Here is a 63,182-nt window from a genome sequence, read left to right on the forward strand (position 1 = left end):
GCCACGGGGTGGGAGGGAGCGGGATCGGGGCCGGAGGCCCACGCAGGAGCAGCAGTGGGATCCGCTGCAAATTGGAGCAGTGCCGGGCTCCGGTTTGGGGCTGGGAGGAGATGGGGGGGGGGGGGGATGCAGGGGCTGGGAGCATCCTCCTGGGGCCAATGCCCTCCAACGGGGCTTTTCCAAGGAGCGACACCCGAGCGAGGAGCTGCTACGGAAACCTGCTTTTAAGGGTAGCGGTTTTCGCCGGGGGGGGCGGAAGGCACCCCCCAAACTTCCCACGCCGGCGCTGCACGACCCGCCGGTGCAACCGGCCCGCGGCCGGGACTGCCAGGACGTGCAAGGACCCTGCCCGTCGCTTCGCTGTGCTCATCCCGTAGGAGCCGCGGTGCACAGGGCTTCCTAAAAAACCCCCAGCTTCCTCTGGGTGGTCGGAGGAGAAACAAGGGTTTTAAGGGCTTCCCCAGCAGGGAAGGATGTTTTTGGTCTCGGGGCCGGGGGCTGAGGCGGGAAGGAGGCTGGCGGAGCCGGCAGGGGCTGTGAGCCCCCGTGTGGGGCGGGTGAGCGGGGCTCGGCCGGGACCTGCTTCCACCACTGTGTCCCTGTCCCTTATTTCAGGAGCGGGGGGGGAGAGGGAAGGAGGCCAGCACAGCGGGCGGACGGACAGACGGACGCACGTCTCCTCCAGCATGTCCTTAATTTTAATTTATTTTCCTTAATTTTATTTTAATTTATTTTCCTTAATTCTTATAAAATACATCTTGTAAGATAAGGCTCTAAAAACTTGCTCCTTTGTTTTTTTATTGCTTGTTAACGAGTTGAAGTTCTAGATCAGAAAGGAAGGAAACACTTTCAGTTGATTAAGTCTCTTGTGCGTGCGTGTGTGTGTGTGTGTGTGTGTGTGTGTGTGCGCGTGGGTGTGGGTGTGAGGTCCGGGGACACGGGTGGGAAGGAGGAGCTGGTTATTTGCTGTTAAATCGACACCAAAAAATTTTAAAAAACAACCAAAAACCACCCCAGCAAACCCCCTGAGAGAGCGAGCAAGCGAGCGTCCGTGTGTCTTGCCCGACCTTGTCCGGTGTCTCCCGCCCCCGGCATCCCGGCCCGTTCCGGCCGCCTCCGCCCGGCGGCTCTGCCCCCGCATCCGCGCTCCTGCTGAAACAGGCGCTTACGAAAATAATGATCGTACAGACCAAAAAAAAGACAAAAAATTATGGTGCTAGATCCGTGCAGGATGGAGCGTGCCCCCGACGGGAGCCGCTCCAATAAATAAACTCGAAGCCTGGCGTTACGGAGAGGTGGGCAAAGAAGGAAACCGAGGAGCAGCTGGCGGGGGGCACCGGCACCAGCGTTTCGGCAGGATGCAGGGAGGCACCGCGTGCCCGGGGAGCGCCCGGAGTGGGGGAAACGTCTCCTCCGGCCACCCACGGGCGTTTCCGCAGGAAAAGCCCCAGGATTTAGGCCCTGAGCTCTGCGCCCTCCTTCCCTGCTGGGCGCCTTCGCGCGGGGACCGAGACGCGGCCGCTGATCCCACGCGGGGCCGTTGTCCCACTCGCGGGCGACGAGGAGAAAACATGCGGGAAAGGGGAGACGCTACGGACACTACGGACACTACGGACGCGAAACGGCTCGAGGCAGCGAGGAGGGACGCGCGGGGGGGCCCGAAAGGCTCGTCCTGCGCCTGCGAGCGGGGCTGCTCCGGCGTCCCCACCGCCCGGGGCTGCTTTCCAGGGCGGCTGCGTCGGGCACACGGGCGCTATCGGCATCGGGATCAGCGCTCTCTTCGCCACGGGAAGATCCTTGCCCTAAACTCCCTTTGCCTCGGCTGCAGCAGGCGACGTGGGGCGAATTCACCTCTCTTCGCTAGGGGACAGGGGGGGAAAACCCTCCGTCTCTTATCCTCCATCTGGGGGTGGTGACCGCAGGCGGCTCCGGCAGAGCGTCCGGCAATGGCACCGGCACGAGGCCGACTTCCTTTTCCCGCTCGGGAGGCTCTTCCTGGCGGAGCAGCCCACGCCGAGCCGTGCCGGCCGGCGGCGCGGGGGCCCTGCTCTCCTCCTGCCGCCGCGGCCGGGCTCGGCCGCCGAGAGAAAAGTGCACGGGGAGGTGTCCACGGCTGGGAAGCTCTCGGAGGCGAGGGAGGAAGAGGAGGGGAGGGCGGCGGGGAAGGCAGGGTTAACGCGGGAGGGAGGCCGGGCGGCTGCAGTGTTAAAGCCTCGGGGTTAGCGCGGAGAAGGGCGGTTTTGGGGGGTTTTTTTTTTGCCGGCTCGCTGGGCGCCGCCGCGGCGCAGCGCTAGAACTTGGTGCCTCGACCCATCAGCTTGAGGACGGCGAAGTTGTAAGTGGCGGCGATGATGAAGGTGAGCTGCGGGCCGGGCAGAGCGTGAGCGGCGGCGGGTGCCCCGCCGGCATCCGAAGCCTCCCTGGACCCCCACCAGCCTCTGCCGCCCCCCCCCAAACCACCTTATCCCCCTCCAAAACCTCCATCCGCACTTATGCACCCAAAACCACCTGCCCCCCCCGCTCCTCGCGCCCACTCACCAGGGAGACCAGCGTGGCGGCGGCCCCCACGAAGGCGGCGATGAAGAGGTGGAAAGTCATCTGGAACTGCAAGGGGAGCGAGCGCTGAGCGCCTGGCCGGAGCCGGCTGCGTCCCACGGTTTGGGGGGGGGGGGGGTGTCCGGCCCCGGGGCTGGCGGTGGGGCCGGGGGGGGGGGGGAAAACGCACTCACCTCGCTGGTCTTGCAGATGGAGAGCAGGTTGGAGCCGCACACCTTGCCGGGGAAGGCGTTCCAGGGCAGCACGCCTGGGCGGGATGCGGGGCGCCGGTGAGCCGGGGGGGGGTCTCCCGGTGGGAATCCCCCCCCACACACACACCTGGATCTAGGAGGGGGGGGGACACGGGGCAGCCGGCGCCGCCTGCGCTCACCGTACATCCTGGCGTCGGCGCAGAGCGTGCCGATGCTGGCGGAGGTCTTGCTGGGGTTGGCGATGGACTGGCAGGTGGTCCAGGTGGTGAAGTAGATGTAGACGGGCACGGCGGAGCAGGCGAACACCAGCAGCCACACCACGCTCAGCACGTAGGTGATGCCCACGAACTGCAAGCGGCAGCGGCAGCGCCCGGGCCGGTGTCACCGGGTGGGGGGGGACGACACCCGGCGTCGGCCCGGGACCTCGCGGCCGCGCGTGCACGCGCGCACGGGCCACCGGCGGCAGCGGGTGCCGGGGCGGGGATGGGGATGGATTTGGGGGGGGATATTCCCACGGCGGGGTCTGGTCTCCGCCGGAGGGCAGCGGCCAACTCTGCTGGGGATGGGGGTCGGGGGGGGGGGGGGAGTTTCCTGCCCTCCCTCCGCGGTGCCGCCCCGACCATGTCCCGAGGGAAGCGCAGCCGGACTCAGGCAACCGGCCGGGAAATGCAACGCCGGGCGCAGCGATTTCGCTCGCCTGCACAAACCGACTCGTTTTTTTTTGGGGGGGGGGGGTGCGCGCGCCGGGGGGGGGGGGGTTGGGGGGGGGTGCCGAACCCCGGTTAAGATCACCTTGTCAGGATGTCCTAGCCACTTTCCCAAACACTGACACACTCGCTGCAACGAGTGAGCTCGCTGGGGGCCTCGCGCTCCCCTCCCCTTCGGGCCCCCGGTTACCGTTGCGCTGAGCCCCTTGCCGCAGATGGTGGTCTTGTAGTCCCCGAAGATTTGCCGCACGGCGCCCGTGGTGTAGAAGCCTTCGGCCAGCAGCAGGGCTCCGTAGAGGAAGAAGAAGGAGGCCGTGCCGTAGATGAAGTACTGAAAAGCGTGGATGCTGCCGGGGAGAGAGGAGGAGGAGGAGGAGGAGGGAGAGGCTGAGCGGCGCGGGGGTAGCCTGCAGGTGGGACCCCCCCACCCCGGGTGGGGAGTTGGGGGGGCCAACGCAGCGCTGGGGCTGCGGCGCCCGCTCGGGGCTCTGCACGCCACAACGGAGATGGGACCGAGCTGCCCCACGGCCCCGGGGGGCTGCAGCACCGGATGCCTCCTCCTGGCATGGTGCGAGACCTGGATGCAAAGGTGCCCAGTCCCGGTGCGAGGGCGATGCACCAGAGCCAGGGCGATGCATGGGTGCAAGAGCGGTGCACAGCTGCAAGGGCAATGCACTGGAGCCAGGACGATGCACCAGAGCCGTGGCGATGCATGGGTGCAAAGAGCAATGCACGGGTGCAAAGAGCAGTGCACGGGTGCAAGAGCAATGCATGGGTGCAAAGAGCAGTGCACGGGTGCAAGAGCAATGCACGGGTGCAAGAGCAGTGCACGGGTGCAAAGAGCAGTGCACAGGTGCAAGAGCAATGCACGGGTGCAAAGAGCAGTGCACGGGTGCAAAGAGCAATGCACAGGTGCAAAGAGCAATGCACGGGTGCAAGAGCAATGCACGGGTGCAAAGAGCAGTGCACGGGTGCAAAGAGCAGTGCACGGGTGCAAGAGCAATGCACGGGTGCAAAGAGCAGTGCACGGGTGCAAAGAGCAGTGCACGGGTGCAAGAGCAATGCACGGGTGCAAGAGCAATGCACGGGCGCAAAGAGCAGTGCACGGGCGCAAGGGCGACGCAGGGGAGCGGGGTACTTACACGTCGATGAGATACTCATAGTCCTGGTAGTTTTTGGAGAAGTAGGTCTCGATGAGCTGCTCGGTGCCCGTGAGGGCTTCGTGCCCGCAGCCGCAGAACAGCGCTACGCCGAAGAAGCACAGGCCGGTGGCCACCAGCGAGGCGAAGGGCGCCCCGACGAGGCACCGGGCGCAGCACTCCAGCAAGCCTGGAGACGGGAGACAGGGTGGGGGGGGGGGGCTAGGCCGGGCCGCGGGCTCGCTTGGGGTGGGGGGGGCTGCAGCCCGCCTCCCCAAAAACGCCTTTCCGGAGAGGAGGCGCGGTACCGCCCGGACCGCGGGGCCCGGCAGCGCAGGGCGGCCTCGGGGTGCCGGCCGGCGACGTCCCCGTCCCCCGTCCCCCGTCCCCCCCCCCCAGCGGGGGACAATAGCGCATTGTGCATTGGCAGCACAACAGGGAACAAAGGCAGCGCTATGCGGGAACGAGGGGGGGGGGGGACGCGGCTGGCACCGGCCCCCCCTACACACCCCGCCGGAGCCCCTTCCTCTCCGGCAGCCCCCCGGGGCCGATCGCGGAGGCTTTCCCACCCCGGAGCGCCGGCGGCAGCCTGCCCGCTTCGCCCCGGCTGCTAGGTGCCGCTGGGGAAACTGAGGCACAAGCGGCGGCCTGGCTGCCGCCACCTGCCCCACAAGCGGCACGAGCTGCCGGCGGTCTCAGCCCCAACTCACCCATGGCGCCTGGCGTCGGCGAGCTCCGCGGTGCGCGGGGCGCTGCGGCGGCGTGGGTCTGGGGCCGGCGGGACCGCGGGGCGCCTGCCTGCGCCTTCGCCCTCCGCTCTCCCCTCTGGGCAGCTGCCCGCTCCGCCGGCAGGGAAAAGGGCTCGCTGATTGACAGCCGCCCCCCTTAAAGGCAGCGGCCCCCCCCCCTCCCTCCCTCCTCCTCCTCCTCCTCCTCCTCTCCCCCCCCCCGGCGGCACCCCCCCCCCCCCCCCCGGCGGCACCCCTTGCCTGCCGGGCGCCCTGCGCTGGCTCCGGGCCTCTGTGCGGGGTTGGGGGGGGGGGGGCGATTTTGCAAAAGAGAAATGGCCCCGCGGGGTCCCTGGGGTGCCCCATATGCAGCACGGCCCCCCCCCCAGCACCCACGGCCCCGAGCACCTGCCTGTTTGGGTGCTGCTTGCCCCAGGGTTGGGGCAAGGTGTGTGTGGGGGTCCCCAGGCGACGGCTCCCCTGGATGTCCCTGGCTCCTGTGCGTGTCCCCAGCTCCCTTGGGTGCCCCTGGCTCCCCTAGGTGCCCCGAGCTCCCCTGGGTGCCACCAGGTCCCATGGATGTCCCCAGTGCCCATGGGTGCCCCGGTTTCTCTGGGTGCTCCCAGCTCCCTTTGGTGCTCCCAGTTCCCCCTGGTGCTCCAGTTCCCCTGGGTGTTCCCAGCTCCCGGGATGCTCCCATGGCTGCCCCAGCTCCCTTGGGTGCCCCTGGCTCCCCTAGATGCCCCAAGCTTCCCTAGATGTCCCCAGTGTCCATGGGTGCCCCTGGTTTCTCTTGGTGCTCCCAGCTCCCTTTGGTGCTCCCAGCTCCCAGGATGCTCCCAGATGCTCCCGTGGGTGCCCCAGCTCCCTTGAGTGCTCCTGGTTCCCCTAGGTGCCCCAAGCTCCCCTGGGTGCCACCAGGTCCCATGGATGTCCCCAGTGCCCATGGTTGCCCCGGCTTCTCTGGGTGCTCCCAGCTCCCCAGATGCCCCCAGATGCTCCTGTGGGTGCCCCAGCTCCCTTGGGTGCCCTTGGCTCCCCTAGATGCCCCAAGCTTCCCTAGATGTCCCCAGTGCCCATGGGTGCCCCTGGCTTCTCTGGGTGCTCCCAGCTCCCCTGGGGGCTCCCAGCTCCCCAGATGCCCCTGTGGGTGCCCCAGCTCCCTTGGGTGCTCTCGGGTCCTCTGGGTGCTCCCAGCTGCTGTGGGTGCCCCCAGCTCCCTTAGGTGTCCCAGCTCCTCCGAGTGCTCCCAGCTGCCTTGGATGCTCCCAGCTCCCCTGGGTGCTCCCAGCTCCCCCGGGTGCCCCCAGACACCCCGGCCACGGAGCCGGCACCGGGCCGGGGAAGCCTGCAGAGGGCAACAGGCCGCTGCCAGCGCGGCCGCGGGGACAAAGCGCCGCTGTGCGCCCTCAATGCCCCGCGCGGTGCCAGGCGGCCCCGGGGCTGGCACCCGCATGCGGCTGGCACCCGGCCCCCCTCGCCCCCCCCCCCCCCCCACCCCACCCCGGCGCCCCACCGCTCGCTCCGGAGCGGGGCCGGGAGGGAAGAGCCGCGCGGGGAGCCGGGAGCTCCGCCACTGCTGCGGCGGCCTTGGGTGACTCCCTTAGCCTGAGCCGCCTCGCCACGGCCCCGGGAGCGTCCCAGCCCCAAAACGTTCCCCTAGGGAACAACATTTGGATGGTCAGGAGTGAAAAATCTCCAGAGGCGGATGCAAAGCCGCTGCCTTTCCCAGGGGGTCACAGGGACCTGGCGGCTGCAGCTTTCTTAGCCGCTCCGGCAGCGCCCCGGCACGCGCGGGGAAACGGGGCTGCGGGTTCCCCCCGCGGAAACCCGCGTGGTGCCGATGGTGCTTCCCTGCAGCACTCCATGGATTTGGTCCTTTGGGAACGGCCGCGGAGGCCGTGAGCCATCACGGGGGGGGGGGGGGGGGGGGGGGATTTCTGCCCCGAGGGGCTTCGCGCTTTGGCAGCCGCCGCTCGCCTTGGCGCCCTTCAGCCTCCTTGTCCCGCTTTGGTTTTTCCCTATTTGGTCTCATTTTGACATTGGAGGGGAGACGCGCTGGGGGGGGGGGGGGGGGGGCTGCTCCCCCCCTTGCGATTCCGGCCAAAACGCTGCCTTTTCGCCCGTTTTTCCCGCGGGTTTGCAGCTCTCCCCCCCGCGGGACACCGGAGCCGGCGGCCCCTTCCCGTGCCGTCACGCCGCCGAACCTCGCCTCTATTTTTAGGCGGCCGCTTGCAGCGCGAGGCTCCGCTCGCCCGGTCGCTTCTGCTGAGTTCGGCCGTCCTTCCTCGCCCGCCTCGCTGCACCCGTCCGGCGGGCAAAAATACCCGGAGGAGGCGGCGGCGGCGGCCGCTGCCGGCCCCAAGGACGCCCGGGAGAGCCCGGCTGCCCCCGCCGCCGCCGCCCGGCCCGGCCTGTGCTATTTGTATTCCCCCGCTGCTGCAAGGCTGCAAAACGTGCTAATAAAAATTAAATTAAAAAAAGAAAGAAAAAAAAAAAAGAAACGCGGTTGGCAGAGCGTGACGGAGGCCGGGGAGGAGAGCTGAAGGGCGGACGGACGGGCGGACAGGCAGGTGTCAAGGGAGGGCAGAGGAAGGGCTGGATCTGCCGGAGCGGAGCCGGTGGGACAGAGGGTGAGGGATGCGGAGTGCAATTTGGAGAAAAAGTGGTGTTGAGCTTTTTTTTTTCCTCCCCCCTCCCAATGATTTTCCAGCAGATTTGCCTTTCACGTCCCCTGACTTTCTCCTTGCTTTTGCTCCGCAGAGGAGGGCGAGCAGGCGCCGGGCGCTGATGCTCTCCGGGCCGCTTGCTGCCCCGCTCCCGTTTGCCTCCCAGAAAATCCCGAGAGGCAAAGGCAAGTGTCCGTGTGCCTGCTCGGCACCGCACTGCCCCCCCCCCCCCTTTATTTCTTGCTGCCCAAAGGACTCGTTTCAAAAAGCCGGGGTGCAAAATGCGGGGGTTTTCCAGCCCGGCTCCAAAGCAATTCCCATCATTTTGGGCCACACAGCAATTGCACAACCCTCCTTCCCCCCCCCCCCCCCCCCTTGCAGCTGGTCTGCGTGGAAATAAGGGGTTAACGCTGCACTGGTGCATCGCTCCGGGTGTTACATTCCCGCGCCGGGCGCTCGGTGCCAGGCGCTGCACAGCCGCGATTCCCCGGCAGCAGCCGTTCGCCTCCGGGCGCCTGCGCCGGCTCCGCTCCCGGCCCCCAGCGGTTCTTTGGACGCTTATATCTGAATTAAATCCCCCCCTCCCGGCGTGCCCAGCTTGCCAAGGCCGCGGTGCCGTGGGTGCCGTGGGTGCCGTGCCGTCCCCGGGCCCCCACGGGCTGCGAAAGGCGAGTGGGTGCAGCCGGGCCGTGTTTCCGAGCCGGGGCAGTGCTTTCCCGTGCCGTGGAGCCCGGAGCCCGGCTCTGCAGGAGAGCGGAGGCGCATGTCCCCGCGCAGACCCGCGCAGCGCCGTGCAGTCCCCTGCACCTTCCCGTTCCCATGGCCTGTGCATGGGGAAAAAAATCCTCACCCCCCCCCCCATTTACTTTGTGCCCTCCGGAGCAAGAGGGATGCAGGCATCGCCCTGCCTGGAGCGTGCGGTCTGCAAGGGTCTGCACGGGCTGCAAAAGTCGGGGAGAGGAGAGGAGAGGACGGGGGAGACCCCAGGGCAGGGGAGGTGGGGGTGAGCGGTCGGGGGGGGGGGACACACGGGTGGCTGATGGCCCTTGTCAGGCTCCTGCCCGATTCGGGACAAAAATACCAGTCGGAGCCCGGGCTGCTTCCCTCTCCCTTAGGGCACAGAAAGGTTCAGGGCTTTGGTATTCGGTTTGCTGCTCTCCTTAGAAACGGCAGCGACCCCCAGGCTGTTTTCACGGCCTTGAAGGAGAACTGGGATGGGAGGATTAGGAAACAGAAAGGGGAGCTGCCACTCCCGGCGCTCCCGGCGCTCCCAGCACTCCCAGTGCCTGCATTTGCAGGGCAGGCCGGGAGCCGCTGGGAAGGGAGCTGACCGGGGGGGGGGGGATTGCAAGGCCGGGAGGATGAGGAGCACCCACTGCCCGCAGCTCTCTGGGTCGCTTTTCCCTTTCCAGCTGCTCCTGGGCACACAAAGTGCTGGAATGGGTTGCTCAAAACCCCCAGCAAACCGGAGCCCGCCTGACCCTGCAGCCCTCTCCATGCTTTGGACTCTCCCGGCTTCCTAGCAAAGGGAAAAAAAAACCGATCCAGCCCCCCAGAGGTGCTGGATCCGGGCAGAGTTTGGCCCCGGGGGGCACAGGGACGGATAGGGGGACAGACAGATGGGGGGGGCAAGGAGAGACCGTGGCGCTTTCCTCCCTGCCTGAGCGGCCTCGGCCCATGCTGCCGCCCAGCAGGCGCTGCCACCGTCTCGGGACACGGCCACGCCGGCGTTCTGCTGCCTGGCGCTTTGCCGCTTGCCGGGAGAAAAAAAACCACCTAAAACTCTGAGTCAGTGGATCCCAGGGAGAAGCCTGTTTTCAGCATTCCCGAAAATCCCCTGGGCAGGATGCTCGGCGCCTCGCCCAGGGCTCTGCTGCAGCAGTTCCTGCTCCAGCCCCCGCATTGGCACCACCTCATTTCCCTGCTGGGGCGCCCGGTGCATCCCTTTTCTCCGAGCAGATTCCCAGCGCTCCCGGGCTCCTGGCACCGGTGGGATGGCTGCACCACCCTCCCTGCACTGCAGCTCCCAGCGGGCCTCGTTAGCCAGGTGCACGCGCTCCTCCCCGGCCGTGCCTCAGTTTCCCCGCAGGGCGGAGGGGACGCTGCCGGCTCCCCCCCTCCACCTTGTGTCACGTCCGTTTAATCCGGAAAGTCCCGGGAATCGATGCTGTCGCGTGCTGCATGTTTGCTTGGTGCCCCAGATCGCCATCGCGGCCCTGTCCGCACTAATGGCAACAGTGGTCGGAGGAGACTCCTCCGCATTCCCGGTGCCGGGGAGCAGCGGCGAGGTCCCGCACCCGCTTCCTCCCCCCCTCCGCTGCTCGGCACGGCCATCCCGCTGTCACGTTTCCTCGGTGCAGCCGGCTCAGCAGGCAGCCCTCAAAATCCTGCTTCGGCTCTTCGTGAAGGAGAAGCCAATGCCGAGCCGCCCGGGAACGCTCTCTCCGGCTCCGGCGCGACCTTGCCCCCCCCGCACCGGAGCCCGCGCCGACTCCCGCCGCAGCTTCTGCCCCCGGCGGTCCCCGGCATCCCTCCCCGAGCGGGAACTCGCACGAATACACGCAATGCGCCCGCCGCAGTAACGGAGGTGAAGCGGAACGAGGCGTCCACCGGAACCATTTATTCCGTGCTGCTCTTTTTTCCTGCTCTTTGCATCCTCACGAATGAGTCTTGGATAGTCTAGGCCGGGGGGCAGCGCTCTGCCCGGCCGCGGGGCCCCGGGGCGGAGGAGTCCGAGGCCGAGCCCGGTCCGCGTTACCCTGTCAAAAAGCACCCGGGGCCTCCGTTTCCCTCTAGGGAACCCCCGGAGCAGCCGAAAGAGGGGCAGGATTTCTCACGCGCGGAGCCTTCGGGACACGCAGGCACCGAGGTGTCAGCTCCGAGGGCTGAGCGCCGCCAGGACCGGAGCCCCTTGGGGATCTGCGCCCGGCTGCCTACAGCAGGTGCTGAGCTGGAGCAGACCCCCGGGACCGCGCAGCCCCCGGCAGGCGGAGGGAGGAGGGAGCCCAGCTGCTCCCCCCCCCCGCTCGGCCTGGCAGCACCTCCAGGCCCCTCCAGCACATCCCTCCGCCCTGGCGCATCCCTCAACCGTGGGGTCTCCCTCAAACCCAGAGCACCTCTCCACCTCAGAGCATCCCTTGATCCCAGAGTATCCCTCGATCCCAGGGCATTCTTCCACCTCGGACCATCCCTGGACCCCAAAGCATCCCTCCACCCTGGAGCATCCTTTGATCCCACTGTGTTCCTTGTCCCTGGCACACCCCTCCGCCCCAGCACATCCCTCAACCCCGGTCCATCTCTCCAGCCTAATGTGTCCCTCCACCCTGGAGCGTCCCTCGATCACAGAGCATCCCTCTGCCCCGGAGCATCCTTCCACCCCGGAGCATCCTTCCACCCCGGAGCATCCCTCCATCCCGTGGCATCCCTCCACTCCGGAGCACCCCTCCACCCCGGGGCATCCCTCGATCACAGAACATCCCTCCACCCCGGAGCATCCCTCCACCCCGGGGCATCCCTCGATCACAGAGCATCCCTCCACCCCGGAGCATCCCAGCACCCCGGAGCATCCTTCCACCCCGGGGCATCCCTCTGCCCCGGAGCATCCCTCCACTCCGGAGCACCCCTCCACCCCGGGGCATCCCTCGATCACAGAGCATCCCTCCACCCCGGAGCAGCCCTCCGCCCCGCAGCCCCCGGAGGGTCCGGCCTTTCCCCGCCAGCACCGGGCCGGGTCGCGCAGCCCCGGCAGCGAGGCATCAGCGCGGGGGGGGAGCGGGCTCGCAGGCAGCCCCGCCGCGACCCCGGAGCCCGCGGGGGCGGCGGAGCCCCGTCCCGGAGAGGCGCCTCCCCCGGGCGGCGGCGGCGGCGGCGGCGAGGGGAAACTGAGGCAGCGGCGGGGCGGCGGGGCGGCGGGCGGCTCCCGGCGCTGCCCCCGCCTCCTCCCGGCGCGGCGGGCGCAGGCTCCTCCCGGCTCCCGGTGGCCGCAGCCTGCCGGCCCCCCCCCCCCCCCCCCGCGGCGGGCTCCCGCTCGCCCGGGCTATGCGCAGAGGGGCCCGGCCGGGGGCAGCGGCAGCGGCGCCGGTGCGGCGGGAGCGGGGGAGCCGCCGCCGCCGGCCGGGTCATGCCCGTGCGCCCGGGGCGGCGGCGCTGCTGGCTGCGGCGGGATGGGCGCGCTGCGGGCCGCCGCCCTCGCCTTCCTCCTCCTCCTCCTCCTCGGCTGCCTCCTGCCCCGGCGCGGCCCGCTCAGGTGAGCGCTCGGCGCGGGGTGCTCGGCGCTGCGCGCTCCCGCCGCCGCGAAGCCCTGGGGCGGGCGGGCGGGCGGGGGGGGGGTCCCCGCATCGCTCCGGGCGAGGGGGTGCTCCCCGGGCACCCGGACCCTCCCCCCGGGGAACCGGACCCGTTCCGGGACCCAAATCCCCCCCCCCCAGACCCCGATCCCCCCCCTCGACCCGCACCCCCCTCCAGCATCCCGAGCCAGACCCTCACCCAGGGACCCGGACCCGTTCCGGGACCCAAATCCCCCCCCTCCAGATCCCGACCTCCTGCGGCACCCCGACCCCCCCAGACCCCCCTCCAGCATCCTGAGCCAGACCCTCCCCCGGGGACCCGGACCCCCCCTCTGGCATCACAGCCATCCCCGGGGACTCAGATCCCCCTCCAGCATCCCATCCCCCCCAGTCCCGGACACCCTCTGGCATCCGGAGCCAGACCTTCTCCCAGGGACCCAGACCCCCACCCCGGACCGAGACCCCCTTCCAGCATCCCACCCCGCCCCAGACCTGGACCCCTTCCAGCATCCAGAGCCGGATCCTGCCCCGGGACCTGGACCCCCCCTGCAGCATCCCACTCCGCCCCCCCGGGGACCCGACCCCTCCCGGCCAAACGCCTCCCCCCGGGAAGCCCGACCTTCCCTTCCACGCAGGACCCAAACCTCCTCTGCAGGAGAGCCGGAGCCCCCCCGGTCCAGCCTCCCCCTCTCCCCAGGACCCGCATCTCCCCCCGGAGCCGCCCCCCGGCCGGACCTTCCCCGCTGAGCCCCGACCGTGCAGACCCTGGCTCTGCCCCTGCCCAGGCGCTGGGGTCCCCGTGCCCCCCCCCGGCTGCCCGGGCCCGCCTGGGGGTCCCTCGCCACGGCGGGGAGAAGGGACGAGCGGGGGCCACCAGCTCCTTCCGCCCTGCTGCAAAGACCCCGAGACGCCCAGACCCACTCCCAGCTTGGGGACTTTGGGGGGGGGGGGGGTCAGGACCCAGCCCCCACGTGACCCAGGCCGGCGGGTGCCCCAGGTCCCACGGGGGGGGCACGAGCAGCCGCTTGGCCCGCTCGGGTGCCCCTTTCCCTCTCTTTTCCGGCTGCGATCCGGGCCGAGGCGGGGGGCAAGGGATGGGGGGGGGGGGGGCCGGGGGGTCCCCGCTGAGCTGCCGCCCGCGGCCCGCAGGCCGGTGGCGGGGCGGGAGGAGCGGCGGGCGGCCTCGCGCCGCGCGCCCCAGCCCCCGCCGCCCTCCGACTTCCTCGACAAGCTCATGGGACGCACGTCAGGCTACGACGCCCGCATCCGCCCCAATTTCAAAGGTGAGCGCGGGGCCGCCCCTCACCGTCCCCCCCTGCCCCAAACCACCCCCCCCCCCCCCCCCACCACCACCACCCCGGGGCCCAGCGGCGCTTTCACGCCGCCCGCTCGTTTTCCAGGCCCGCCCGTCAACGTGACGTGCAACATCTTCATCAACAGCTTCGGCTCCGTCACCGAGACCACCATGGTAAGGGTGTCGCGGGCGCCCGCTCGGCTCCTCTTCCCCATCCCGAGCCTCCTCCTACGGAGCGTTCCCAGCCCTCCGCCGTCTCCCGCAGCGCCGCGGAGCAGCCTGGCCCTGTGTTCCCCAGCGAACGATGGATCTTCCCAGGGTCACCTAAAGCCAGATCCGCTGCTCTGTCCCTATTCCCCGAGCCTGCGCCCGGCAAACCCACCGCAGCGGCTGGAGCAACGCCGGCCGCGGCAGCCCCGCGCCGCTGGCGCTCGCCGTGCCCCGCTCCCCGGCCGACGCGCGGGCCTCCTCTCCCCTAGGACTACCGCGTGAATGTCTTCCTGCGGCAGCAGTGGAACGACCCGCGCCTGGCTTACCGCGAGTACCCGGATGACTCCCTCGACCTGGACCCCTCCATGCTCGACTCCATCTGGAAGCCCGACCTGTTCTTCGCCAACGAGAAAGGCGCCAACTTCCACGAGGTCACCACCGACAACAAGCTGCTGCGCATCTTCAAGAACGGCAACGTGCTCTACAGCATCAGGTAGGGCCAGCGGGGTCCCGCCGCCCCGCCGCGGCCGGGCTTTCGCCTCCCTGCGGCCCCCGCAACCCCCTCCTCTCCTGCCGCCCCGTCCAGGCTGACGCTGATCCTCTCCTGCCCCATGGATCTCAAGAACTTCCCCATGGACGTCCAGACGTGCACCATGCAGCTGGAGAGCTGTGAGTACCTGGGTGGCTTTCGAGCTGCTCTTCGTCCCCCCCGTCCTGTCCCCGCTGCAGGGGGGAGTGGGACGGAGCAGGATTCGGGGTTGGGGGGGGCGAACGGGGCGCCGGCCCCCCATTTCCACCCTCCCTCCCTCCCGTGCAGTCGGCTACACCATGAACGACCTCATCTTCGAGTGGCTGGAGGAGCAGGAGGCCGTGCAGGTGGCCGAGGGCTTGACGCTCCCGCAGTTCATCCTGCGGGATGAGAAGGACCTGGGCTATTGCACCAAGCACTACAACACAGGTGAGCGTCCGCGGGGGCCCCGCTGCGGGCACGGGGACCCCCCCCCGGCCGGAGCCCACGGCGGCCGGAGCCCACGGCGCCGCCTGTCCCCGCAGGCAAGTTCACCTGCATCGAGGTGAAGTTCCACCTGGAGAGGCAGATGGGCTACTACCTGATCCAGATGTACATCCCCAGCCTGCTCATCGTCATCCTCTCCTGGGTCTCCTTCTGGATCAGCATGGACGCGGCGCCGGCCCGCGTGGGGCTGGGCATCACCACCGTGCTCACCATGACCACGCAGAGCGCCGGCTCCCGTGCCTCCCTGCCCAAGGTCGGTTCCCGGCGGTCCGGCGTGCTCCCGCCGGCGGCACGGCTGGTCCGCTCACAGCCATGATCCGTAGCTTTCCTCCCTGGGAGGAGAAGCGTTTCCCCGTGCGAGCGGCTCTCGCCGCGGCCCAGGTGGTTAGTGAGCCGGCAGAACCGGGGCCGCGGCAGCCCCGGCGCTGGTGCCTGAGGCCCCGTGTCGCCCCGTGTCCCCCCCGCAGGTGTCCTACGTGAAGGCCATCGACATCTGGATGGCCGTGTGCCTGCTCTTCGTCTTCGCCGCCTTGCTGGAATACGCCGCCGTCAACTTCGTCTCCCGGCAGCACAAGGAGTTCGCGCGCCTGCGGCGGCGGCGGCGACGGCGGATGGTGAGTCCCCTCCCGCCACCGCTGTCACGACGTCTGCCCGTGCTCAGCCGCCGAGGGGGCTGCCCCGGGGGGCTGCCTTACGCGCCTCGTCCTCTTCTTCCTCCCAAAAAGCAGACGAATAAATAACAAGGGTGGGGGGCAAACGGCCTCCCCCCCTCGCCTGCAGCCCCAAACCCCGGGCGTCTTGCTCAGCCGCAGCGGTGACGGAGCCTCGTTGCTGCATGGGGGCAGCGAAAGAGCGACGGGGCCTGGTCCTTGCAGCCACCGTCCCTCCGTGCCTCAGTTTCCCCTCCTGTAAAATGGGGCTGACACCAGCCCGGTCCACCCGGTGCGGGGGCTGGTGCAGACCCCGCAGGACCCCTGAGTGCACCCCGCACCCCATGCACCCTGCACCCCAATGCTCCCTGCACCCCACACCCCATGCACCCCCCCCCGATGGCCCTGTCCCCCCCCCGCCAGGAGGAAGAGCTGGTCCGCGAGAGCCGCTTCTACTTCCGAGGCTACGGGCTGGGCCACTGCCTGCAGGCGAAGGACGGGGCCGCCGGCAAGGCCCCCGGCATCTACAGCCCCCCGGCGCCCGGCGCGCCGCTGCGCGATGGGGACGCCCTGCGCCGGCGCTGCGCCGACCGCGCCAGGCGGATCGACACCGTCTCCCGCGCCGTCTTCCCCTTCGCCTTCCTCGTCTTCAACGTCTTCTACTGGGTCGTCCACAAAGTGCTGCGCTCGGAGGACGCCCGCCCGGCGCCCTGAGGGGCCCAGGGGTCCGGGACGGAGCCGCCGGCCCTCGGCCCGATCCCGCCGGCTGCCACGAGCTCCGCATTGGCGCCCCGGGCTGGCACGGGATAGCAGCAGAGAGCGGGAAGGAAACCCCCCCCCACCCCCCCCGGGCCTTTTCGAGCCCTATCGCCCCGCTTCCCCCCCCCCCGGCAGCCCCGCTCCGGCGCCCCGAAGGGGAGCATCTTAAATCTGGGCTTAAGGACTCAGCGAGGCTCCCAGCCTTCCGGACCTGGATGTCCTCCGCGCTTTGCAGGAAATAAAAGCAGTAGGCAACGTTTACGTAGGTCCTACAGAGCGAAACGTGTCGCTGCTCTCCTTCCCCGCCGCTCCCAGCCGGCCTGAACGGGGCTGCAGCCCCGGCGGGTGCCTCGTGCCGGCCGCCGGTGTCCATCCGCCTGCGGCCCCCGCTGCAGGAGAGACCACCAGGGAGGCAGCACGGAATCGGGATTTGCCCCTTTCCTCGGAGGCTGCAGAGCCACCACGGTGCAGCGAGGGCCCCCGGAGCTGCCTGCTCCGGACAGGCGCCCACGGCAGCTCAGGGCATCGCAGGCAGGGGGATGCAGGCTGGGTGCAGCCTGCCGAAATCCGCCCCCCCCCGGCACCTCCCCAGACAGAAACCCCAGCCATGGCCCTGGAGCACCCTTTCTGCTCCTCGTCCAGGCTTCGCCCTTGGCTTCCCTCTCCTGGATAAGCCGGAGCAAAGCCCCACACCCTGCTGTTTTGCAAGCCCCGCTGGTCACTGAACAGCATGTGCCCATTTCACAGAGGGGAATGTGGAGGAGAAGTGGCTCCAGCCAAGCTGGGGTCCCGCCGGGATGGAGTGAGACGGCTCCACGCTGCCGCCCTCCCTGCCGGGTGCTGCCGCTGCCCCATCCCAGCGGGTGCATTTGGCCTGACCACATCCCCGTGCCGGGCTTTAGAGACTCGCTTTGCGGGAGGCCCCGTCCCGGAGGTGAGGGAAGGGCCGTGCGGGGCGACAGCACCTCCTCCCTGCTGCTCGCCCCCGGGCCCTTCTCCTGCAGGCACCGCCAGCCGGAGAGGCGCCGCGCACGGACGGCATCCGCAGGTGCTTCGAGCCCGACCGGCCAACGCACGACGGGTTTTTAAACGGCGGCAACCTTCCTACGCGAATAAAGTCTTTCTGGGCTTTTCGGCAGCAGGGTTGTATCCGGAGGTCGGCCCCGGCCAGCTCCCGGCTCCCCCCCCCCCCCCCCCCACCGCGCGCAGGGAGGGCGCTGGGGCGAGGGGGCCGCGGGAAGCGGGCGCAGGAGCCCCGCCGCGACGGGCACCGCCGGCGGGAGGAGCGAGCCCCGGGCTGCGATTACGCCCGGCCGTCGCTGCCTCCCTCCGTGATTTTTCTGACATAATTGGCAGCGACTGTCGCGTTTCATCATTAGCAGCTCGGCCGCGGCGCGGGAGATGCCCGCGTGCGTGCACTCGCTTGCAGCCGGCGGCAGCGGAGGAGGCAGGGTCAGGTCCCCCCTCTCCGTGACCGGCTCTGCGGGATGCTCCGGCTCCCACGGATCCCTCCCGAGGCGTCCTGGGGCGCATCTCCAAGGAGGGGAAGGGGTCGGGATGGGGAACGCGCCTCGCCGAGCAGTCCGGTCCCGTCCCGGGGGTCTCAATGCCCATGTTGCTCCCGTGCCGGGGCGAGCAGAGGGCTATTGCCCCCCGTGGGCTTGGCTGGGGGGGGGACACAGCACCCAAGCGGGGCGGATCCGGGAGGTTTCCAGCAGGGATGCGGAGCTCCGAGGCCCCGCCGCCGCCCTGCCCTCGCTGGGCAGGCGCCAGCCCCGGGGAGGCGGCAGCTGTGCCGGGGCAGTGACGCCAGTGCCGCGGTGCCACCCGGGGCCGGCGCCTCCGTGCCCGGCCGGCGCGGGGGCCAGGCGGAGGCCGCAGCTGCCGGCGAGCGAGCATCAATCCCCCTCTGTGCCGCCGGCCAGCCTTCCCCAACCTCGTGCCCCCCGCCCCGTCGCCCCGCCGCCTCCCGCCCCGTCCTCGTCCTCGTCCTCGGGGGCCAGCGAGGGCCAGGCTGCGCCCGGGCGCGTGCCGCCGCTCCGGGAATAACGGCGGCGTTTCCTTAAGGCCTCCTGGGGGTTTCGGCGACGCGTCAGCCAGCACCGGGAGCCGGGATGCTGCAGGCCGAGGGGTGACGCTTGGCCCCCACCACAGCCTCCCGCCACCCTGGTTTGGACTGGGAGCACTGGGGGGACGATGCTCGGCCCCTGCCGCGGCCTCCCGCCGCCCCAGTTTGGACTGGGAGCACTGGGGGGACGATGCTCGGCCCCCGCCGCGGCCTCCTGCCGCCCCGGTTTGGACTGGGAGCACTGGGGGGGATGACGCTCGGCCCCTGCCGTGGCCTCCCACCGCCCCAGTTTGGACTGGGAGCACTGGGGGGGATGACGCTCGGCCCCTGCCGTGGCCTCCCACCGCCCCAGTTTGGACTGGGAGCACTGGGGGGCCACGCTCGGCCCCCACTGCGGCCTCCCGCTGCCCCACTTTGGACTGGGAGCACTGGGGGGATGACGCTCGGCCCCAGCCATGGCCTCCCGCCACCCCAGTTTGGACTGGGAGCACTGGGAGATGCTCGACCCCGGTCTCCCACCGGCCCCGTTGGCACCGGGAGGCCCCGGCACCCCCCGCCGAAGCTCGGCAGCCCCCCGTTAATCGCCGAGGTGAACCAACGCCCGCGGCCTCGCCCCGACCGGGCCCGCGCGGGGCTCCCGGGGCAGCCGCAGCCTCCGCGCTCGGGGCGGCGCCGCCGGGGCCCCCCGGGCCGCCGCCCTCCGCGGGGAGAGGGGGAGGGGGCGGGCCTCGGCCCGTCCCGCTGCTCCGATTGGCCGCGGGCGGCGGGGGCCGCGCCGCGATTGGGCGGGCGGGCTGCCCGTCTGGCGGCGGTGCCGGCGGCCATGGCGGCCATGACGGCGGCGGGGCGGCGGGCTCTGCGGCGCTGGGCCCTGGCGCTGGCGGCGCTGGCGGCGGCGGCGGCGGCGCTGGACAACGGCGTGGCGCGGACGCCGCCGATGGGCTGGCTGCACTGGGAGAGGTTCCTCTGCGGCACCGACTGCGCCGCCGACCCCCGCCGCTGCGTCAGGTACCGCCCCGGGCACCGGCACCGGCGGGGGGGATGACACCGGGGGGGGGGTGACCCCGGGCACCGGTATCCGGGGGGGGGGGGGTGTGACACCGGGGGTGGGTTACCCCGGGCACCAGTACCCGGGGGGGGGGGTGACCCCGGGGGGGGGTGATCCCGGGCACCAGTACCCGGGGGGGGGGTGACCCCGGGGGGGGGTGATCCCGGGCACCGGTATCCGGGGGGGGTGATCCCGGGCACCGGTATCCGGGGGGGGTGACACCGGGGGGGGGGTGATCCCGGGCACCGGTATCCGGGGGGGGTGACACCAGGGGGGGTGACCCCGGGCACCGGTATCCGGGGGGGGTGACACCGGGGGGGGGGTGATCCCGGGCACCGGTATCCGGGGGGGGTGACACCAGGGGGGGGTGACCCCGGGCACCGGTATCCGGGGGGGGGTGACACCGGGGGGGGGGTGATCCCGGGCACCGGTATCCGGGGGGGGTGACACCAGGGGGGGTGACCCCGGGCACCGGTATCCGGGGGGGGGTGACACCGGGGGGGGGGTGATCCCGGGCACCGGTATCCGGGGGGGGTGACACCAGGGGGGGTGACCCCGGGCACCGGTATCCGGGGGGGGTGACACCGGGGGGGGGGGTGATCCCGGGCACCGGTATCCGGGGGGGGTGACACCAGGGGGGGTGACCCCGGGCACCGGTATCCGGGGGGGGTGACACCGGGGGGGGGGGGTGATCCCGGGCACCGGTATCCGGGGGGGGTGACACCAGGGGGGGTGACCCCGGGCACCGGTATCCGGGGGGGGGTGACACCGGGGGGGGGGGTGATCCCGGGCACCGGTATCCGGGGGGGGTGACACCAGGGGGGGTGACCCCGGGCACCGGTATCCGGGGGGGGTGACACCGGGGGGGGGGTGATCCCGGGCACCGGTATCCGGGGGGGGTGACACCAGGGGGGGTGACCCCGGGCACCGGTATCCGGGGGGGGTGACACCGGGGGGGGGGTGATCCCAGGCACCGGTATCCGGGGGGGGGGTGGCACCAGGGGGTGGCACCGGCGGGGGGGGGGTGACACCGGGGGGGGGGGGTACCCGGGGCACCGGCACCCGGGGGGGAGGGGTGGCACGGGGGGGGGTGACCTCGGGCACCGGTACCCGGGGAGGGGTGGCACGGGGGGGGGGGGGTTACCCCGGGCACTGGCACCGGGGGGGGGGTTACCCCGGGGACAAGCACGGTGCCCGGGGGCTGCCTCAGGGTCGGCGGCGCCCAGGTGGAGACCCCACAGCCCGGGATCGCGGGTGGGTGGTAGCGTCAGCGCTGGAAACCGGGCTGCCACGGTCTCCGCTTTGCTCCCTGGCTGCGTCGGTGCCCCCAGCGAGCAGCTGTTCATGGAGATGGCGGACGCGATGGCTTCCGAAGGCTGGAAGGACGCAGGCTACGAGTACGTCTGCATCGACGACTGCTGGATGGCCCCGGCACGGGACGAGCGCGGCAGGCTCCAGCCGGACCCAAAGCGCTTCCCCAGCGGGATCCGCAAGCTGGCGGACCACGTGAGTGCGGCCGCTGCGGCTCGGGGCGCTGCCAGAGGGAAACCTGCTTAGAAGAGCCTAAACGCCCCCTCTGCCAATGGCTTATGCCAAGCTTAGTCTGCAAATAAGATCAGGGAACTGGTTTGTAAACTTTGTTCCTAAGAATTTTCTAAACTCTTGCTAAAGGGGATTACCACCACCCTTGTGGAAGGGGAAGTTCGGTCCTTGTTTGTGCACTGCTTTGAACCGCAAATTGCCAGGGTGACAACAGCGGATGCGGATCTGACGAGCAGTCACGCTGGTCTCATCGTGGGGGCACAGGGGAAGGAGGTGTGGGAGCCTCCTACATAGCCGCTGAGTTAAGGCCCTGCTTCCCGAAGCGGGCTTTTTTTCTCTTGCTCTCTCAACTCTGCTTCTTCCTGCCTCGTGGCTCCTCAATCCTCCATTCTCTTTCTGTCTGCAAGCTCAGGTCCACTCCAAAGGGCTGAAGCTAGGAGTTTACAGTGACGTGGGGAACAAGACTTGTGCTGGCTTCCCCGGCAGTTACAATCACTATGAGCTGGACGCCCAGACCTTCGCCTCCTGGGGCGTGGACCTGCTCAAGTTTGACGGCTGCAACTTTGGCACGCTGGAGCTGCTGGCAGAAGGTTCGTACTGACTCGAGACCGCGCTGTGTCGAAAGCTGGGAACATTCTGCAGTCAGCAGGAACTCCAGCGAGGGGCAGGTTCCAGAAAGCTGCTTTTCCCTGACTATAGTCATTAAGATATTTGCTTACAAAAGCAGTTATAAGGTTATGTTCCCGAGCTCAAGGTAGCTCTCTCCAGGGTAGCAACTACTGCTAGCCCAAGTGGCTTCTATCTACCTATTCAGCTTTCCCCCTGCTGCCTCCCAGAGCTTCTACTTGCATGTACGGCTTGAAAAAGCAGCCTTCTTCCCCAGAGGCTGTATCAAGCTGAGCAAAGAAACACGACTGCATACTCTGGGGGGATCCGTGTGGACTGCTGCATCAGCTCTTAAAACAGCAAAGGCTTTGCCCTTCTGGAGTGCCTTTATTGGAGAGCTCAAAGCACTTCACACAATTAACCCTTAATCCCTTTAGTAAGGCAGTGTCATAACGGATCCACTTTAAGCCAAAACAGCTTGCATCAGCCATAAAAAGGGCAGTTATCAGGGCTCGTAAGAGACAGAAGTCAAGACAATTCTGGCATGAAAAACCTACTGGGATTTTCATTTTAAAGCATGCCAGTGCAAATGCCAATTCAGAATTTATTTACACGCAGGCTGGCAAATGAGAAGCTGAAAGCTCAGTAACTTGCTGTTCTGGGGGGATTCAGCTACAGACCCTCTGTAAGTACCAGTAAACCCCAATGCCACGTGAGCAGAGTTGTGGGAAGAATGACACAGCTCAGAAGATGGTCTTCTCTTTGCTGGGCTGGCACAGTCAGCACCACAGGGTCTGGCAGCAGGAAACCTGCACACACAGTCCTGCCTGTCTGGCAGAGGGAACCTGCCCAAGTGACAATCCCAGCAAAGCCAGTTGGTCCAGCATATGCTGGCTGCTGCGGCCAGGAGCACAGCTCAGACAGCACCTGAAGCGACAGTTAAGCTGAAAGCTCTTGGTAGAGCATATCTGTAAGCTAGATAAAGTCCAGTCGAATCAAAGCAGTTTGGGGAGAGATAACAAAGTCTTCATTCTCTCTGTGCTGATTAAAAGGGACTTAGCAGGGTTCTCTGGGGTCAAGGACAGGATAAAGCTATCGCTTTTGCATTCCTGCCCAGTCCATAGGACACAAACGTCTCATAAGGACATATGCCTGCAACATTAACCACCAAAGTTGTACCCGACAGCTTAAAAAATACCAGCTTGTATTTGAGGGTATCTAGAGGGAAAAAAAACCACCAGACAGCAGAACTGCAGCCTCAACCCGCAGCAGTATGTGCAGGGAGATCAGCAGTCTCAGAGCAACAACGCTGCCCGTGACCTGCAGCAAAGCCAGAAAGGAGCTTGCCTTTCCTTGATAGGCAGGAGACTGGCTGCAGATTATGAACTGCCCTGCCTTCCCTTTGGTTTTCCAGCCACTAGCATATGCTGAGCTTCGATTTTGCAAAAGTTGAACTCAAACCCAAACCTGTGACCTTGGATCAGGTCCCTTCTCTGCTCAGGCAGACTGCATAACCCCTGCCTGTCCTGTTACTCTAGGTTACAGAAACATGTCTCTGGCCCTGAACAAGACTGGAAGAAGCATTGTGTACTCCTGTGAATGGCCTCTCTATTTGAGGCCCGTGCAGCAGGTAAGCGGTGTTTCTCAGGGCTCTTCTGGGTGCTAGCTGTGTGCCAAGCGGGAAGAACAGTTCAAAGAAAAGCATTAAGATTGCAAAATAGCCTCTTGAGAATTTTTTTGCTGCTCCCCGGTCTGACAACAGAGGTGAGTGCAAGGTGGAGGTAAACCACACTTTTCCTCCGGAGACCTGAAGTAGCCTTGAGGCTGAGTCAGTGCTCTGCTGAAAGGGAATGATCTCCTCAGGGATTTAGGAGGATCCTACAGCATGACCACTGCTGAAGGCACAGCCCAGCTGGAGCACACTGAAGTGCGCAGCAGCTTCCATCTGCTTTCTGCCTCTGAGGAACTGAGCAACAAGACACACCAGCTAGCCGATAACTCAGTATTATTCCTCCAGGATGCTCAGTTGTACAGAGTGCTGCAGACTCCGAGGCTTTAGAACAGCATATTTAACACACAGAACCGTATATATACACGAGTCCTCTGTATTGTTTACCAACAAACGTCTGCCAGCTAGGGTCCATGACTGACATGTTGCTCTCCACCCATAGCTGGCTTCCCCATGCTGTCATGCAGGATGCAGCCACCTCCTCCCACAGAGACTTTAATGTATTAATCAGTGCAGGGTGTCCACCCAAGAAATGACAGTAATTAACTAGGATGTCACAGTTTCATCCCACTTGGCCCATTACACCTTCAAATAAATAGGGTCCAGGAGGATTTTCTGACAGAGGCAGGTGGCCACAGCTGTTCTCCCAAAGGAAGCGTTGTCTGGTGCATGACAAGACTCGAGTCATTCAGTGCAAAACATGTTTTAGGGAACCAGCATGCACTAGATCATCCAGCTAGCTGGTGGCAGAAGAGACCACCACAGTTCTCCCCAAAATATCCCTAATCTAGTCTAGCTTTGTATACAGTCTTGTTCTTGTACAGCCAAGCTCTCTGGCTGAGCACACTAATCGTTTTGGCAGCCCAATTACACAGAGATCAAGCAGTACTGCAACCACTGGAGGAACTTTCTCGATGTCTCTGATTCTTGGAGCAGCATCAAGAGCATCTTGGACTGGACAGCAATTCACCAGGACAGCATTGTGAAGATAGCTGGGCCAGGGGGCTGGAATGATCCTGACATGGCAAGTACAGCAACACCCATCTCTTGCAGCACCAGCAAAAAATCCTTTATCCAGCTGGCTGGGATGGGGAAAGAGACTCAGAGGAGAAACACTGAGGCCAAAGGCTCTGATGGGGTCCTGGGATCAAGAACTTTGTGAGAGGGACCCCTGGCAGGGAAGGTAAAGAGCACTGGAGCAGAACAGCATCCTCTAAACACACCGCACTGGAATACAGTTCCACAGTACTGAGAAAGCACTCTCTCAGTGTAAACGTAGCCTCTACAGGCAGCACCAATCCAAAACACACATGTGACACTGGGAGCAATTTTAGGAAGTGCTGATCTACCACCAGATAAGGATCCTTCTTTACTTCCACTGTGGGGTCATCCTAAATTGTCACCTTAGTCATCCATCTCACCTTTCCCAACCAGCTGGTCTCGCTGACAGAGCACAGCCTACCTAATCAGGCCCCAGAGTAATAGGGGTCCCACCCTCAGCATCCTGTCATCTCCCCGTACTCACCCTGGTGGCTCAGTTTCTCCTCGGCAGGCAGCATTACCAGGCGTTCTTCTGTGTCATTACAGCTAGTGATTGGAAACTTTGGGCTGAGCTGGAACCAGGCAGTGACTCAGATGGCAATGTGGGCTATCATGGCAGCTCCCCTCTTCATGTCCAATGACCTGCGGGACATCAGCCCCGAGGCCAAGTGGTTGCTCCAGAACAAAGAGGTGATTGCCATCAACCAGGACCCGCTGGGCAAGCAGGGATACCGCATCACCAAGGTACAGCAGGGCCTGGGGCTAGGGGTGCTCTCTGGGCCATGGGAGGCCACCTCCTCAGGGGGAGGACCCTGGGGACAAACGGGGTACGCAGAGGAGACCCCAGGGTTTGGGAACACAAGTCCAATGAGCCCATTTGTTCTTGAAGCCTGCTTAAGCGGACAGGCATAAAGACCATCAATTCCATCTCCCCTAATGCAGGCCCTGGGTTTTTCTTCTTGGCAGGACAACAACTTCGAGCTGTGGGAGAAGCCTCTCTCAGGCAGAGCCCATGCTGTGGCAGTGCTGAACCGGCAGGAAATTGGGGGCCCTCGTAACTTCACCTTCTCCCTCACCTTCCTCGGCAACGGGCTGGCCTGCAACCCAACGTGCTCCGTCCGGCAGGTCCTGCCAACCAGCAGAGACTGGGGATTTCACAACTGGGTCTCCTCCCTGAGCGTAGAGGTGAACCCAACAGGCACCGTACTGCTGAAAGTGGTGGCATTATAGGAGGTACAAAGACTGTCTTCCTGTAAGCCTCCATCTCTCTCTAGACTTCTTGTCACAGGAAGACTGGCTCCCACCTCCAAGTGGGAAGCCTTTGCTCTCCCCTCAGCACCATTCAAGTGCTTCTGTGTGCACCTTGAATCTTCTGCTTAATGCACCAAAGACCCATCACTCCATTATGAAGAGATAACAGAGAAACGGTTGCTGCTTCACTTTTTTACCCTTTCTCTAGCATCTCACCTAACTCCCCTTTCCTAAGGGGCTACAAGGGCCTCGGCAGGGCAGCAACTCCTCTGTTAACAGGCAGCGCCACTAGTAACTGAAGAGATGCAAAGTTTACATGCGGCATCCTACAGCTCTTCTTGATCATTTCAGGGACAATTAAGGAAACACACCCCTGCTGCCTTGTTCTTGCTTTGCCAAGATGGGCGATACAGTTACACTCACTCCAAGGGAGAAAAAACCCTCTCCTATCTCTCCTGAAGAAACCCAACCCCCTCCTCAGCATGTGGTCATCCCCTTCTACCTTCTGACGACTCAGGGACAGGCCTAGATCACTGCACTGAGCGACTGCCTTCTTGCCAGCTGTCTGCTTAGTATGAATGTGGCCAAAGTATCATGCCTTAAAACTGAGCTTCAAGCGTTCCTCCTTCTCCCAGGAGTCTTGCCCTCAGGAATGGCTGTCACTCCCTTTTGGGTAAGAACTCCCCTCCCTACCCTGCATGGGGCCAGGGAGGTCACCTTCCTTCGTGAACTGCCTTCCCGAAATATCTCTGTGCCTTCTAGGGCTGGCAGTAACCTTTAGGTTAAAGTTACACAGGTCCTTCTGATATAGGAAATGGCTACTTAATCATGTATGCAAACAGCACGTACCAAGGTGTTCTCCGACTGCTACACAATCCGGGTATCTTGATTTGTCCTCACTTTTGTGATTTAAAAACTTGAATTAAAATGCTCATAGAAAGGGCTGTTTTCTTAATCATGCTATAAGAGTACAGCCTGGTATTTGAAATTAAGTCTGGTTTTAGAAGCAAGACCACTTTATTTATAGCAAAGATGACAACTTCCACCACAGCTTAGTTACTTGGGCAATGCTTGGTAAAGCTGCAGTGCTGACACGACGCAGCTCGACAGAGCAAGCCCCAGGCAGAGCCCACCAGAGCCACTGCTGCAGACGGCTCAAGCTGCAGGAGCTTCAGAACACCAGTCACATTAGCCAGCAATACCGAAAAAGCAAAAACGCAAGTTCTGTTCCTGCTCTGCAACTTAGATCTCTCAATCTCTATGAAAACACGAGGAGGCATTTTCCATCCTGTAGCTCTATTCCCACTACAGAAAAGCTACTCCAAGTTCCTTGTGCTCTCGGCACCCAGTATCAGCAGGTTTCCTATTCGACAGCAGCACACTGCTTCCCAAGTTGATTATTCTATCAATGTCCAAAGTAGCCTGTCCTATGAAGTACTGTGTTTTGGGTTCTGCTCATCAGGCACCATTCATTTGATGAACCTGTGCTGTGTTTTTTGTTTGTTTAAGATAATTACGACTGTTGCTGGCACCTAACCTAACACAGGAGCCAGGCAGTTGAAACCTGTCACGCAGCCACCTTCCAGCAAGACAGCACACAGCTGAGGGACCAAGTGCCTGAAGCTCAGTCACTGAGCTACGATGCAGCCCACAGCCACTACTGGCAGGTCACGGCTGAGCTGCCCTAAGTCACCACTGCCTAATGATACAGATGAACTAAAACAGGTAGCTCACTTATTGCCCCTTAGGTCAGGACAACTGCTCCCTGTTTGTAAAGAGGCACCTGCAACCAAGTTCAGGGGCTGTTCAGGGGTGTTCAAATTACTCTGGTCCCTCCTGTGTTGAAACCATTTCCGAGCACCTGTAATCTTACCTGCCTCTCCCTCTCCCCTAATGCAAGCACTTGGGAGAGGAGGAAGGTCCACTCAGCCAGTTATGCACTAGAAAGGGATTTTAAGTTTTATTTTTCATTCACTTTGTCTACCAACAGTTCAAATCCACCATAGAGATTTAAAGTAATTCTGAAATAGAACTACTACAATAGAGATATAAACTGTTTTAAATTAAATAAAAGCTGTACAAGTTTAGAGGGGTCCTCTTTTGAGGACAGCCTTCTACCACTGAAATTCATAATTCAGGCTCTCACAGAGAAACTACTGGTACAAAAAGCTGTCAGACTGTCAGACCCTACCTTTATTGTACAACACCTCCTGGAAATGCAGTAAGGAGATCTTTTCCACTGGCTGAATTTCTCTAAAAACCCTCATAAGCAGTCAAGACCACAAACTATTCGTCTATTAAGTAGCTTTGTAAAAACATCTTCCTGTTGGGTTGATACGCTTCCAAGTCCCAGCCCCAACAAGAGGAGATGTACAAAACATGAGCAATGGAATGTTTCCAAATACTTTAATATGGTCCATAACAATGAGCAAGATGGAGCTTAGAACTGGATCACCTGGCCCTGTAAGAAGGAAGACAGAGTGAGTATGTTCACCACTGAATCTCACCCTCTCCCGAACCACGATCAGCTCAGAGCAGCAAGCCAGCTTTGCTCTGTCAACAATACTTTTCTACAGCCATTCCTCCAACAACAGGCAGACTGGCAGAGGCTACAGACGCCCCTCAGATCAACGTACAACATCTTGCACCCAGGAGTCTGGGAGTGCTCAAAAGTTGCCTACGCTGGTGGCAGCGCCTCTCTCCCAGCACAGCTGTGTTCCTCACCATCCAAATTTCCACTTTTATCAGCCGCTCTTGGCACACAAACATACCTTTCTCTTCTTGTCTCCTCCCAGCTCAAAGTGCTTACACCTCTTAATGGCCAGCATCCTCTTGGACCTGCAACTGGGCTCCACGCACTCCAGCCTCAGCACAATCTTCTTTGTGGTCTTAGCCTGGGAGGGGAAGAGCAGAGGCCTATCAACGAGAAGAACGCCCAAGAGCAGGCCAATTGCCTCTAGCAGGGAAAAGCCTGTTAGCTGTACGCTTGAAGATTCAGCGCTTTATCCTTGAAAATTAAAGGCCACCAACACAGTCAGGCTCACTCATTAAAAACAAGAAAGTACCTTAAAGATCAGCATGAGAAGTAAAATGGATCTTTATCATCTTCTCACAGCACTTTATCATAAAGAACACTAGTAAAAGCACTTACTGGAGCAGGGCTGGTCTCTTGCAGGCATCAATAATATTGGAGGAAAACCTGCTGCAGTGAGCGCGCCAAGGAACAGGCGTTTCTTTTGCAAAGCATGGGAGAACAGAACCTAGCAGCGGTTAGAAGTTCAGTAGAAAGCCAGCCAGAAAAAACACCCGTAAGCAGCACCGCTGATAAACTTTCATTCAGAGGGGCAGCGGCACAACGTGCTGAATACAGGCCTGCACCTACTGAAGAACTGCACAAAGCTCAAAAGGAAGTATCCAAAGCTGTGAGGCCGTCACAGCAGGACAGAGCCATAACCCGTTATAAGCCTCGGCTAATCATCCCTATAACGTTAACTGGGGAAAGAAAAAGAAATAGGGACAGCAACCTACAGGTAGAGAATGCAGGCAGCCAAGCTGTGAAAGCAGGACGGCGCCTCAGCGTATGCTGCTTGCAGGTGTGTTTTCTGCAAGGTGCTCCTGGTTCCCGGCATAAAGTCTACCGGGAAAACTGCTGCCCGGTTTTCTCTTTTTGCTGGAAGACTTCCTGAAAGCCTCCAGCAGCATACTGGAGCTTTGCAACACTTAGCTGAAGCAGGTTTATAAGCACAGCTTGTAGCAGGTTTTGTGTGGACAGGTTAATCCATTTGTCGGATCTCATTTCCCCACTGCGCATATCACAGGTTTTGCCCCCGCCCAGTCTTTGGTAGAGGGCAGATGGGGGGGGCACAGAGGCAGCACCATATGAGACAAAAAGAGAAAGTTTGCTGCAAAACTAACATTCCAGGTACACCACACGCTGAAGAGGAAGGACAACAGCTACCGGGTTTCCCTGATTAACGTGTAATGGATAGTACGGCCATGTTTCCGCTACTTCTCCAAGACTCTCAGGAAGCACCTAACGCAGCAGCCCTTATGAACCAGCCCAGTGATGCAGTTTCTTTGAAGACAGTGGACTGCAAACTAAGATAGATGTCGGTGTTCTGCAGCACCCACCAGAACTGCACTCTCTTGACTTATTCTGAACCCTTGTCAGTGCCTAACTGTGCAGAAAGCCACACAAACTTGATAAAAGCTTCAAGGATAAACTACTGACACTTCAAAACTATAAAGAAAACAAGTAACAGGCATTTTTCCCCCCCCCCTTCACCATGTTCTTCCCCTCTAACAAGCAACGAGGCTAATACTTCTTTCTTTCAAAGCAGCATTTCCATAAGTCCCATCTCCCCTAAAGCTCTAGGGCTCACTGCAGAACCTGCTCTGCAAATACAACCTACATCAATCCACCATAACCCACATGAGATAAAGAACAGGGAGAAGAGCAGCTTTAGATGGGAAACACGTCCTCACGTCACCCACGCTCGCGGGGGGCTGCGCAGCCAGCGCGGAGCTGCCGTAGCACGGCACAAGGACGCAGCACCGCACGGCCACGGGGGCCCCCTCTGCCCCTCTCCAGCAGGGTGCACGGATCGCCGAGAGCTTCGGTGCTGCTCCCGCAGGCCGCCCTCACCTTCTTGCGGAAGATGGGCTTCGTCTGGCCGCCATAGCCGCTCTGCTTCCTATCGTAGCGTCTTTTCCCTACGGAAGAAAACGGCTCTTCTCAGGCAGCAACCCAGAAACGGCGACGCGCTGCCGGTGCTCTCGGCAAACCCCTGCAGACCTCGCCCCGCAGCTGCACGACCCACCGCAACACCCCCCGCTCCTCTCGCAGCCGCACACGCGGCCCCAAGATCGCCCCCCCGGTGCCCCCCCCGGTGCCTACCCTGGGCGTAGAGCGAGTCCTTGCCCTTCTTGTACTGCGTCACCTTGTGCGGCTGGTGCTTGCCGCACTTCTTGCAGTAGGTCCGGCGGGTTTTCGGGACGTTCACCTGGAGGGGGGCGGAGGGGCCCGTCAGCGCGGCCGGCGGCCCCCGGCACCGGGGCGGCCCGCGGCCTGCTCTCCCCCCCGCCCCGGCCGGGCCTGCGCCACCGCCACCGCCCCGGCCCTGCGACCGGCCCCGCCGCCCAGCCACGGCCCAGCCGCCGCCGCAGCGGCCCCCCGCAGCGGGCAGGCCCGCGAACGGACGGAGCGCGCCGCCGCCGGGGCGGATGGCGGCGGATAAAGCCCAGCCCGCCGCCCGCACTTACCATCTTGCCGGCTGCGGCCCGAAGAGAAGGAGCGAGCCGGAAGCGGAAGCAGATGGGAGCGGGGGAACCATAGAGAGGAGGCGACCGTCTCCGCGGGCTGCGTGGCGCAGCGCCGCCCCCCGGCGGGAGGAGCGCGGAGCGGCGCTGGCGGCGCTGGCGGCCCCTGGCGGCGGGCGGGGGCGCAGCGCGGGGCCGGCACCGGGGGGTCGTGGGGGGCGGGGGGGGGCGCGGGGGGGGTGCAGGGGGCTGGGGCGCTTGGGGAGGGTATATGGGGGTGCAGGGGGCTGGGGGGCTTGGGGAGGGGGTAGGGGGAGTTATGGGGCTGCAGAAGTTTTGGGGGGGGTTGGGAGTGGGGGCTTACGGGGGGGCTGGGAGGGTTGGGGGAGGCAGGGGGGTCCTAGAGGGCTGGGCGGGGGGGTATGGAGGGTTATGGGGGGCGGGGGCCGGGGTAGGGGGGAAGGGGCTCGGGGGGGTGTTTGTAGGAGGGGGGTGGTGGGGCGTGCGGGGGTGCAGGGGTAGGGGGGTGCGCGGGGGTGGGGAAGGTGCGGGGGGAGCAGGGTGTGCAGGGGTGTGAGGGCGCGTAGGGGTACGTGTGGTGTGCGGGGACGGCTGTGCGGGTGTGCGGGAACAGCTGTGCGGGTGTGCAGAGGCGCAAGTTCCAGGGACATGTACGGGGATGTGGGTGTGCAAGGACGTGTGTGCGGGTGTGCAGAAACACGTGTGGGTGTGCAAGGATGTGTGTGCAGGTGTGCAGAAACACGTGTGGGTGTGCAGAGACATATGTGTGGGTGTGCAGGGATCCAGGTGTGCAGGGCAGTGTGTGGGTGTGCAGGGAGGTGTGCAGGTGTGTGGGGACATGTGCGGGTGTGCGGGGATGTGTGTGGGTGTGCAGGGATGTGTGTGGGTGTGCAGGGATGCAGGTGTGCAGGGACGGGTGCGGGTGTGTGTGGATGTGTGGGGGTGTACAGGGACATGTGGGTGTGCAGGGACATGTGTTCGGGTGTGCAGGGATGTGTGTGGGTGTGCAAGGACATGTGTGCAGCTGTGTAGTGGTGTGTGTGCAGGTGTGCAGGAACATGTGTGGGTGTGCAGGGACATGTGCGGGTGTGCAAGGATCCAGGTGTGCAGGGCAGTGTGTGGGTGTGCAGGGATATGTGCAGGTGTGTGGGGACATGTGCGGGTGTGCAGGGATGTGTGCGGGTGTGCAGGGATGTGTGTGGGTGTGCAGGGATGCAGGTGTGCAGGGAAGTGTGTGGGTGTGCAGGGATGTGTGTGCGGGTGTGCGGGGATGTGTGCGGGTGTGCAGGGATGCATGTGGGTGTGCAGGGATGCAGGTGTGCAGGGAAGTGTGTGGGTGTGCGGGGATGGGTGTGCGGGTGTGCAGGGATGTGTGTGCGGGTGTACAGGGATGTGTGCAGGTGTGCGGGGATGTGTGCGGGTGTGCAGGGAAGTGTGCAGGTGTGCAGGGAAGTGTGCAGGTGTGCAGGGATGCGTGTGGGTGTGCAGGGACGTGTGTGTGGGTGTGCAGGGACGCGGGCGCAGGGGCCGCACGGGGCAGGAGGCAGCAGCACAGCCGACCCCTGCCCACCGCCCCGGCAGTGCTGCCCGGCCCAATCCCGGCTCCCGATCCCGGCTCCCGAACCCGGCTCCCGCGGCCTGGCCGCGTCCGGCCCCATCCCGCCGGGCGGCGCGGGCCCCGGGGCGGCAGCACGACTGCTGGGGGCACTGTGGAGGTGGCCCCGGGCGTCTCCAGGAGGAAACGCGCTCGCTGCTTTGAGTCAGAAACCAAAAAAAAAAGGGGAACCGAAAGGGTGGGGTTGGCCGGCCCCGTCCTTCCTCCCCTCCGGCGGCCGGCGGGCGCGGGCGGCTGCAGCCGGGCTGCGTGGCGCCGGGCACGGCCGCCCCGAGCCGAGCCGAGCCGAGCCGAGCCGCGGGGCGCCCGGCACCGGTGAGCGCGGCGGTGGCGGTGGCGGTGGCGGCGGTGGCACGGGGCGGGGGGACCTCGGTGTGGCACCGCGTGGCGGCGGCGAGGCGAGGTGAGGCGGCGGGGCGCGAGGCGGCGAGGCCGCCCGGCCGGGACCGAGCATCCCCGGCAGCTGCACCGGGTGCAGATGCCGGGTACCGGCGGGGCGCCGGGGCGAGGAGGCGATGGGGCGGGGGGCCGCGGGGCGGCGGGCGGCGAAACCGGCCGGGGGCCTCCGCGTGGCGCGTGGTGCAGCCGCTCCGCTCCGCTCGCCTCGCCGGCAGCCAGCGCGGGCCCCGGGGCTGAGCCAGGGGTGAGCTGAGTTGGACGGCCTCAGCCTCAGCCTCGCACCGGGGCCCTGCCCGGGTCTGCGGTGCCCTGGGGGCTGCAGAGGGCTGGACGAGGGGCTGCCGTGGGGTGACGGGGATGGGGACATGGGGCTGCACCGGAGCAGGGGCTGGGGGTGGCGGGTGGGTGCCGAGGGTGACAGTGGCTTCCCCCACGGCTCGCTCGTGCCCAGGTCCCGCTGTGCGGAGGCTGCTGGACGCGGGTGCCGGGGGCTGCCCCCTCCCCGCTGGGCTGCGAGCACTGGCCGGAGCCCCGGGGCGGGAGGCGGGAGGGGGCCTGGCGGCAGCTGCCGGTTTATCCCCCCCCCCGCCATGCCAGAGCGTCCCCGCTCCGTCGCTGCCGCGCCGCGTCCCCCCTCGCCCCGAACGCGGGCGCTTCGGGGACTGCGAGCCCCGGCGTCCAGGGAGCGATCGCCCCGCGGGCAGACGGCACCCGGCGGCCGAGGTTTAGCCCCGGGGGCCGGGCAGGGTGGTAGAGCAGCCCCAGGGTCGCTCCGAGCTCCCCGGGGACCAGCAGGGAGCAGCAGCCCCCTTTTCCCCGGGTCCCCTGCCAGCCGGCGTCACCCCCCCCCGCGGTACCCCGAGGTGCCGGCGCGCGCCAGGGCCCGACGGCCGCGTCCCGGCACGCTTGGCCGAGGTGTGACAGCAGCAGGAAGTCACATTCGCCGGGGGGGGGAGGACGGGGACGCTTCCACCCACCCGCTTGCCGCTGCCGCTGTCACAGCAAGGCAGTGATGGCTGGCGGCGGAGGTGGGTCCCGCTGCGAGGCCCCCGTGGCCCCAGGGACAGGCAGGGACGGAGCGAGGGGACAAGCCGGGAGGAGGGGGGCGGAAGGGGACAAGCCAGGGAGGGCCAGGGGCTGAGCCGTGCTGGGGACGGGGAGGCTGTTTTGGGGACAGGGAGGCTGTTTTGGGGACGGGGAGGCTGTTTTGGGGACAGGGAGGGAGGCTGTGTCCTGCCGGGTCGGAAGAGCTCTGCAAGATGCTCACGGTCCTTCCCTCTCCGGCGGCACCGTCGCAGAGGACGCGGCGAGGACCTGCCCCACGTGCCCGACGCTGCTGGCCGTGGCCCAGCTGCTGCGGCTCGAGGTAAACGACCCGGCGCTCCCCGCGCCCCGGGCTTGGGAAGGGGGACGGATGCGGTGGCAAACACCGGGATCGGCCAGCGATCCCAGGGATTTTGCCCCGACGGTTGCTGCCCAGCGCAGAACCTGTCCGGGAGCAGGGGGACCTGGTGTCCATCCCAAGGCCGGGGATGGAGCCGGCACTGGGGATGGGGAACCCGGAGCAGAGCCCCCCGTGGGGGGCAGCAGCAGCGGGGAGCCCTCGGGGACACTGAGATGTGGGGCTACGGGGGACGCCAGGGTCCCTCGGGATCCCCCCGCCACCCTGCCCCTGGCCCAGGACTCCTGGGCCCCGGGCCAGCGGCCGCCCCAGCCAGCCGCCTTTGCTAGACTCTGCCAACTTATTTTTTGCCAACTTATTTGGGAAGGGGGGGGGTCCCCGCTGCCCCGTCCCCCTCCCTCCGGCGCCGGCAGCCCCGGGGAGCGAAGCCTGAGCCGGCGCCGTGTCGGTGTCGCCCCCGCTCCGCGCGCAGCCCGCCGGCGAGGGCGGCACGGAGCCGGGCGCCATGGCCAGCGTCCTGCTGGAGAGCATCTTCCTGAAGCGCTCGCAGCAGAAGAAGAAGACGTCGCCCCTCAACTTCAAGAAGCGCCTGTTCCTGCTGACGGAGAGCAAGCTCTCCTACTACGAGTACGACTTCGAGCGCGGGGTGAGTGCCGGCGGGAGGATGGGGGCGCACTCCGTCCTGTCCCGTCCCCCCCGCTCCGAGCAGCCGGCGTCCCTCCGGGCGATGGCCCGACCCGAGCGGTCTCTTGCAGCGCCGGGGCAGTAAGAAGGGCTCGGTGGACATCGAGAAGATCACCTGCGTGGAGACGGTGGTGCCCGAGAACAACCCTCCCCCCGAGCGGCAGGTCCCGGTGAGGCCGGCGTCCCCCGTCCCCGTCCCCCCCCCCCTCCGTTGCCCTCCCGGGGCAGGCGGGTGCCGCTCGCCGCGGGACGCCCACCGAGGCGCCGGGTGCCAGCGCCCACCTCCGCCTCCCTCTTCCAGAGGAAAGGGGAGGACTACAACAACATGGAGCAGATCTCCATCATCGAGCGCTTCCCCTACCCCTTCCAGGTGAGACGGGGCCGAGCCTCGCTCACGCCGCGGGGTCCCCGCCGGGCCGGCGCAGCTGCCTGCCGGCGCGGGCCCCCGGCGCGCCGAAACTCGGAGGGGGAAGTGGAAAGTCTCGGCGGAGGGGGCTTATTTATAACCTGCCCGTCACGGTCCCGCGAGCGCCGCGCGCGGCTCGGGGCGGGCGGCAGCGCGGGCGCTGAGGCGGGTGGTCGCCCGCAGGTGGTGTACGACGAGGGGCCCCTCTACGTCTTCTCCCCCACGGAGGAGCTCCGCAAACGCTGGATCCACCAGCTCAAGAGCGGTGAGGCCGCGGGGAAGCGGGGGCGGCCGCGCGGCGCGGCCGGCTTCCCGGGGTTGGAGGTGGGGGGCCCGGCGTCCCGCGGCCGCGTTGCCTCGTGCCCACGGATGGGCGAGCTCCCGTGGGAAACGCCTGCCGGCGCCCCCGCCCCGGGCGCGCTTCCCGTGCCTGCCGGGGGCAGATTAGCGCCTGGAGCCGGCCCCGGGGCAGCCTGCCGGAAGGAGCGCGGGACGATAAGGGGGAAGTCGGCGATTTCGCTAGCGCGGTGGCGGCGGCGGCGGGGGGGGCCGCTGGAGCCGGCACGAAGCCCCCGGGGACGAGGGTGCAGCAAGTGCCGGGCTTTTCCCGCCGGGATGCTTCTCCGTGGGGAGAAGGGGCACCTCCGACGGTCGCCTCCGGCTTGGGGAGAAGCCGCCGGGGGGGGGACGCTCGGCTCACGCTGCCCTCGCCCGCCGCAGTGATCCGCTACAACAGCGACCTGGTGCAGAAGTACCACCCCTGCTTCTGGATCGACGGCCAGTACCTGTGCTGCTCGCAGACGGCCAAGAACGCCATGGGCTGCAAGATCCTGGAGAGCAGGAACGGCAGTAAGCCACCGCGCCCCCCCCCCTCCCCGCGCGCCCCCGCTCCGGGGATTTAGCTTCGCTTTCACCCCTTTTCCCCTTCTGAAGGTTTAAAAGTCGGGCGGTCGCATCGCAAAACGAAGAAGCCTCTTCCCCCCACTCCCGAGGAGGACCAGGTAGGGGCCAGCGGCGGGACGCGGACTCGCTCCCAGGCGCTGGACGAAAGGGCTGCCCGGGAAAAGCCAACGCATCCGGTGACCGTCCGGGCTTTGCTCCGGGCTTTACAGCCCCGGGGCTCTGCTCAAGGCAGCGCCCCGAGGGAGAAGGAGCTTGAACCAGGGGATAGAGCCAGAAGACCTGGTGGAAAAGCTGGTATCTCGTGCCCCTGAGGTTCACAGCCCGGGAGGACTTCCCCGGGGGGAGCTGGCGAGAGAGAGATAGGCCCCGATACGGGGGGGAGTCACGAGTTGGGCCGAAGGGGCTGGAGACGACGCTTATCTTTTGCGACGGCCCGTCTCCAAGGAGGAAACGTGGCGATAGAAAGCACGGGGTGGTGGGGACTGATAGCCGGGCGGAAACGCACGTGGGAGCGGAGAGGACCGCAAGGGCCGACGCGGCCGGGGAGGGGAGGGTCTCGCTCGGGGAGCGGCGCGTCACCGTGTCCCACGCTCTCCCACGCTCCGGCGAAGATGGTGATGAAGCCCCTGCCCCCCGAGCCGGCCCCCGGCGCGGCGGGCGAGATGAAGAAGGTGGTGGCCCTGTACGACTACTCGCCCATGAACGCGCAGGACCTGCAGCTGCAGAAGGGCGAGGAGTACTTCATCCTGGAGGAAAGCCACCTGCCCTGGTGGAAAGCCCGCGACAAGAACGGGTGAGAGGCCCCACGACTGTGTCCCGTCCTGGGGCCGGAGCACCCGTGGGAGAAGGCACCTGCCCCAACGCGGGACAGCCTCGGGCGCCCCCGTCCTGCGCCCGGGGGTCCGTCCTGGTCTCAGGTCTCCGGCTGGCCAGCCCTTCGCTCCACGGCCGAGACAGGCCGTTCGCACGTGTGCGGGGCTCCTTCGTTACGGAGCAGGGGAGCGGGGTGAGGGAGGCTGAAGCAGGTTGGGGTATTGCCAAGGACACCAGCCCTCCCCGAACAGGGACCCCAAAGGTTCGGGCCAAGTTTGTTTTTTTTGGCCCATTTCCACTCAGCTTTCCGGGGCAGGCACCTGCTTTTCCGCTGGCCTCCTCCATCCGTGCATGACCAACCCCTTCTCCCCCGCAGGAGGGAAGGCTACATCCCCAGCAACTACGTCACCGAAACCAGCAATTCCCTGGAGATCTTTGAGTGAGTAGGAGAAAGCACGGGGACGTGGGGAGTTGCACTTGGGTGGAGACTTTTCCCATTGGGTTTTGCTAAGCTCTGCCTGGCTCTGCATCCCGGCCCGCGAGAGCCGCCGCCGAGACCCCGCACGCCCTCCTGTCCCCTGCGGCGGCTGGGCCAGGGTCGGGTCGGGCTGGGGACGACAGCGGCGGCAGCGGGGGCCTCTCCTGACCGCCGTGTCCCCTCTCCAGGTGGTACTCCAAGAACATCACCCGGAGCCAAGCAGAGCAACTGCTGAAGCAGGAGGTAAGCGCTGGCGCCGGGTCCTTCGTAGCCCTTCCCGGGCTGCCGTCCCCTTGCGCCCAGCGCGGCATCCAGCCCCGCCAACGCCGGGCACATCTCTGTGCCGGGGCTGCCAGCCAAACCGCCAGCACCCGGAGCTCCTCCGACGGCCACCACTGGAGATGAGAGGGAGGGAGGAGGCCCAGACAGCGGCCTGATCTCTGGGGAGATAAATCAGTGTCTCTGCACTGAAATCACGTGTTTCCAAGTGCAGCGGGTGTCGGGGCGCAGGGGGTTTAGGGGCGGTACGAGGCTGCTTCCTCCGCAGCGGACGGGGAGGGCAGGACAGGCCAGATCCTGAGCAGAAGTGACTCAGGTAGCTGAGAGCCCCGTGGTCCCGGCGGTGAGTCTAGCTATCCCGAAGAGCCTGCGGGGGAGAGAGCAAACCCTGCAGCCTGTGTCACCCCGACGGCTCCGGGAACCGGCTCTGCCCCGCTGCCACCTCCTCCCGGGAGGGATCTCAGGAGGCAGGGACAGAAGTAGGACTCCTTTGCCTTAACATGTCCTCTGCAGCCACGCTGCGATCTTCACTCACTTCAAGCCTTGCCTGTTACAGTCCCCTCTCCCCTTTCTGTTTTAGGGGAAGGAAGGGGGCTTCATCGTCCGAGACTCGACCAGCAAGACCGGCAAATACACCGTCTCCGTCTACGCCAAGTCCTCCGTGTAAGCAGATCCGAGAGGGCCCCTCGGGGCACGTCTCGCCCTCTGCCCCGCGTCCTGCCGACGCCGCTGACCCCGCGGCCTGTCTCTGCAGGGACCCCCAGGGCATGATCCGCCACTACGTCGTATGCTGCACCCCCCAGAACCAGTACTACCTGGCCGAAAAGCACCTCTTCAACACCATCCCGGAGCTCATCACGTACCACCAGCACAACTCCGCCGGTGAGCGCTCGGGAGCACCCGGCTCCGGCCTGCGCCCGGTGCTCTTCATAAGCAGCATCTCCCCCGCGGGCCGGGAGCCCTCTCTGCCGCGTCGCGCCGGGCCCCGGAGCAAGCGCCCTCTCCCCCCCCCGCCGCACCACCGCAGGCCGGCGCAGCCCAGAGGCAGCTTCAGCAAACCGCAGGGAAGTGGTGCACCGCACTGCAGCGCTGAGCGAAACGCCGCCTAAAGGGACCTCTGCTCTGCACGGCTTCGGGGACCTCGTGTTCCCCCGAGCGCCCCTTCCCCCGGCTTCCTGCAGGGCAGCGTCCGTCCAGCACCCCGCTGCGCCCACCCCACCAAGAGCTTCTAACAGCTGTTTGCTCTCCCGGGTGCAGACCTCGCCGGGGGCTGCAGTAAAGGGCTCTAAGCCCGGCTGGAGGCGGGTGGAAGCAATATCGCTTTCTTTTACTGATGCCATTTCCGTCAACCCTGTTCTGGACGAAAGCAAAACACGAAGCGATCCGACTTGCCCAGCGGACAGCCTGCATTCGCAGCGATAAAATGACGAATGACCTCTCCAACAGGGAACAGGCAGAGCTGGAAGCAGCCCAGGGAAAGCTGGAACGAGAATGCTCCTTTGCAAGGAGAATCTGGGACAGGCTGAGCCAGAGAGGGGACAGGAGCCCTGGGGGACAGAGGGAGAGAGCAAGATTTTTACTGACACACCAGTATCCTCCCCTGGTGCTGAAGGCAGGAGGCTCCTGTTCCCTGCCGGCACCGTGTGGGTAACCACGGTGTAGAGGCACCCAGCAATGTACTTCTTTGTGTTTCAGGCCTCATATCCAGACTGAAATACCCCGTGTCTCAACACCAGAAGAGCGCTCCTTCCACAGCTGGCCTCGGCTACGGTAAGCTGGCCTCGGCCACCTCCCTGTCTCATGGTAGCAGCTTCCGAGGAGCCCTCAGCACAGCCTCTGCCTGCAGTTACTTGCTGGGGCCAGATCCTGGCTTCTCCCCCTGCGGCAGGGCTCACCGCGTTCCCGGCAATCACTTCCCAACCCTCACGAGCCTTCTGGTGACAGCACTGACCATGGGACACTGCAAGCTACTTTTGCTCCCCACCCCTTAGAAGAACAGCTGTTAGATTTCATGGATTTTGGGGGCGGTGGTGATGATCTTCTGGGCAGCACATGCTCGTGAGCCATGGAAGTGAGGTCTTCCGGAACTGACTAGATCGGACAGCTGGGAGCACGCTGCACGGAGGGCTCCTGCACCCGCATCACACTTGCACTCTCTGTCCTAGGGTCGTGGGAGATTGACCCGAAGGATCTGACTTTCCTGAAGGAACTGGGGACAGGGCAGTTTGGAGTGGTGAAGTACGGGAAATGGAGAGGCCAGTACAACGTCGCTATCAAGATGATCCGGGAGGGCTCCATGTCAGAGGATGAGTTTATCGACGAAGCCAAAGTCATGATGTAAGTGGTGACCAGCCCCCAGGTCTGTGCTGGAGAGACACCTCGTTGGAAGGACTGCACTCTCGGATCGTTTGGAGGGGCAGTCGGGGGCAGCCGCAGGCAGCCTCACACACTGCAAAGTGCATTCCTACTGCAGCAGCCTGCTCCCTTAGTGCTGAGCTGCCCGGCAAGTTTCTCCATTGGCTGCTGGGCTGGGAGCACCTTCCCTTGCCAAATCCTCCTGCTCCTTAATCAGAGATGCTTCTCCTGCTGCTTGGCCTTCTAGATGCTCAGATTTCCCCTTCTTGCTCCCGACACAGGAACCTGTCTCATGAGAAGCTGGTACAGCTCTACGGGGTCTGCACCAAGCAGCGTCCCATCTTCATCATCACCGAGTACATGGCCAACGGCTGCCTCCTGAACTTCCTGAGGGAGTCTCGGCAGCGGTTCCAGCCCGCCGAGCTGCTGGAGATGTGCAAGGATGTCTGTGAAGCTATGGAGTACCTGGAATCCAAGCAGTTCTTGCATCGAGACCTGGTAGGGATGTGGCTGAAGGACACATCTCCAGCTCAGGGACAACCACAGCACATGCTAGACAGGGTTCAGCTCATCTACCAGCACGAGGAGAGGCAACTCTGCAGCCTTCTCCTCAGAGCATGCCTCTGACCACCTCAGCACGGACAGGATGCCCACCACGGCATCTCTGAAGCCTGTGCTCCGCGGCGGGCTGGCAGAGATTGCAGAAAGGGCAGCACTGCGCGGTTTTCTAGGATGCACTCTCAGCGAGTGCAGGGCTTCGGGCCAGGCAGCACAAGCAGGCATCGTCGGCGCAGACATAGATAGGGAGCGCTCCATCTCCACGAAAAGCTGAGCCTGCAGCGCGCGCAGGCAGACCTCCGGCTGGCACTGCCAGCTTGCGGTCCTGCCATGTGACGTACCCAACCTCCTCCTGGCGCTGCTTTGTTCGGGCAAAACCCTGATGGGGCAATTGCCACGGGTTAACAGGATGCCTGGAGGCTTCTTCTGCCATCAGTGCAGGGAACTTTGTAGCTTGCCCCAGGCCGGGTTAACTGTCTGGAACAGCCTGCGGGATAAAGCCGGACAAAGCACTGAATCACTGGAGGCGAGACAGTTTCCGATGCCACAGGGGGAGGAGGGAGAAGCAGCAGCAGGTAGGGATGACTGCTTCCATCTCTCCTTCCACAGGCTGCTCGCAACTGTTTGGTGAACGACCAAGGAATTGTGAAAGTCTCAGACTTCGGCCTTTCCAGGTCTGGTTGATGTGTCTGTGTCACTTTTCCTTTCTCAGTCCCCCGTCTCCTCCTTTGGTCTCTTCTGTACTTCAGTCTTCTCCCCCACCACCCACCAGCTCTGTTTTTTCTGTGCCTTCTCCTGTCTTTTCTCTTCCATCTGCCTCAACCTTCTGCCTGTCCACTTCCCACCCTCCCTTTCTTACTTCCCTCATCTCTCTTTCCCCTTTCCCCTCCTCTTCGCTTCTTTCTTCCCCCATCTCTGGTCTCCTGACTGCAACTTTCTTCCCACGCGCCCTTTTTGCCTCTTGCTATGCTCCTTTGTCTCTCTAGCCCTTTCCCCATCTTGCCTAACATATACTCGCTTGCAAAGGGATGTTTTGCCTGTTGAACCACATCTGGAGTGCATGCAGGGTGAAACGTGAAATCCAGGACAGGCTCCCCTGATCCATTTATGTGCTGCAGGTATGTTCTGGATGACGAGTATACAAGCTCCATGGGGTCAAAGTTTCCGGTTCGGTGGTCGCCCCCTGAAGTCCTTCTATACAGCAAGTTCAGCAGCAAGTCTGACATCTGGGCTTTTGGTGAGAGCACAGCATTAGTGATTTGGGGGTCTGGGTGAGAGGGTGGCCCAACAACAGCGAAGCTCCTCTGCAAACCAGCTCCAGACACAGATATTCCTGTGCTGTGAATTGTCCCCGGCTGTTTCCCTTAACAGGCGTTCTGATGTGGGAGGTTTATTCCCTGGGAAAGATGCCTTATGAGAGGTTTAACAACAGCGAGACGACAGAGCACGTCATCCAAGGCCTGCGCCTCTACCGACCGCAGCAGGCCTCAGAGCGGGTCTATGCCATCATGTACAGCTGCTGGCATGAGGTAAGTCACTTGGTGGCCGCCTCCGTCCGCCCTGGGATCACTGAAGTGGCTCCCCAGCTCACCCCGGGGTGGGAGAGGGTCTGGCAGTGGGGAGAAGATGGGGGCAGACGGGACCCCAGCAGCTCCGGCATCGCTCTCCCTTCCCGCGTTGCAGAAAGCCGAGGAGCGCCCCACCTTCACTGCGCTGCTGGCCAGCATCCTGGACATCACGGACGAGGAGCCGTGACCACCCGAGCTGGGCCGTCACTGCCCGCTCGCCCTGCCTGGCACCGGTGGCTGGTACTACTGGGCCGGCAACACCTTCCCACCCTGGACACAAGACAGCAACCCACTGCTACAGTCCCCGGGACAGCCCCGGTCACCAGGACAGAGCCTCGTCACCCATCACCAGGACAGCCCCGGTCACCGGGATGGCTCCAATCACCGGGACAGAGCCTCGTCACCTGTCACTGGGACAGCCCTGGTCACTGGGACAGAACCTTGTCACCCATCATCAGGATGGCCCTGGCCACCAGGAGTCTTGTCACCTGCAACCAGGACAGTCCCGGTCACTGGACAGAGCCTCACCACCCATCACCGGGACAGCCCTGGTCACCAGGACAGAACCTTGTCACCTGTCACTGGGACGGCCCTGGTCCCTGGACAGAGCCTTGTCACCTGCCACCAGGACGGCCCCAGTCATCGGGACAGAGCATCACCCATCACCAGGACAGAACCTTGTCACCCATCACCAGGACAGCCCTGGTCACCAGGACAGAGCCTCGTCACCTGCCACTGGGACAGCCCCGGTCACCGGGACAGAGTCTTGTCATTGGGATGGCTGCAGTCACCGGACAGAGCCTTGTCACCCATCACTGGGACAGTCCCGGGCACCCGTCACCTGTCACTAGGACAGTCCCAGTCACCAGGACAGAGTCTCATCACTGGGATGGCCCTGGTCACCAGGACAGAGCCTCGTCACCCGTCACCGGGATGGCCCCGGTCACCAGGACAGAGTCTCATCACCGGGATGGCCCCAGTCATCAGGACAGAGCCTCGTCACCCGCCACTGGGACAGCCCCGGCCCCCAGCCCGGGGGGTGCCGAGGGGCCCTCACTGCCGCCACGCCCGCGGGCAGCCCCTGGCGGGCAGGAGGCCCCGGTCGCGGGCAGGAGGCCCCGGCCGCGGGCAGCCCCGCCGGCCGCAGCGCGTGTCCCGGCACAATAAACGGCCGCCCGAGCCCGCGCCTCCTCCTCGCTGCCCGCCGCCCCCCTCCCCCCCATCAGCCCCGCCGGGAGGGGGCGGGGCGGGCGGGCATGCGCAGTGCGGGCGGGCGGGCGGCGCATGCGCGGGGGCGGGCTGGCGCCTGCGCGGGGCGGGCGCGGCGCATGCGCGGTCGGGGGCCGGCGCGGCACGTGAAGGTCGCGGCGGCGGCATGGAGGCGCCGGGCGCCGCCGGGCTGGGCGTCGCCGACCCGCAGCTGCAGCGCTTCATCGAGGTGGAGACGCAGAAGCAGCGGTTCCAGCAGCTGGTGCACCAGATGACGGAGCTCTGCTGGGTACGGGCGCCGGGGGAGGCGGCGGGGGGGGGAGGCGGCCGCCGCGACCGGGCAGGCCTCGGGCGCTCGGCGGGGCCGCGGCGGGGGCGGACGGGCCCCAGGGTGACCCTTGCCCGGGGGGGGGGGTTAAACCGGGACAAAATGGAGCCGCCAAGGGATCAGCCCGGGGAGGAGGGAGGGAAGCCCCGGGAGCCCCCCCCGGGGCAGGGGGCCGGTGATCCCGGGACCGACGGTGGCCCCGCTCGGTGCAGGAGAAGTGCATGGACAAGCCCGGGCCGAAGCTGGACAGCCGGGCGGAGACGTGCTTCGTGAACTGCGTGGAGCGCTTCATCGACACCAGCCAGTTCATCCTGAACCGGCTGGAGCAGACGCAGAAGTCCAAGTCGGCCTTCTCGGAGAGCCTGTCCGACTGAGCGGGCGCCTGGGCCGTGGGGCCGCGCTGGAGCCCCCTGGGGCTCCCGCCCGTCGCTCCGCCGCCTCGCCGAGCTGGGAGCAGCTCCGGCTATCAGGATTTAATCAGAGGCCAGTTTGGTGAAAGTTGCTGCCGGATGAGAGCCCCCCTCAGAGACGCGCCCTCGCTCCTCTGCGCGGTGTCGCGCTGTTCCCGTCCCCACCCGCCAGGAACGATCTTCACCCCGCGACCGCGGGGCCACGGCTACTCGCGTTATGCACAAAGGATTTGGTGGTGGGAAAGTATCCGTAGGGCTGGAGATGCTCGCCTCAGGGGGATGCTTCCAACACTAATGTGAATCTTAAATGTGGGTGAAGCAAACCTGCAACCGCTGCCTTAAACGGTGCTGCACGTGCGTTCATCGCTCGCAACTAACCCTCCTCGGGCGATGCTAACGAGCCTTGCAGTCCCCAGCAGACTGTGCAGTGTGACTTGAGGAAGAGCAGCAGGACTGCACCAGCACAGATCCCCGTAGCGAGGAGAGCTTGTTGGGCCTGGCAGACATCCCACGCAGTATGATTATTGGAAAATCTTTTCAGGTTTCCATAGGGTAAAGTCATTCCTGTGGCCAAGTGACAAATTTCCAAACTGCAGTGCAACTCTGTTAATACTGATTTGCTCCATTAACAGCTTTCTCCTGGTCAATGTAATAAATATTAATTGGGTCAATTTTTAACATGAGATTCTCCTTTGTTCAGGTAGGTGACCCCTGGGAATTGAAAATCTGACCTTCACTTCTTGTCACTCTCCCTCCTTCCCAGTGATCCTGTTTATTGCAAAATTAGTAGGAGGGGAAGTAATTATGTTCTGGCTAAAAGGTCTGCTGTGAATTCTGATTTCTTGCTCACTGAATTTGGTCTTATGAACAAAACCTCACCTTTGAGAGAGAGTCTGTGGCCTTTACCTTTCTTCCCCAGTGAGTTAACAGTACATGCTTTCCTGTAAAGGAATAGTTTGTTCAGAAAGACTCTAAATGCAGGAAAAAGGTAACCAGCTACTTGATAGCCACCTATACCTTTACCTGTGGAGATCTCTGGAGAGAGGGCAATGTCCCTGCCTTCCGGGCCTTTGCCCCTAGGAATGGGACTGGAGTGTCTAAGCTATGCAGGCCACTGGAAGAGCAACAGACTGCTCCTTATGTACCCTCTGGAAACCCAGCATAGCTTTTCGAGAGTGCTCGTGTCACCGCCTGGCTCTGTGAAGCACAGCACCCCATGTTACTAACGGACAGCAGCTCAGAGCGCTGCACAGGAAACTGGTAAATCGGTTCGGCCCAAATCGAGTTGCTTTGGGTGCCCGGTCTCCATGCAGCTTCCCAGGAGAGGTGGCCACAGCAGCTACCTCTCTGGAAGATGCAGTGACTACCGTGGTGTTTGAGAGCTCACCTCAAAGCACTGTTATTTCAAGGCATTTAGATAGGGCACTCCTTGCCCGGGTTCACCCGACTGCGCGTACCGTCCACCACGTCCTGAACAGCCCAAGGAGACAAGTCTGCCCAGCCAGTTCTTACAGCCAGTTCTGCTTGAGAGCAGGCTGGTGGGAGACGACTAACGCAGGTGTCTCGTAGCCAGCAGCCTTCCTGGGGATAAATTCAGGATGTGTTAAATAGAGCCACGCTTCATCTTAAAACCACATATACCAATGCCTGTAAGTGAGGATACAGCTGTCTAGTTGATTCTTTCAGAAACTAACCTCAAGAGCTAACCATTAGGTCACTCCTGTTCCCACAGCAAGCGATTCCCCCACCCTGTTCCTGTCTTGAGTTTCTCTGTTCTGCCTACCCCATAATCCTTCGTACCTCTCGGTACTGGCCCAGCTCTCAACACAAACGTGTCACTAGCCACTTGGTAACTGAACAAATCTGTTTTAATAGAATACTGTAAGCAGGTGCCTCATCTACCTGCACAACAGACAAGTTGCATGAAGAGGTTGCGTCCTCCGGAAGAGCCACAACAGCATGTGGCAGCACCATTGAAGTTTTCCAGTTTTGGCTGTGTTCTGTTCTTGGCTGTGAATCTGTAAATAAACTCTAGCAAAATCAGCAGAACAAGTACTTTACAGAGGAATTTTTGAACTAATACTCTGGGTATGTCATCCTTAAGACCAAGGTACCCATCTTCTCTGCATGTAATCTTAGCACCATGTTAGATTCTGTAACTATTAATCTAACTATTTAAAAAAATGTCTTTACATTCAGTAACGGTTAGCACTGTGTTAGCGCTGCAGCCCTCCGCACAGCCAGAGCCTGTGTCCTGACAAGGGCAGATTGATTATTCATATAAAGGAACAGCGAAGAGGAACTAGACCCCAAGCAGCCGCGCTGTTTGCCAGGCTCGTGTCTAGCTGCAGGAAGCTGCCGTCAGCCTCTGGGGCAGTGGGAGGTCACGGACCGCGCGCACAAGGCAGGTAGCAGAGAGCTGCTAACTCCCACTAGCACAGCAGCAGCTAGCAACATCTGGTGCAGCAAGTTGAAACTTGCACAGTGGAGCTGCTCAGTGGCGGGAGCAGAGAGCTAGCAGTTCAGAGGCTTCCTCACACATCTTCCCCTTCCTCTTCCTCTTCCTCCTCTGCACTCTGAGAGCCTTTGTCTTCTGAGGGCAGAAGGGGCCGGTGTTGACACGACTGATGTCTGTCCGTGCTCCTCCATGACGCGTGCAAGTCTGCCCTGCTTTGCTGCAGGAAGAGGGGCAGGAGATCGGGCGTGAAGGGCATGTCCCGGAAGGCGTGCAGGAGGAAGATGCCACACACGATGGTGAGGAAGCCGCTGATAGTGCCGATGATGTTGTCTAGCACCATGTGTTGCCACTCCTTGAAGAGGATGGCAGAACACGTCATGACTGCTGTGGTGAACAACACGTAGTAAACGGGTGTGACCACAGACGTGTTGAAGATGTCCAAAGCTTTGTTCAGATAGTTGATCTGGACACTGATGCAGATCACGAGGCAAACCAGCAGCACCCAGCCCAGCGGTTCTTTCAGGACTGGCTTCCCAGCAAACAGTTCTTTCAGGGCAATCCCCAAGCCTTTGACGCAGGACACGGAGAGTGAGCCGATGGCAGAGCAGACCAAAACGTAAACCAGGACGTTACTCCGTCCATAACGGGGTCCGGCCACAAAGATAAGGAGAAGGGAGCTCACCAGTACACACACAGCAAATACAATGAATCCTTGGGGAAAGAAGAATTAAGAGCTATATCAGTGGTGAACAGTAGCTGATGTAACTGAACAGCAAGTAGAGAGGGAGGACAGGCAGGAGTGGTAATTGCCCCTCAGTCAGTCTTTTAATCCTCCATCCTTAGGGCCTTGGGTTTGGAAGCAGGGATGGTCTCCAGCCTGAGCAAAGCTGCAGAGACAACAGCAGTTCTTTACGGTGATGACTGCAGCACCGCACCGCAAGTCAGCCTGTCCGGGAGATACAGCTGTCTGCGCCGGAAGGGGCAGCGGCACAACCAGGGCCTAAGGCATTAGCCGCGCGGGGGGTAGGTGTTGTAGATCAGGAGGCTGAATTAGGGCACAGCTCCGCGGGAGGCCCACGAGGGCGGTAGGCGGCTTGGTAAGGGCTAGCAGAACTGCGCGGGTTGGGGTAGTAATAAGGAGGAAAAGCTGCACTTCACAGAAGCGAGACCCTGCCGGAGCACTCTCTCGAATGAACAGCGGCACTTACCTGTTACTCTGCTTTGCTCTTCTCCCTGTCCTTCCTTTCCTAATCTCCTGTTGCTTACTCTGCCGTTAATGCTGTTGCCCAAATCATATCCTTGCAATCTGATTCATCCTCTGATATAAATATCAGGGACGACTTGATCTTGGGCTTAACTCCCTGCATTTCATTCATCTTCACCTGACGTTCCTTCTCTGACCTTCCTCAGCCCTACCACTGCCACCCTTGTGTACTGACAATTCCCTTTCCTATCCCAGCACCGCCTTGGGCCAATCCTGCCTGTTGACAGGTAACTCGGATGTTCTTCTCTCTTCATGTCTGCACCTCATGAACGGACAGTACAAAAACCACGTTTGATAACTGTTAATGACCCACATTCTCCTTGCTTCAACACAAACCCAGTGACTTGGGAGCGTCACCCAGACTCCCTATCCGTAAAGTGGGGTTCCCATCTGCTCCTTTCATCTGGAGTCAAAAGGACTCTACAGTCCTAAAAAGCCATTCTGAAGCTGAGATATCCCCCTTACGTTTTGAGTTAACTACTAAGGTGTAAATCCTCTGAGAGCTTGCATTAAATGCTAAGTTTGATCACCAATCTTTCATGCTCAGGACGTGGAGACCCCACGGAGGCCTCCTCCAAAACAAAAAGCGATCAGCCAGCTACCCTGGATGCAGGGGGACGTTCCCTCCACTGCGGTGCGGAACAGCAGAGATGGCTCAGTTGCCCTTTAGGGTAGGTTGAGAAGGACTGAACAAGTGGAATCCTACCTTCCACTGTCGTTTCCAAGCCTGAAGCTTGGACCCATTTTATTTGAGTACCTGGATCTTTCAGCTTCTCTGCCATTGACTCCAGGCTGGAAACCTCTTCTTCCTGAGGGGCATGGATTACCATCACCGTGGAGCCCAGAATACTTAGGATGCAGCCAATCTTCCCATGAACATTCAGCTGCTCATTCAGGAAGGTGGAAGACAACACTGCACTGAAAGATGAAAAGCAAAAATAAAAAGACCCCAGAAGCCAGTTAGGCCAAGGGATGGAGTATCTGAGGGAAGGGGTAGGGGAGAGCAGAGCAACTGCTTTCCCCATTAAGGGGCAGTAGGCGAAGTACGGATATTTCCAAGGTTTCTTACCTAACAAGAACACTTAGTGCACCCAGTGGAGTTACCAGCGTTGCAGGGGCAAAGACATAGGCAGCAAAATTCGCTGCTTCTCCAACTCCCACTGCAAGAGAAACTCTGTCAGTCCCCGGACAACATCAGAGTAGAAGCAATTCAGCATAAGACAAGTTTGAGTGCAGTCAGAAGAGAGGCTTGGTCTCCATCTGAGTGTGCTCTGTTTCTCTAAGGTATTTTGTGCAACCACAAAAGGACAGTACTAACAAGAATAAGCAAAACTCTGATGTCAGTTCTCTTGGAAAGAGAAGGCTCTTGGTTACATGTCTATCCAGCTAAGCAGCAACAACAGAAAAATATTTCCACATTGTCCTCAAGGCTGAAAGAAGTTTTGGCCCGTTACATATTTCTAAATCATGCTCCTCTCCTGGAAAGCTCCTGTAAGGGGTAAAATCAAATACAACCACTCATTAGCATCATATTTGAGAAACGTAAATAAGAGCTGCTGAAATCCCTGTAGCTATAATGTGGCGAATGTGACACGATCTAAGCGCTCCTGCTTGGGCAGGCCATTTCAGAAGCACTTAACCCAACCCGCTCAGCCCAGTTCCTCAAGTCCGATTTGGCAGAGAGACCTGGCAACACGTGAGACTTTAGAGTTTCGAGTTCTAATTAGATCAACAACACTCTGAGGACAGTGGGAGATAAAATCGAGTAGCTAAACTCCGATCAAGATAATAAAACAGGAAAGCGACTGGAAGCAACGCCACACCCAGCGTTTCTCGCTCCTGCAACTGTTCCACGGTAGCTACTTACTGCACAGCAGCCCGGCCCACCACAGCCACTCGCGCAGGTACGCGTGGCCTCCTTGCCCTAAAGAGGGAAGAGCAAGAAGAAATCTCGGGTGAAGCTACAGACACGGCACCGAGGTTCGCTATCCCGCCGCGCTGCTCTCGGGCAAATGGGGGGGGGGGGGGGGGGAGGGAGCACGGTTTCCCTGGGATCGCGCCCTCGATCCTAACCCTGACCCTGACCCTGACTCTGAGGCTCCCGTGGTCTCGCGTCCCTCCGCAGGCACGGCCAAGGCAGCGCTGTTTATCCCGCAAGGAAAGACTTCAGCGCCGGGCTCTCCCGCACTCGGGAGTTTTCGGGAGGGGGGAGCAGGCGGCGCGTAACGGGCCCCCCGGGGGCGACGCCGGCGCTACCTGCGCGGGCACGGCCGCGGCGCGCCAGCCGCAGCAGCCCCTTCTTCTTCAGGATGAAGCTGCCGCCGATGAAGGCGCTGGAGGCCAGCGCCAGCCCCAGCCCCACGTAGAAGCCGGGGCGGCCGCCCGCGCCCGCCATGGCGGCTCCCGGCCCCGCCGCCGCCGCCGCTTCCGCTTCCGGTGCGTCGCCAAAACCCTTCCGCGGGGCCGGAACGGGAGGCGGAAGGGGAGGGAGCGGCGGGGAGCGGCGGGCCCGGCGCACCCGGCCTGACTTCCGCCCGCGGCGCCCGCTGAGCGGTACCGCGTCGTGCCGCGCTGCCGGGCCTAAGGCGGCGGGATGAGTAAGAGCAAGGACGACGCGCCGCACGAGCTGGAGAGCCAGTTTGTGCTGCGGCTGCCGCCGGTAAGAGGCCTGAGGCGGCCGCCGCCGCCGCCGCCGCCGCGTCCCCCGGGCGCAGGACTCGGGGAAGGGGCTAACGGGGCTGGCGAAGCCGGCGGGGAACCTGCGTCCCCGGGAAGGCTGGGCGCTTCTGGGGCTGGACGGCCCGTTGGCTGTGAGTAGCCCTCGCCTTGAGCAGATTCCCCGCAGCCTCCTGTTGAGAGCTGCTCCTGGAACTGCAGGATGGCGGAAGGCGAAGTTACGGGATTAGGGAGAAAACTCTTGCAGGGGTAGAGCTCTTGCAAGGGATGCGTCATCGGTTCCTCTGGCCACTCACCCGCTGCCACTGCCCTTAATGCCATTTGACGTGTGCTTAACCTGCGACTCTGTGTCCTGCTGACACCCTGCGAGCCTGGTGAGGGAGCTTTAGCTTCCCCCAGAACCATCATCCTCTACTGGATATCGCCATCAGGGGCCTCATGCCGTTGTCAGCTCTGTCACGCTGTGGGACATGAAGCGCACTGGGAATAGCGGAGCCGCAAGGTTAAGGTGTGGTTCTGGGTGGAAGATGCTGTTCTTGCACCTTTTAGAGTGGTTTTGCAGTTGTTTTTCTACCTCGGGATGGCAGTGATGTTTAAAGCTGGTGGTCTTAGACCCTGTCCAACCTTTTCAGGAGTATGCATCTACCGTGCGGAGAGCGGTACAGTCTGGGAGCGTCAACCTGAAGGACAGGCTCACCATTGAGCTACATGGTGAGTGAGCAGGATCTGCTGCCTTTAGCCTTCCCACTGAGGAGGGCTTTGAAGTAGGAGGCCTTTCCGGCCCTGGGCTTTACAGTTAAACCTTCAGGGCTCCTGTACGTATCAAGCAGAGACCTCTGGGGAGAGCTGCCCTTGGCATGCTTTGCCAATACCGGCTTTGCTGGACAGCCCTGTTGGCAGAAACGCATCTGCCCTCGATTGAGGAACTGTCTGCACGCCTGGCCCCGCAGCCTCGGAAGCAGAAGTGTGCCTTGGTAAAAGCTGCTTTCGCTCCAACCGGCCTGGCTTTCCCACCTGCTTCTGCTGTGCCGTGGTTCTGCTTACCCTACGCGCTCCCCAAACCAGCCTGACTTGGTAGAAGCCGGCGGCCGTGCTGAGCAGCCCATCTTCGCCCCCATGAGGCCGTGCCTTAGTAGCCCCTCCTGGCCCGATCCTTCTGATTTCCACAACCTCAGAAATGTGTGTTCTCACCTCAGCTTCCCGCTGCCCATCAAAAAGGCTTGTGATTCTGAGGTGAAAATGTTAGTTCAGGCGAAACATCAGCTGTGCGGTGCCGCTCACTGTCGCACCACCAGGGATGTGATTGCTGGTCTAGAACCAGGCTGCGGGGCAACGGCCACAAACTGAAACACGGGAAGTTCCGCTTGAGCGTAAGGAAACGCTGTGAAGGTGGTTGAACATTGGAGCAGGTTGCCCAGGGAGGTTGTGGAGCCTCCATCCTTGAAGGTATTCAAAACCCGCCTGGACAGGCTTCTGCACTACCTGCTCTAGTCAACCTGCTTGAGCAGGGGGCTTGGACCAGATGATCTCCAGAGGTGCCTTCCAATCCCAACTACTCTGTGATCCAGTGAATGATGGACTCCAGGAGGGAGTTCCCGTGCCTGCCCTGGCACGAGGAGGCTCCTGTCCCATCTGTAGGGTGCAACCCACCAGTCTGCCCTGTTCTGACTTGAGACCGCATTACTAAGGGCATCTTAAAACTCCTGCAATTGCCCATCCACAAGTGAAACTGCGCAGAACTTGGGTTTTCCTGTTTCCTGCACGTGTTTTCCTGTGAAATTTCCTTCCCAGAAATATATTGCTCTGTGTAGCTGTTTAGTGAGCCATCTGCAGCACTAACCTCTCCTTTGGCTTCCCGCAGCGGATGGGCGCCATGGGATTGTCCGTGTAGACCGGGTTCCGCTGGCAGCCAAGCTGGTGGATCTGCCCTGCATCATTGAGAGCTTAAAAACCATCGATAAGAAAACCTTCTATAAGACAGCGGACATTTGCCAGGTATGGGCCGTCCTTCGCACCTGCCCCAACAGCCTCTTTGCCGACCCCTCTCCAGGAAAATCCTGGTGTGCCTTGGCAGTGGGACACCTGGTATAACATGGCTAACTTCTGTATTCTCACAATATTAGCCGTTTAAAATTCCCCACCTCTGCCTGGTGTTTGGGAATCTCCCTCTTCTGAAGCGTGAAATGTCACTGTCCTTGTAACAGCTTAACTGCAGCTGTGCTTAGTCATGAACTGAGCTGCCTGTAAAACATTGTTTTTCTCCTCCGCCCAGGCCAATGAATCCCTCTGGCTAACCACATGCAGTAGAAGTCGCTGTTCATTTTCCTGAAAAGCTTTCACATCCTTTTGCCCTTCTTTGTGTTTATGGGGGGGTTTCAGATGCTTGTTTGCACTGTGGATGGCGACCTGTATCCCCCTCTGGAAGAGCAAACTGTGAGCACTGACCCCAAGGCAAACAAGAAGAAGGACAAGGACAGAGAGAAGAAATTCATCTGGAACCATGGCAGTGAGTAGAGGTGCTGCCCATGCCACCCCCCCCCCGCATCCCCACAGCTGTGCAGGGTGCTCGCCGCTGCCGTGTGCCGGCAGTGCTGCTGCACCGTTTTTAGGGCTCTCTTTGAGTCTGCCAGGCCCAGCTCTCCCCGTGGACCATCTGCCTGACACATACAATCTGTTTCCTCTGTCGCAGTTACTCTTCCCTTGAAAAATGTACGGAAGAGACGATTCCGGAAAACAGCTAAGAAGAAGGTGAGTTGTTTCTCTCTCATGCTGATACAGGTGCAGATACAATAGCCAAGGGATAGAAAAGTGGAGGCGTTAGAGCTCTGGCTAGCTATCAGTCCAGAAAACGTGGAGTTTCTTAACTTTGCTTTATGTGTTTCCTTGCCAGAGATGAGGGGGAAGGGAGACTAGTACCCTTGAACAATTCCCTGGTTGCTTCCTCCTTGTTTTCCAAGATGCCCCTGAGGTGGGAAAATTCTCTGTGCAGAGGATGGGTAGACTCCATTCCGATGGCTGCCTTGCCACAGTGCGTCTCTTCCTGCTCGCAAAGAAGAAAGGAAGGGTCGCATGCAAATGAGACTTCACTCACTGCTGCTTTCCCAGCTGAAATCCTCGCTCTGTGTATGGCCCGATCACTTCCCCAGCAAGTAACACTACAAATAGAATAACTGTCGCTTCAGCTGGGGGAGTGGGAACAGATGGAGCTCAGAGACTGTGTCTCTGTGCAAATGCAAAAGCCAGGAAAGGTGTTGCGGAGATGCAGCACCGTGAGGCTGGGAAGACTCAATCTTTTTGCTTTGCAGTTTCTTTTTGAGAACACGACGGAGCGATATTTTGCATGACATTTGGGAAACAAATCACTTCAGACATTCTTATAGCCCACAGAAAAGGTGCGGTGTCACTAAATAAGGTCTCTAGCTAATTTAAAAGTGAAAAATGAAACCTCCTTTTGACGGAGAAGGGAGGGACTTGAGTTGACTATCCATCAGTGAATTGCACCTTGAGCACTTTTGTGTACACACAGAAGGTCTGATTTCATAAGCAGTGTTGATGGTTGCCGGAGTGAGAAGAAAAGTGAGAATGTGCAGCCCACCATGGAGCTCTGTACAGAAAAGGATGGGGCACTTCCTAGAGATGCCAAAATAACTTCTTGGGTGGACCATGAGTGAAGGCCAAGCAAAAAGAATATGAGGAGAGAGGCTCAAAATAGGGCTCTGTCCAGCAGTGGAAGCTGGGAGCTGACCGGCGTGCAGCAACCTGCACAAGGTATTTAACAGTGTCTCTGTTGCCTTTCCCTTCTCTGGCCCAGTATATTGAGTCTCCTGACGTGGAAAAAGAGGTGAAGCGTCTCCTGAGCACCGATGCTGAAGCTGTCAGTGTCCGTATCCTTTTAGGAGAAAAAAAAGCTCAAGTGGGGGAGGGGGCAGTAGGTGTGATCTGGAGCTGTGGAAAGGAGAGACAAGTTCAGCTTTGCGTGTGGGTGTGAGAGATTGGGAGATGAGCACACAAGCGACACAGAGCTTTACCTTTACCTACGCTCAAAGCGTGGTGTTTCTCTGTGGTGACCTTCCTTGAGGACTGTGCTCATGCACTGAGCCAAACTTAAGTAACAGCAGAGGACAGGCCTTCAAAGAACAAATACCAGGGTGGCTCTGCCTGGGTATCCGTAGCTGCAAGGCCGGAGGGGGCAGTGATCTCCTGCAGGTTTTAGCTTTCTGTTGTTGTACTACATCTCCCATGGTCGTCTCTTTCCCTTGACTCGTTCTGTTCCTGCTGTCAGGCTGGGAAGTCATTGCAGAAGATGAAACTAAAGAAGTAGATAACCATGGCTCGCTCACCAGCCTGGACATCTCCTCCCCAGGGATGTCTGGGCACAAACAAGGCCATGGCTCCTCAGGTACAGTGGGGAAGGCTATTGTTTTGTTTGGGCCCGTTCTCCCTGGGATAAGCCCGAACCAGAGATGTGGCAAACACACGCGAGATGAGCGTGGTGTCGGCCTGGGTGCAAGTAGAGGCCGGTGTGTCACAAGCCTGTAGCCTGCTGGAACAGGTACCCGTTTGCCGTAGCAGCAGATAACAGCTATGAGAGACCCTGTGTGCGCTGCAGTCAGTTTGGGTAGCAGTGTCTGAAGGATCGGGGGCTGCGTGGAGACAGACACCGTGTAATGGTGTGGCCACTGATAGACGAAGGGTGCTGGGCCATCGTCAGCTGTGTTTTTCTTCTCCTTTCGCACCACCTAGAACATGACGAGCTGCGGGAGATATTTAATGACATCAGCAGCAGCAGCGAAGATGAGGATGAGCGGGATCATCATGATGATGAGGATCTGAACATCATGGACACGGAGGAGGACTTGGAGAGGCAGTTGCAGGACAAGCTGAATGAGTCTGATGGGCAGCAGCAGGAGAACGAGGGGTCCAACCAGATAGGTGGGTCAGGTGGCAGAGCGCAGCAGGATCGCCAGTGCGCCGGGCAGGCTGCGCTGCCCAGCTCCGCTGCTGCGGGTCTGAGCTTGCTCTCTCTTCTAGTCATGGGGATCCAGAAACAGATCGACAACCTGAAGAGTAAACTCCAGGAGACCCAGGACAGGAGGAAGCGCCAGGAGGATCTCATCATGAAAGTAGAGAACCTGGCCCTCAAGGTGAGAGCTCTCCTGGGGCCTCTTTTTCTAGTCTTCTGTGTTCTGTTCAGCGCCAGCTTGGCATTAGACCCAGCAAACGGATTCAGCTGTTGCCCTGGAAAAGCCAGGGGTCTTTGCATGCTGAGTTAAAAATAACTGTGGTATGGCCGTACACTCCAGCTTCCCCCCTGGAGGCAAGGCAATCCATGGAGCTGTGCAGGAGATAAGGTGGCTGGCAGTCAGCACAGTTTGGGATTTGCCGCACCGCTCAACACATTGTGCCAGCATCTGTTCAGCTGAGAGCACGTTGGTAACTGTGGTCTGGTGTGTTTGTCTCTGCAGACCCGTCTCCAAGCCGTGCTGGATGACTTCAAGCAGCAGGAAGAGCGAGAGAAGCAGCAGGTGAGAAAGCTCCCACAATGGAGTGGGAGGTATTGGCGCATGAGGCTCAGTTAAAAGACGCAGTTCTAGGTTTGGCCTCTGACACAGTTTCCTAAATTTTGTACCACGTCACCTGCTTTTGTACTCCAGTGCTACAAGCCAGGCTGGGTTGTACCTCATCCGTAGCTCTGTGGAGGTTTCTAAGACACAAACAGGTGTAGGAAACAGAGTTGATGGCAGCCTTTCCTCTGGAGGAACGGTGAGCACATCTAGTTATAAATCCAAGGTTGCTAGGATTGCTCTCTGGAATAAAGCCTGACACCAAGACCCCGTGGAGTAGAAGCTGGGGGTGCTCAGCGGGTTTCCTGTCCGGTGAACTCTTCTGCCGTTTCAGTCAGGTGCCGAGGCAGGAGGTTGCCCACTTGCCTTCCCAGGTCCCTGTCTCGCCCCGCTTCATGCTGTTCTGCCCTAGCAGTGGCTGCAAGGCAGTTGGGTGCCAGTCCGGTTCTCCAAAGCAGGTGCCTCCTGCACCAGCGCAGCTCCCTGTGGTGTGCAAGCAAGGTGGTCACTAGGATAGCTGGAAGGTCCACCCAAGCATAAAACTGCTTGGACTTGAGGTGCAAGGAGTCCCGCCGTGCCTTACTCTGATGCCTCGCTCCCTCTTTCCAGATGACCTCTCTGCAGGAGCAGCTGGAATCTCTCATGGAGAAGTGAGGAGCAGCAGGTCTTTGTACTTCCAAGCAGGCCTGCTGCCGCACCAGAAGCGTCCTTCATCCGCTGTGCGAAAGTCTTTGTTCTAGTCCTACGTCTCTGCTGCCAGACGTGCTGCTGGGCAGCGCTAGAGGCTCAGTGTCCAGAGCTGCTCTCGTGTACCTTGTGCTGGGTTCAGCTGGTGGGGCTGAAGGAAAGAATTAGACTGTGCCTGTGAGAGCGGCAGAAACACGGGGCTTTGCTGTAAATATTGAGGACCTTTCTCCCAAAGGGGTTTAGTTCCTGCTGGGCCCATGCGATACAGCTTTCTGCACCTCACTGGCTGTTGCACTTGGGCTCTGGCCTGGTGGGAGCTTGTTTCTGTGTTTGGGGAATGTTTGTGTCTGCAAACCGGACTCAATAAAGCACCGCTTACAACCCTCTTCTGTTCCTCCCGTTCTCCAGGAGGCAGGCGAGCGATGCCTCGGGTCAGCTTGTGCCTGGCCGCACTGAGCTCCTGGCCGGTGTTTGCACCACCGTTGCTGGTGGTTTCCTGCCAGGGAAAGGCTCCTCGCGTGGTTGCGTCAAAAGGCAGCTGTGGGCGAAGGGGACCGCGCAAGCTCTCGGTCTGCTGAAGGGGTGAAGTCCTCCTGATTAGGGAGTTTCTTTAATTCCTCACAGACCAGGCAGACAAATCCCAGATTAACCTGGCAGCATGGGAAGAGGATTAGAGAAGCGGTTCCAGGCAGCAGCTGGCGGAAGGTGACGGAGGGTATCATGGGCTTCGGGGAGGGGCTGCCGCAGCGTGACAGCTCATCTCGCAGCCTGAGGGGGAGAGGAAGGAGAGGAGGCTTCTGCGTGCTGCCCCAACGGTGGGAGCACCCAGCCCCCCGCGCAGCTAGCGAAAGGCCAGCGGCGGCTCCGGGAGATGGCACACGTGGCCATATAGTCAAGAAAGGGAGATGCCCTGAGGAAGAGGCTCGGCTCGGGAAGGGCCAGCGCGTGTGACCTGTGCCTGGGGGCGGCAGGAGCTGGCCATGGAGGAAACCTACCTGCTGAACGTGGAAGGTGTCAAAAAGAAGATTTTACACGGAGGCCAAGGGGAGCTGCCCAAGTTCCAAGATGGGAGCAAGGTAAACGTGGGTTCTTGCCTCAAAGCTTGGAGAGAAAGGGGGAAGGTTGGATACCTCCATCCCTGCCCATGACCTGAGGGTTGGGTTCCCAGCGGCTGTACCCTGTTCACGAGCTGAGCTCCAGGCCTGGGGTACTGGGAGACCCCACGCAAGGTGGGTGCACCTTGCTGCTACCTGCCTCCTCCCTGCGAGGGATGTGGAGCTCAGCGGCCACGGCAGGTTGCTGGAAAGCTGCCTGCCTTTCCTGAGGCACGTCAAGCAGGAGCAGAGGTGCCAACAGGGAGCGTCGGGGGGTTTCCAAGACCACCAGCCCTTGGGTACAGCCGGGTCCATGCGGGCACCACGAGGTCCTGGCTATGTGAGCGCTCTGTGCTGGGTTATAAAGAGGTATCCAGTGAGAGCAGCCAGATATAGCACCGCCGGGCGTTAAGAGGCTCCGCCATCTGCTTTGTGTCTGAAACAAGCTGGGAGCAGGCACAATCCCCGCGCTGTAGATGGAGAGCTGCCAGTCAGACCCGCGCTCAGCTGGGAGCAGGCTTGTCCCGCTGCCTGGGCGCGCGGCCGAGCGGGGCCGGGGATGGCGTGGGGCAGGGATGGCAGCGCCAACCCCGGCGGCACCGCGCTCTCTCCGGCGCAGATCACCTTCCACTTCCAGACGCTGAAGGACGACTTCGAGCGGACGGTGATTGACGACAGCCGGGAGGCCGGCATCCCCATGGAGATCATCGTGGGCAAGATGTTCAAGCTGGAGATCTGGGAGACGCTGCTCAGCTCCATGCGGGCCGGGGAGGTGGCCGAGTTCTGGTGCGACGCCATCGTGAGTGCAGGGCTCGTGGGTGCCCAACTTGGAGGGGGGGGTGGGCTCCCCCTTTCCGTGGAGCGGGTCCATGCGCTCCAAAGGGTGAGCTGATGGGTGTCCAAGCCCTGGCCACCGCAGGGGTCTGCCCCAGGGACGAGGGGTCCCCACGCGGCTGAGCAGAGCATCCTCTTTGCAGCACACGGGCATGTACGCCCTGGTCTCCAAGGGCATGCGGCGGATCGCGGAGGGCCAGGACCCCCTGGAAGGGCAGAAGCACCGCTGCGGCATGGGCAACATGTTCGACTACCACAGCACGGGCTACGCCGACCTGGACGAGCTGCAGCGGACGCCACAGCCCCTCATCTTCATCATGGAGCTGTTCCGGGTAAGGGGGGAGGCGCAGGGCCGGTCGGTGGCCAGCGCGGTGCAGCCAGGAGCGGCCGGCTCAGCCCCACTGCCGCGCAGGTGGAGGAGCCCTCGGCGTACAAGCGTGACACCTGGGCCATGAACAAGGAGGAGAAGCTGGCGGCGGTGCCCGTGCTGCACAGCGAGGGCAACCGCCTCGTCCTCCGCAAGGAGTTTCGGCAGGCGGCCGAGAAGTACCAGGAGGCCGTCATCTGCCTGAGGAACCTGCAGGCCAAGGTGAGCGGCACCCGGCCGTGGCCACCAACCTTGGGCCACGGTGGCCCCCTCCTCCAGCCAGCAGCCACCCGGCTGCCTTCCCTAGCAGGGCCAGGCAGCCCGGCTCTGCCCTGTGCCCGGGTTTCCTCGGCAAAGTGGCCACCACGGGGCCCTGCTCACCTGCCCCGGGGGTGGCCGCGTCCGCGTCCCACCTGCCGCCGCTGTTGGGGCAGGAGAAGCCATGGGAGGACGCCTGGCTGAAGCTGGAGAACCTGGTCACACCACTGGTGCTCAACTACTGCCAGTGCCAGCTGGAGCTGGGCGAGTACTACGAGGTGCTGGAGCAAACGACGGAGCTGCTCCAGAAGCACAACGGTATCCATGTCCCGGTCCCATCATGTCCATGGCCCCGGGGACCTACCTGCACAGGTCCCGTGTCCTCCGGGTGCCCCTGCCCGCGATGCTGCTCACCCCAAGTCCCTGGGTCCCACCTCGACTCCCATGTGCCCTGGGTCCCCCTGCCCATGATGGTGCTGGTGTCCCCATACCCATGATGGTGCTGGTGTCCCTGTCCCCCTTCCCCTGCCCATGATGGTGCCAGTGTCCCTGTCCCCTTGCCCATGATGGTGCCGGTGTCCCAGGTCCCCCTGCCCATGGCAGTGTCCATGTCCCTGTCCCCTTGCCCACGATGGTGCTGGTGTCCCCATTCCCCTGTCCACGATGGTGCTGGTGTCCCCGTCCCCCATGCTCACAACGGTGCCCATGATGGCACCTGTGCCCTGCGTCCCCAAGGCTCTCGCGCTGGGGCTGATGCCGCGGGACCCAGCCCGGGCTCCGCTCCCATCGCAGGCAACGCCAAGGCCCATTTCAAGCGGGCGAAGGCCCACGCGGCCATATGGAACGAGCGGGAGGCGCGGGAGGACTTCACGCGCGCGGCCCACCTCGACCCCGCCATGGCGGCTGCTGTGAAGAAGGAGATGAAGCTGCTGGGCGAGAGGATGAGGAAGAAGCAGGTGGAGGAGCGGAAGTGCTACCAGGGGCTCTTCCAGCCGCGGGGCGGGCCGGGGTCCGGGCGCAGGGCGATGCCGCGGGAGCAGCCGGCTGGGGCCCACGGCGGGGAGCGGGGGGAGCCCGGCGGAGCAGAGCAGGGGAGCCCTGGGGCCGGGAGCACCGGGCACGAAGGGGAAGCGCCGGGAGGAGAAGCAGAGCGAGGGGAGGCAGCGGTGAAGGATAGACCAGGGCTGGGGGGAGATGCTAACGGAGGTGATGGCAGGGCCGAGCTGGAGCGCTGCGGGGCAGGGATGGGGCCAGAGCGGGAGGTGGAGGAGGAGAGCACGGCCACGGAGCTGGGAAAAGGAGATGGGGAGCAACGAGGGCCAGAGGCAGCAGGGCTCGAAGGAGCATCGGAGGCTGCTGAGCTCGGAGAGGCCGGGATCAGAGAAGTGTTGGAGGAGGCCGGGATCAGGGGAACTCCAGAGGCAGCCGGGGTTAGAGGAGTTCCTGAGGAGACTGGGCTCGGAGAGGTGCTGGAGGAGGCCGAGCTCAGAGGGGCTCCAGAGGTGGCTGGGATCAGAGGAGCTCCGGAGGAGGCCAGACTCGAAGGGGCTCTGGAGATGCCTGGGTTCAGAGGGGCGCTGGAAGAAGACGGACTCAGGGGAGCTCTGGAGGTGGCCGGGCTCAGAGGGGATCCGGAGACAACCAGGCTCAGAGGGGCACCAGAGGCAGCCGGGCTCGGAGGGGCGCTGGAAGAGCTCAGAGGGGGTCTGGAGACAACCGGGCTCGGCAGGGCGCCGGAGCAGGGAGACCACAGGGCCGAGCAAGGCCAAGCCCCAGGGCCGGGTTCCCCCAGCAAGGAGCTGGGGCAGTTGGATGAAGGCGGCATCAGAGGTCCCACGGAGCTGGAGCCGGGGGCAGAAACCATGGCAGGGGAGCGGGAAAGGGGGAGCTGCACGGGGCATCACGCAGGGGAGGAAACGCCACCGGAGCAGATGGTCGGCACCGCCGGGGCGATGCTCCAGGCTGGGGCGATGCTCCAGGCTGGGACCCCCGGGGTGGACGAGGAGGCAGCTGGGGGGGCAGAAGAGGCCCCCTCCTGCCCCGAACCAGCTGGGGAAGGGGCCAGGGCACCCCCAGGGGATGAAGAAGGGCCCCCCCCGGGCAGTGCAGGGGGCTTGGGGCCAGCGCACCACGCCAAGCCGAGCGCCTTTCAGCCGGGGCCGCGCTGAGCTTCGCTGGCTGAGAAATAAAAGCTCTTTGCTGGCAGCGTGGGCTGGATTTGTTCCTGGACGTGACTGGCATCGCCGCTCGCAGCCGCACGCCTGCTGCCTGGCCCTGGCGCCCGCGGCACAGGGCTGGGGCACTGGGCTCGGCCTTTGGAGAGGGATTTAAAGGAGAGGCTGGATTTGATCCCGTTTACGGTCTCGAGTCTTTGCCCCAGGCCTGAGCGTGCACGGGTCGTCCCAGCTCAGCCTGCGGGGGAGGCATGGCAGGGCCCTGGGGCAGCAGCGGGCCAGGTCTCCGCTCAGCACCATCCACCCCCCCCCCTTTTTGGTAGGTTCAGCACCAAAACCTTCACTGGCAGCTGGGGCTGGGCCGCATCCCCTGCGGCGGGGAGGCCCGCGAGCCCCAGCCCTGCCATGGCCCTGGGCGAGCGCTCAGCCCAGCACCTCGCTGCAGCACAGAGCCCTGGGGAACAGCAGCACCTGGGGCGAAAGCACCCAGAGACCCCGAGGGAAAGAGGCCTTCCCGCGGGACGTCCTGCTTTCTCCTCCTCCTACGGGGCCGGAGGGTTTCCAAAAGAAGCTCCCGGGCTAGGAGGAGGGACTGCCTCCGCGCAGCCAGTGCCGCAGCCTCCAGGCTGTCGCGTGGCTCTGAGCAGACCTTGCTGGAAGAGGAGAAACAGCGGTGAAGGCCAGGGGATGCGGCTCACACCCCGCGGCAGCGAGCCGGCCGCCCAGCCCGGCGCCGGGTGAAGCGCGGGAGCCGAGGGCTCAGCTCAGAGCTGCTGCTCTCCCCGCTGGAGCGGGCAGCCGGGTGGCACAGGGCACCGGGACGTCCTCATCCCACCGGCCCGAGGGCGAGAGAAAACAGCACGGAAAGAAGAGCCCAAGGCACCAAGCCAGGTCTCGGTACAAATACAAATTTATTCTCTTTCCAGAGCAGAGATGGAGAGAAGCGGTGAGGACAGCAGCACCACTGTACATGGTTACCAGAGCGTTAGCCAGCCCGTTCCCCCCCCCCCCCCCCGCCACGGCGCAGCACCCGCGCGCAGCCTCAGCTCCCCCTGCACCCGGGGTCCGGGGCGCAGAGCAAGGCTGCTGCTGCTCCCACCGGTGGGGCCCTGCACCCGGCACCGGGGACCAGCAGCTTTGCCCTAATTCTGACTTCCTCTCTCGGCAGCTACCTCGCTAGGGTAGGGGAGGGCACGCGAAGCCAAAGGTTCGCTCCTCCCTGCTCCCCCCGTCCTGCCCCTCTGCAATAACATTTGCTCTCCGGCCCCCCCGAGCCACCAGCAGCCCTGGCTGAGCCATCTCGGCTCGCACCCTCACGCAGGACGCGGCGCGCAGCCCGCAGAGAGGCCCCTGGCCGCACTGCTCCGCTCCTTCGCCCGCTACAGCTGCACACAACGAGCCACCACCATGCTGGAGCGCGCAGGGCACCGCGCGAAGCCTCGCACGCAGCATGCCGCAGCGAGCCGAGCGCCGCCGCCGCCACCACCTCAAACGCCGAGAGCACCGCCGCGCTCCTGCCGCGTACCTGGGAGCAAGGCTTGCGCCTCCTCCTCCTCCTCCACGCCTCTGCCAACACGCCACGTCCAGAGCACGCAGACCCCTGGCACCGGCACGCTGCCTTGCTCCAGAC

The 63,182-nt window shown here is 63.1% G+C and overlaps 8 protein-coding genes and 1 long non-coding RNA gene across 12 annotated transcripts; 6 read left to right on the plus strand and 3 right to left on the minus strand.

Annotated features, from left to right (window-relative positions):
* Positions 1-1,570: 1,570 nt before the first annotated feature.
* On the minus strand, positions 1,571-5,430 carry PLP1 (proteolipid protein 1). Of its 2 annotated transcripts, none has more exons than XM_067304000.1 (7): positions 5,304-5,430; positions 4,597-4,783; positions 3,645-3,801; positions 2,927-3,095; positions 2,730-2,803; positions 2,539-2,604; positions 1,571-2,362 (listed from the first exon to the last, which is right to left on the minus strand). In XM_067304000.1, exons 1-7 carry the CDS (start codon positions 5,305-5,307, stop codon positions 2,291-2,293), a joined length of 729 nt encoding a protein of 242 aa, XP_067160101.1. In that variant the 5' UTR covers positions 5,308-5,430; the 3' UTR covers positions 1,571-2,290. The 2 variants fall into 2 exon arrangements, with proteins under 2 accessions (XP_067160101.1, XP_067160100.1); XM_067303999.1 differs by having other exon boundaries at positions 3,540-3,801.
* On the plus strand, positions 2,279-3,023 carry LOC136993260 (uncharacterized). Its single transcript, XR_010885506.1, has 4 exons — positions 2,279-2,357; positions 2,542-2,656; positions 2,746-2,825; positions 2,950-3,023. It is a non-coding gene; the product is annotated as an uncharacterized lncRNA (long non-coding RNA).
* A 6,723-nt stretch (positions 5,431-12,153) lies between the features above and the next one.
* Positions 12,154-16,252, plus strand: LOC106484973 (glycine receptor subunit alpha-4-like). The gene is made up of 9 exons (XM_067303998.1): positions 12,154-12,236; positions 13,426-13,559; positions 13,677-13,744; positions 14,050-14,273; positions 14,367-14,449; positions 14,598-14,738; positions 14,834-15,048; positions 15,263-15,409; positions 15,725-16,252. Exons 1-9 carry the CDS (start codon positions 12,154-12,156, stop codon positions 16,157-16,159), a joined length of 1,530 nt encoding a protein of 509 aa, XP_067160099.1. The 3' UTR covers positions 16,160-16,252.
* Positions 16,253-19,095: 2,843 nt separating this feature from the next.
* Positions 19,096-26,449, plus strand: GLA (galactosidase alpha). The gene is made up of 7 exons (XM_067304410.1): positions 19,096-19,280; positions 20,652-20,826; positions 21,275-21,452; positions 23,007-23,098; positions 24,060-24,221; positions 24,785-24,982; positions 25,205-26,449. Exons 1-7 carry the CDS (start codon positions 19,096-19,098, stop codon positions 25,466-25,468), a joined length of 1,254 nt encoding a protein of 417 aa, XP_067160511.1. The 3' UTR covers positions 25,469-26,449.
* Positions 26,450-27,878: 1,429 nt separating this feature from the next.
* RPL36A (ribosomal protein L36a) lies at positions 27,879-30,852 on the minus strand. Its single transcript, XM_067303898.1, has 5 exons — positions 30,752-30,852; positions 30,387-30,492; positions 30,135-30,202; positions 28,261-28,383; positions 27,879-27,950 (listed from the first exon to the last, which is right to left on the minus strand). Exons 1-5 carry the CDS (start codon positions 30,752-30,754, stop codon positions 27,930-27,932), a joined length of 321 nt encoding a protein of 106 aa, XP_067159999.1. The 5' UTR covers positions 30,755-30,852; the 3' UTR covers positions 27,879-27,929.
* A 3,241-nt stretch (positions 30,853-34,093) lies between these two features.
* BTK (Bruton tyrosine kinase) lies at positions 34,094-43,409 on the plus strand. Its single transcript, XM_067303980.1, has 19 exons — positions 34,094-34,149; positions 34,658-34,831; positions 34,941-35,039; positions 35,171-35,239; positions 35,459-35,540; positions 35,996-36,124; positions 36,209-36,276; positions 36,790-36,971; positions 37,368-37,430; positions 37,658-37,712; positions 38,329-38,411; positions 38,503-38,630; positions 39,444-39,518; positions 39,914-40,085; positions 40,385-40,601; positions 41,271-41,335; positions 41,780-41,898; positions 42,033-42,190; positions 42,345-43,409. The coding sequence occupies exons 2-19, from the start codon at positions 34,691-34,693 to the stop codon at positions 42,414-42,416; spliced, it is 1,977 nt and encodes a 658-aa protein (XP_067160081.1). The 5' UTR covers positions 34,094-34,149; positions 34,658-34,690; the 3' UTR covers positions 42,417-43,409.
* A 161-nt stretch (positions 43,410-43,570) lies between these two features.
* On the plus strand, positions 43,571-44,854 carry TIMM8A (translocase of inner mitochondrial membrane 8A). The gene is made up of 2 exons (XM_067303923.1): positions 43,571-43,727; positions 43,979-44,854. The coding sequence occupies exons 1-2, from the start codon at positions 43,605-43,607 to the stop codon at positions 44,138-44,140; spliced, it is 285 nt and encodes a 94-aa protein (XP_067160024.1). The 5' UTR covers positions 43,571-43,604; the 3' UTR covers positions 44,141-44,854.
* A 1,172-nt stretch (positions 44,855-46,026) lies between these two features.
* Positions 46,027-50,305, minus strand: LOC106484986 (magnesium transporter NIPA2-like). Of its 2 annotated transcripts, none has more exons than XM_067303920.1 (5): positions 50,155-50,305; positions 49,766-49,822; positions 48,968-49,058; positions 48,656-48,816; positions 46,027-47,345 (listed from the first exon to the last, which is right to left on the minus strand). In XM_067303920.1, exons 1-5 carry the CDS (start codon positions 50,291-50,293, stop codon positions 46,711-46,713), a joined length of 1,083 nt encoding a protein of 360 aa, XP_067160021.1. In that variant the 5' UTR covers positions 50,294-50,305; the 3' UTR covers positions 46,027-46,710. The 2 variants fall into 2 exon arrangements, with proteins under 2 accessions (XP_067160021.1, XP_067160023.1); XM_067303922.1 differs by having other exon boundaries at positions 49,990-50,233.
* A 99-nt stretch (positions 50,306-50,404) lies between these two features.
* On the plus strand, positions 50,405-57,211 carry TAF7L (TATA-box binding protein associated factor 7 like). Of its 2 annotated transcripts, XM_067304046.1 has the most exons (11): positions 50,405-50,557; positions 51,207-51,285; positions 52,436-52,569; positions 52,954-53,080; positions 53,264-53,322; positions 54,386-54,458; positions 54,857-54,973; positions 55,318-55,506; positions 55,606-55,718; positions 56,040-56,099; positions 56,748-57,211. In XM_067304046.1, the coding sequence occupies exons 1-11, from the start codon at positions 50,492-50,494 to the stop codon at positions 56,790-56,792; spliced, it is 1,062 nt and encodes a 353-aa protein (XP_067160147.1). In that variant the 5' UTR covers positions 50,405-50,491; the 3' UTR covers positions 56,793-57,211. The 2 variants fall into 2 exon arrangements, with proteins under 2 accessions (XP_067160147.1, XP_067160146.1); XM_067304045.1 differs by having other exon boundaries at positions 55,318-55,718.
* Positions 57,212-63,182: the final 5,971 nt, after the last annotated feature.

This window comes from Apteryx mantelli, chromosome 13, assembly GCF_036417845.1.
Source record: "Apteryx mantelli isolate bAptMan1 chromosome 13, bAptMan1.hap1, whole genome shotgun sequence".
Taxonomy (NCBI): domain Eukaryota; kingdom Metazoa; phylum Chordata; class Aves; order Apterygiformes; family Apterygidae; genus Apteryx; species Apteryx mantelli.

Excerpts from the sequence above, each read along its gene's own strand:
- LOC106484986 (XM_067303920.1), bottom strand. The coding sequence starts at position 50,293 with ATGGCGGGCGCGGGCGGCCGCCCCGGCTTCTACGTGGGGCTGGGGCTG. Across the intron at positions 49,823-50,154 it reads CCGCGGCCGTGCCCGCGCAG|GGCAAGGAGGCCACGCGTAC; the intron begins GTAGCGCCGGCG and ends TTCCCTCTTTAG. Across the intron at positions 49,059-49,765 it reads GTGGGCCGGGCTGCTGTGCA|TGGGAGTTGGAGAAGCAGCG; the intron begins GTAAGTAGCTAC and ends TTTCTCTTGCAG.
- LOC106484973 (XM_067303998.1), top strand. The coding sequence starts at position 12,154 with ATGGGCGCGCTGCGGGCCGCCGCCCTCGCCTTCCTCCTCCTCCTCCTC. Across the intron at positions 12,237-13,425 it reads CCCCGGCGCGGCCCGCTCAG|GCCGGTGGCGGGGCGGGAGG; the intron begins GTGAGCGCTCGG and ends CGCGGCCCGCAG. Across the intron at positions 13,560-13,676 it reads CATCCGCCCCAATTTCAAAG|GCCCGCCCGTCAACGTGACG; the intron begins GTGAGCGCGGGG and ends CTCGTTTTCCAG.
- TAF7L (XM_067304045.1), top strand. The coding sequence starts at position 50,492 with ATGAGTAAGAGCAAGGACGACGCGCCGCACGAGCTGGAGAGCCAGTTT. Across the intron at positions 51,286-52,435 it reads GCTCACCATTGAGCTACATG|CGGATGGGCGCCATGGGATT; the intron begins GTGAGTGAGCAG and ends GGCTTCCCGCAG. Across the intron at positions 54,974-55,317 it reads ACAAGGCCATGGCTCCTCAG|AACATGACGAGCTGCGGGAG; the intron begins GTACAGTGGGGA and ends CGCACCACCTAG.
- TIMM8A (XM_067303923.1), top strand. The coding sequence starts at position 43,605 with ATGGAGGCGCCGGGCGCCGCCGGGCTGGGCGTCGCCGACCCGCAGCTG. Across the intron at positions 43,728-43,978 it reads AGATGACGGAGCTCTGCTGG|GAGAAGTGCATGGACAAGCC; the intron begins GTACGGGCGCCG and ends CGCTCGGTGCAG.
- GLA (XM_067304410.1), top strand. The coding sequence starts at position 19,096 with ATGGCGGCCATGACGGCGGCGGGGCGGCGGGCTCTGCGGCGCTGGGCC. Across the intron at positions 20,827-21,274 it reads TCCGCAAGCTGGCGGACCAC|GTCCACTCCAAAGGGCTGAA; the intron begins GTGAGTGCGGCC and ends CTGCAAGCTCAG. Across the intron at positions 24,222-24,784 it reads GCTGGAATGATCCTGACATG|CTAGTGATTGGAAACTTTGG; the intron begins GCAAGTACAGCA and ends GTGTCATTACAG.
- RPL36A (XM_067303898.1), bottom strand. Across the intron at positions 28,384-30,134 it reads AGCCCATCTTCCGCAAGAAG|GCTAAGACCACAAAGAAGAT; the intron begins GTGAGGGCGGCC and ends TTCCCCTCCCAG. Across the intron at positions 27,951-28,260 it reads GAGGAGACAAGAAGAGAAAG|GGCCAGGTGATCCAGTTCTA; the intron begins GTATGTTTGTGT and ends TCCTTCTTACAG.
- BTK (XM_067303980.1), top strand. The coding sequence starts at position 34,691 with ATGGCCAGCGTCCTGCTGGAGAGCATCTTCCTGAAGCGCTCGCAGCAG. Across the intron at positions 40,602-41,270 it reads AGTTCTTGCATCGAGACCTG|GCTGCTCGCAACTGTTTGGT; the intron begins GTAGGGATGTGG and ends CTCCTTCCACAG. Across the intron at positions 41,899-42,032 it reads GTCTGACATCTGGGCTTTTG|GCGTTCTGATGTGGGAGGTT; the intron begins GTGAGAGCACAG and ends TTCCCTTAACAG.
- PLP1 (XM_067303999.1), bottom strand. Across the intron at positions 3,096-3,539 it reads GGCTAGGACATCCTGACAAG|TTCGTGGGCATCACCTACGT; the intron begins GTGATCTTAACC and ends TGCCGCTTGCAG. Across the intron at positions 2,605-2,729 it reads CCATCTGCAAGACCAGCGAG|TTCCAGATGACTTTCCACCT; the intron begins GTGAGTGCGTTT and ends CTCCCCTTGCAG.